The 72,089-nt window shown below is 37.9% G+C and overlaps 2 pseudogenes; both read left to right on the top strand.

Annotated features, from left to right (window-relative positions):
• The first annotated feature begins 34,609 nt into the window (after positions 1-34,609).
• Positions 34,610-36,524, top strand: LOC149151599 (kinesin-like protein KIN-7N pseudogene; annotated as a pseudogene).
• Positions 36,525-38,660: 2,136 nt separating this feature from the next.
• On the top strand, positions 38,661-40,497 carry LOC149151598 (kinesin-like protein KIN-7N pseudogene; annotated as a pseudogene).
• The last annotated feature ends 31,592 nt before the right edge of the window (positions 40,498-72,089 follow it).

The following is a 72,089-nucleotide window of genomic DNA, read 5'->3' as shown; positions in this document are numbered from 1 at the left end:
AGTTCGAGCATCATTATTATATCCTCGTGACTATTAATTATATTATTTCCTCTATCTCGCTACAATTGTTACCTCCATTGTTATGGTGTTGGTCTAAGAAGATGACCTAAGATATGAAAATCCTATATATTATTTGAATAGGAATTTAAATGACACTGAAATAAAATACTCTCACATCAAAAAGTTATCTTTGGCAACAATACAAGTTGTCTAGAGACTTCGCCACTATATTCTCTTTGGAAGACTATGGTATTTTCTGATTTCAACCAGATGAATTACATTTTATCACGTCACTTGTTGGGGGGGAAATAATCTAAATGGATCGTTATTATCCAGGAGTTTGATTTGGACTTAGTCAAATCCAAAACTAATAAGTCCTTAGTATTTCTTGCGCCGATATGTGACCTTCCCTCTTCCAAAACTGAGTTGTCATCTGATGATTCTATTCCCAATGAGTTATTGTTTCTAATTTATTCCTCCAATACCTAGTATCGATATATCATCATTTATCTCCATACCTAAATTTTTTGGCCTAACACCTCTTGCTCTTATCAATGACACATTCAATACCAAGATCAAAATTATATTATACTTGGCAACACTCTATATCGCCATGGTGTCGATACGATATTCAGACAATGCCTAACTCATGAGGAGGTTGAGAAAGCTTTAAATGAATGTCACGTTGGAGCATGTGGTAGACATATGTTTAGCTATGCCACTGCCCAAAATATTTTGTGAGCCAATTCATTTTGGCCAACCATGTTTCAAGATTGCATTCTTGTAGTCCAAAAGTGTCACGCTTGTCATATTTATAATCATAAAGCCTATGCTACCCCTACTCCTATGCATCCTATTATTGTTGTTGGACCATTTGTGAAATGGGGCGTTGACTTCATGACTTATAACCCTCGTTCGACTGGGGCACATGGCTACATTATCATTGATGTAGACTATTTTACTAAATGGGCCAAAGTGATGCCTACATATAACAAGAATGACGAAACAACTACATTATTTCTTTTCAACCATGTCATTACCAAATTTTGTGTGAAACAAGCCATTATTACAGACCATGGTAAACATTTTTGAAATTACATGATGTCTAAAATTACCCCAAGTTGGGCCTTAATCATTATAGCTCAACTCCTTATTACCCACAAGCCAATGGGTAAGTAGAAGCCATTAATAACGCTTTGAAAATGATGCTACAACACATGATAGGAATTCATAAGATATATTGGCACCTCATTCTTTTTTCTGCTTTGTGTCCATACCAAACATTTGTCCAAACTATGACTGGATTCACACCCTTTTAGTTGGTGTATGGTCTATAAGCACTTCTCCCAATAGAATGTGAGATTCCATCTTTAAAGCTTGCCATCAAGCTTCTTCCTGCAAATTCTGCATAAAAAGAGTGTTTTTGCATCTAGCTCGCTTAGATAAAACCCAACGTGGTGTTGTAATGGCCAACAGGGCCCACAAGAAATGCATCAAATCTTAGTATGACAAAAATGTTAAACTTAGTGCCTTCTCAAAAGGCGATATGGAAAGCCTGAACTGATGTGGCTAGGCATGCATATAGTCAAATGTGTACTTGCAAAAGGGGCTTATGAGCTCATTGATTTCAATTAAATCCCTTTGGCACAGCCCAAAAATGGGTTGTACCTGAAAAATACTATGCCTAGGTTTCCTTTGCATAGTCACTATATACATATTGTATATGTGTGTTAGTGTGTTTGCAGTGTGTTTCCTTTAGAGTTTCCTACTACATCTGCTAATCTTGAATTACATTTTATTCGTAGATGTTGATGTTACCTCAGCCATATGTTGGTTATGTTGATGGCACTAGTTGTAGTACTCGAAATATTTCCTCTGCAATGTGGGCTATCTATGCTCCCAGTGGCGAGTTAGTAAGTTTACAAGGAATTTGTATCGGTTTCTCAAATAATAATATCATTGAGTATAGCGCAGTGAAAAAATTATTGTCTGATGTTATTTCTCATGGAATTCACCACTTGGTGTTCAAAATCGATTCAGAACTTGTAGTACTACATCTACAGAATGTTTATTTAGTACGAAGTCCAACTATGCTATGCATGTTTTTAAGGGTTCACCTTCTAGAATGAAATTTTGATTACATTCAATTTCAACATATTCCTAGAAGTCTAAATACATTAACCGATGCATTAGCCAATTATGTTTTAAACAAACAATTGCAACACATGTAAATATTTCAATCAACACCACGCATTGAACAAGAGAATAGAGCAAATATAAAACATCAATAAATAATTGTATATAGTGTTTGGTTTTACAAAAATTGTGTTTGAGACACATATGGCCACACAGACTGTAATATTAAAATGCATGTAGACAAGATATGGATCAAAGGCCTCCTAGTCAACTAATCCCAATGATGATCGTGATAACACACAACTGTGTGGGAAACTTTACTCAGCATCTAACTAATGCGCTCTGACACTCCAATAGTGTACTACTATAGTTGTCTAGGGATCTCATTGATCCTGGTCTCCGGCATGCTATAGGTTAAACCCTTAACATGATTCTTAAACTCGGCAAGAGTTTCAACTATGTTAGGATCATCCATCTCCTCCTCTACCCCGACAATAACTCCAATTTGTGAAAGTTGTGGTTGTCCCCATCATTGAAGGTATGAAGCGCCTACTGGTTGTATATGTCTAATATATGCATGTGAAACCAATAGTTAGTCTATGATATATTAAAAATATAAAAAATTGTAAAATCCAAAAAAAAAAAACTAAAAAATATTCAAAATGAAATTATTTTACTTGCATCACCCCATTGCTTGACTTCAGGTAAAATGAGCTATGGGTCTCCTCGGAAATCAATTCCAGTGTGTGGATAGTTCTCGATCATGATAAGTTGTGCCCACATCCATCCAAAGAAAGTAGGGGTAAAACTCATTAAAGGTTCACCCCCATGACGAGACATGAGATCTATCCATTACCTCATTCATGGAACCCTATGTCTCGAAAGATCGCAAGAGATCCGTTGAGGATAGAGTAATGGTATCCTCTCTAGAGCAAAAGATATTAGAATATAACCATACCCAAATATCTTTAGGCATGCATCCTTTGTTGTCGAGTTGTTCCTTCAGGTTAGCCAATACCCCTTCACACAAATTGAGGGCAGTATGTTCTATGCACTCCAATGCATATTGCATTTGGGACTTGCTAGCGAAATGAAAATTCGCACTACCATCTAACTGGGTGATAATGAAGAGGATCGTCTTGAGAGGAATTTGAATGACATATTTGATTTCTATCTTCCCATCCTTTATTGCTTGAGAACAAGGCCTACAATGGAAAATTATGTAGTCCTTCACAGTTTCACCACCTCTTCTCATGCCAAATAGTGATATAGGAGTTCCTCTCCAAGATAACCCTATTAAGAAATAGATATCCTTCACCTCTATTATGACAATATGTGCTATAACCTTGAATATCCCATGATCTGACCAAATATTCCAGATCTAGCTAGGCTGTCATGTCTGGATTCAAGAAAAACTTAAGGAGCCCACAATTCCTTGAGGCTTGTATTGTTGTTGGGTCATTTGTAGCAACCAAATCTTGAGATTCATATTCTCTTTCTCTCCCGATCAAAAACATTTTTTATCCAATGAATAGCTACATAATCAAAAGAAATACACTCATCATAAACCTTGTCCAAAACTTTGAGAGAAATATAACTCAAAAATATATATTTTTTTCCCAAACTGTGCCCATTGCACCTACCTTTCAATAGACAAAGCGACCCAATGCACTTTTCCTTCCTTGCAAGTGCATTGGTCTACTCTTCCCAGTGTAAATCAGGCAAACCCAATGCACCTTTCGATATAGAGAGGGTGCGATGGTGCTAGGGAAAAAATTTAGACCCTAAATCACTGAAAACTCTCAAAATTTTGCATTAAATGAAAATTGAAAACTGTAAAAAAAGAGAGAAAGGATAGATATTCTACCTGGAACTCACGGCATTGGAAATAGTCCACCGGATTGGTTGCAATCACTTGTTAAAGTTTGAGGGTAAAATACACTCAGAGTTCACTCAAAAGAGGTAAAAATGAAAATGGTAAAGAAATGTTTTTACTTTTCACTAATTATGGTCAATTAGTCATTATTTTAATATATTTTTAATATTTTGACCTAATTTTTACCATATGACATATATGTTTAATCCTTTTGTGGTGTTTTGAGTAGGTTAAAAGTTAATTGAAGGAGGTAATGCATAATTTAGGTTGAATACATGTCATTTTGATGAAAGAGCAACACTTTTATTGCTTTTTCAGGCTCTATAAACTTATGAAAAAGGAATCCCTTTGAGTCCTCTTAGCTCTTTTCATACTCCCAAAACATAAAAAGATTGTCGAGCACTTGCCTTTTTGAACTCGTTAAAGTAAATTAAAAGACGTCTTCCCAGTATAAGTTTAACTCTTTTCTGGTCTGGGATATACTATTTACAAAAAATGAATACTTTAGTCGAACATGACTAAAAGATTCTCATGAGTAATCATTTTCTACCTTTTCAGACTGAAGAGACTAAATTTACGAAAAGGAGTGTTTCAAGTTTTCTTTTTCGCCTCTTTTTCATAAAATAAAGAGGTATTGGCCATAAATGGTTGGGAAATTGGGAAAATATGATACTAAACCTATAAATGGAAATGAGTCGCTCTTGAACATGACACTCTTTCACTTCATCTCCATGACTATTGGGTTGGGAAATTTGCTTGCCTCTTTGGTTAATCATACAATATCAAAAGCCTTTGTAATCGGCTTTGAGTCAATGTTGTCAACTCCATAAAGATAAGTCCTTCAGTTTCCATTTACTACAATATCTTAAGCCTTATTTCATGTATATAATTCCTAAACGAGATTTGCATCAACAACATTTTGTCTCAAATCTTGTTACCTGTTTCGTGTTGTTGATGAGGGATACATCAAGGCCCTCTTGTAATGGGTCGCTTTCTACCGACATCAACACATTATCTAGGAAGTTGACTTAGAAACTTATTTTAGTACCTTGGAGCTTGCATACCTCAATGGAAAGTTTCCTCATTTTTGGTGACAGGTCCTCATCATTGGCCTTTGACCGAAAGATTCTATGTGGTGTTTTACTTCAACTCATTCATTCACACCACATATATTGTACTATAGTGCCTTAAGAGCCATTATCATTACCAAAGGTTTCTCTCGTGTTTGTTAATGGCTTACATCAGTAATCATATGTTGTCTACCATTCCCGACTACAGCTCATTTATTCGCATGGCTAGATTTGTACTATCAAGTGATGAAATAGAAGACCCCGGATCTAGTTCCATCCATCTAGGCTGGGATTTTAGGATTCATACAATATTAAAATTATGATGGCTATGTTCATTCAGATAATCATCCAAGTATGGTTCCACACTTTTTCATCAGTGGATGAGATTTCTTGATCATTGAACATGTATATTGGCTTATATGTTGAGTATGGGTATGCCTCCCTCAACTATGATATCATGATGATAATATGTATTGTGAAAAACGATGATCTCAACCAATCTATTCTTGATCCGAATTTGTCATAAGGTAAATCACTTCAGTCCTCAGCCACTGCTTCAGACTTTGTACTTTAGGGGGCAATATGTTACAGTTTATTTTGTCGCATTCACTCTAAAGGCTTGAAAACTCGAAGCAATCAACATCCTTAACACTTTGTCATTATCCCTAAGCATTACTTCTCCAAAAAGTCTAAGTTTCTAGGTCAATTAGCTCAAGAATTATGTTTTTGGTTACAATGCACCCTACACTTCAGTCCACTTGCAATGGTTGCAAGTTGCATAATTGAGCACCTACATTAACTAGCGCAGGTTGCACTCCTTTGTAGGTGCGATGGTTTTAGAATTTTGGGAAAAATAAAAATATTTATGAAACTTTTCCTTCCAAAAGCTTCTAAAGTGGTTTTAACCATTTACCATTGATAGAGAGCTCAAATTCCTACTCTAGAGCTCTTATCTCCTATCCTTAGAGCTTATCCTCCTTCATATGTGAATCTCAAGCCTAGATAGGTAAATCCTAAACTACCACTTTTACCCTATAAATTCATTGTCTCCCATAAAGTGTGGGTTGGATTTTGGAGATTACTAGTGCCTTCATGCTGCTACTTTGATTTTAAGGAATCGTCATCCATTGATGCATAGGGTTGAGATTGAAGGTTTTCTTTGTGGCAAGTAAGGACAAGACAATTGGGAAGACATCTTCAAAGTCAAACATCTATAAATGGTTGTAACTCTCTCATTGATTTATTAATACAAAAAGCACTATGTTTTCCTATACTTGTGTCATGTTGATGCTTATGTATTTCAATGCCTTTTGACTCATTGAATAGAGACATTAGTTTATGTTATGCGGATATTGTCGTTCTTTTAAAATTTTAGTCATTTTGCAGGTTCCATTTATAGCACTTGGAGCTAGAGTTAGAGCTTACAAGCAAGGAGAAGAGGAAGGCTTACTATAGATTTTAGGTAGGTCTTTCTTCTGTATTCTAATATCTCTAAGGAAAACATAGATCTTTTTGACCATGTTGTTTTTAAATCATGCCACTAGATCTAGAGAGTTCCCTTTTGTCCACAAAAAGAAAATTTTCCACATAACACTAATGTTGAATAACAAATAATATTTAACTCTGTAATCTCTATTTCATAAGCTCCCTCACTTAAACCTCTCCTAAACTTTTTTCATCAATAAAGTGTCCTTCCATGTTTGATAATCATTTTTACATTTGAAATATATATTAAAGAATAAATAATATATAACACTAACATAATCCCTATCTCTTGACCTCCCTGCTTAAATCTCTTCCTAATTTTTTTTATCAATCAAAGAGCTTTGCATGTTTTATAATAATTTTTACATTTGAAATATATGTTAAAGAATAAATAATACACAATCCCTACCTCTTGACCTCCCTCGCTTAAATCTCCTCCAAACTTTTTTGGATCAATCAATGGAACTAGCATGTTTGATAATAATTTTTACGTTTGAAATATTTGTTAAACAATAAATAATGTATAACACTATATAATCCCTATCTCTTGACATCCCTCGCTTAAATCTCTTCCAAACTTTTTTTATCAATAAGGTCGTGCCATGATTGATAATAATAAATAATATATAACTTTATGCTTATTTAAATAAAATAGTATATATGAATATAATAGAGAAACCTATCAAACTAGTTGTGAAATGTATCATTTGCTCAGATGACAAAAAGATTGTACATAAAATAATATATATGAATATAATAAAAGAAACCTATCAAACTAGTTGTGAAATGTAGCAGTTGCTTAGTCAAACTAGATGACAGAAAGACTCTTCTCTAAGCATTTTTGATTAAATGTAAAAGATGCACTTGTTATGGTATGGCCACTACTGATGTTAAAAATAACTTTTATAATATGTAAAATATAAATAGATGTTTACATTTATCTATTTATTTTTAAAATGAAACCATAAAATTTTATTTTAAAAATATATATAATAATATAAAATAAAATGGATTTTAAAAAATTATATAAAAAAATATCAATGAAGTTGTTATCTTATTCACTGAGTTTGAAACTTAAATAAGTATAAAATTTAATCATTCAAATTTCACAAATTTGGTACAAACTAATTTAGGGAAAAAAAAACATCAAAATCTACAACACAAGACACACTATTGATAAGAATAAAAGTGTTCTCTTTATTTGTTATCTTTTTAGTTGTTATTTATTTTTTATAAACATGATTATTTAGATCTTATCAAGGTCTCTTTATAACTGCACTCTTACTTGAGCTCTCTATACATCCGCTCTCTATTATGATCCGATGTTATGGCATATGCATGAGACCTACATTCAAGATGTTGTGTCCAACGATGCAAGTAGAGCCCTCAATCAAATGCAAAATGATATGCACAAAAAATAGAAGAAAACTACTCTATTTTATAATGTTATATTTATATAATAACAAAATGAAAGAGTGTATGTCCTTACTTGGAAGAGAAGATGACATTTAGATACCAGCATAGATCCATCTTAAATATAGATCTAACATGAGCTGAGAGGGATCCAATTCCTTCACGTGCAATTTTTTTATGAACCTACATTATTTAAATATTTTGTATAGTTATTTTATTTTATTTTTAATTTTTAATTTTTATTTTTATTTTTATTTGGGCCGACATGAGCAAAATTTCAACTTTGATGACAGGCGGATAGGGTTACACATCATATTAAGTTGTAAAATAAGCCTTTCAGCTCAACCAACAAACAAAAAAAAATTGCTTCAACCTTATCTTCTACTTCTCTTGTCACTATATAATTAATATATTAAACTCAAAAAATAAAATTAAAAACTATAAATCAATACCTAAAATATTTCATTCTATATATAATATATATAATCTATTTATAATATTTATGAAATAAATTGTTAAAATTTATTGCAATGTTATTTCAAACAATTATGTCATTATTAACATATTAATATGGATTTTTGTACAATGAAATAAACTAACAAATAATAAACCATAAAAACGTAATAATTAATTAATGTAACAAGTAATATGCATGATATGCGATAAAAACATAATAATTAACTAAAATAAAATAGAATAAGAATTAGGAAACTATTATTCCATTTGATAAAATGGTCTTTTGTGGACAACTCACATAGGAAATTAATTACACCATTAACAGAGTATGTTAATATTAGAAAATGATATTTCTAGTGTTCTATTTTAATAGGAGAATTTTTTTGCTTAAATTATTATTATTTTATTATCTATTTTTATGGTCATGGCCAAGTTAGACACCAAATTGGTATATGAGATATTTTTGTTTGTGTGACAAGCGAATGGTCTTTCGTGGACAACTCACATAAGAGACTAATCACACCATTAATAGAGTATGTTAATACTAGAAAATGATACTTCTAGTGTTTTATTTTAATAGGGAAATTTTTTTCTTAAATTATTATTATTACTATTATCTATTTTTAAGGTCATGACCAAGCCAGACACTAAGTTGCTATATGAGACCTTTTTGTTTGTGTGACAAGGGACCTACCTTTGTGCATCTCCACACAACGATTTAACTACTAAATCTATAAAAGCGTACATACTCTACCTCTCTAATTTTGAACCTGTAACCTTTGACACATACTCTTAACCATTAAACCCACTCAAATTATATACATCATTATTACAATTCTAAAAATATTATAAATTTCCATCAAATATATTATCTACCTATTCCTTCAGCTTTAAACATACATTGTGGCAGAGGGCCTAGGATTAGAGCTCAGCAGATAAGACTAGCACGCATTCTGTTATTACTGGTTGGTTTTTCCTTTACGGCCAACACAAGGCACCTCGCCCATAAGGAAGGCACAAAACCAATTAATTAAGGCTCCACGTTACGTCAATCGGGACCCTGTTAACTTCGAGCTCACTAAAGAGGTTAGTGTCTATATATATATATATTCTTTTAGTGTCTATATATATATATATATATATAATTCTTTTGTTAGGTTGAGAAATGTTTTTATAATATTTTTTAGTATAAAAATATTCTCGATATTTAATATTTGATATTATTTATTGTTTGTAATATTCAATTGACTTTTGAGTATAAGTATGCTGGGTTTTTTGATTTTATTATTTCATTATTTTTGTGATAGATGCTTAAAGTTTTAAGGTTAGATTGTATGTTTAGAGTTTTTTTAAGGGTTGAAATCATTTCTTAATATTCCATTACATTTTAAAGTTTTATTTATTATATTTTGTTATTTTGTTTCCATCTTATTACCTTAATGTTATTGGTTGATATTTGAAGTTAATATTATTTTGGAATGGTTTTCAATACATATAATATGCAATTGACTTTTGAGTATAAGTATGGTGGGTTTCTTGTTTTTATTATTTCATTATTTTTGTGATAGATGCTTAAAGTTTTAAGGTTAGATTGTATGTTTAGAGTTTTTTTAAGGGTTGAAATCATTTCTTAATATCCCATTACATTTTAAAGTTTTATTTATTATATTTTGTTATTTTGTTTCCATCTTATTACCTTAATGTTATTGGTTGATATTTGAAGTTAATATTATTTTGGAATGGTTTTCAATACATATAATATGCAATTGACTTTTGAGTATAAGTATGTTGGGTTTCTTGTTTTTATTATTTCATTATTTTTGTGATAGATGCTTAAAATTTTAAGGTTAGATTGTACGTTTAGAGGTTTTTTTAAGGGTTGAAATGATTTCTTAATATCCCATTACATTTTAAAGTTTTATTTATTACATTTTGTTATTTTGTTTCCATCTTATTACCTTAATGTTATTGGTTGATATTTGAAGTTAATATTATTTTGGAATGGTTTTCAATACATATAATATGCAATTGACTTTTGAGTATAACTATGCTGGGCTTCTTGTTTTTATTATTTCATTATTTTTGTGATAGATGCTTAAAGTTTTAAGGTTAGATTGTATGTTTAGAGTTTTTTTTAAGGGTTGAAATCATTTCTTAATATCCCATTACATTTTAAAGTTTTATTTATTATATTTTGATATTTTGTTTCCATCTTATTACCTTAATGTTATTGGTTGATATTTGAAGTTAATATTATTTTCGAATGGTTTTCAATACATATAATATGCAATTGACTTTTGAGTATAAGTATGCTGGGTTTCTTGTTTTTATTATTTCATTATTTTTGTGATAGATGCTTAAAGTTTTAAGGTTAGATTGTATGTTTAGAGTTTTTTTTAAGGGTTGAAATCATTTTTTAATATCCCATTACATTTTAAAGTTTTATTTATTATATTTTGTTATTTTGTTTCCATCTTATTACCTTAATGTTATTGGTTGATATTCGAAGTTAATATTGTTTTGGAATGGTTTTCAATACATATAATATGCAATTGACTTTTGAGTATAAGTATGCTGGGTTTCTTGTTTTTATTATTTCATTATTTTTGTGATAGATGCTTAAAGTTTTAAGGTTAGATTGTATGTTTAGAGTTTTTTTTAAGGGTTGAAATCATTTCTTAATATCCCATTACATTTTAAAGTTTTATTTATTATATTTTGTTATTTTGTTTCCATCTTATTACCTTAATATTATTGGTTGATATTTGAAGTTAATATTATTTTGGAATGGTTTTCAATACATATAATATGCCATTTTTTAATGTTGTGGTTTTTAGTAAAATATTTACATGATTTTAGTATATGAAAAATTTAACTTGCAAAGTTGCCATTTTTTACAAAAAAAAAAAAAAAAAAAAAAAAAAATAATATTAATGTTGTGGTTTTTTAGTAAAATATTTACATGATTTTAGTATGTGACAAATTCAACTTGCAAAGTTATGGTTTTTTAGCAAAAGATTAATATGCAACACACTCATTTTGTAAGGGAAAATAAATAAATTTATTTTTATTATATATATATATATATATATATAAACAAAAAGTTTTGTTTTCTTTGTTTTTTGTTTTTGTTTTTGTTTATTTTTTTAGTTTTTTTTATAATTAGAAGCTGATTGAGACTATATTATTCCTGCTTTGGATTAAATTGTTATCACCTAAAAAAGATCACCTAGCCATTTCTAACTAGGTGAATCAAAATACACCATGTAGAATTAATTTTACTATAGTAAAATCATTTTCACCATAGGAAATGATTTAGTAAACTACTTTTATTAAATTATTTCTGATTAAAATTAGAAAACCCCATGAGAATAATTCAATATATCATTATTTATTTAATTTTCTCTAGGAGTAATTATTAAATCATTATTCTATAATTATTTTTTGTCACATTTGACTAAATCACCTTGGAATAATTAAATAAATCATTATTTATTTATTATTATTTAATTTTATTTTTGGAATAATTGTTAAATCACTATTTAATAATTATTTCAAATTCACACCTTTCTTAATCCTCACGAAGTGATTAATAAATCAATTTATTTATTAATTATTTCTAAATAAAGATATTTGACCATTTTGAATATCATTTCCCTCTCTAAAAAATATAATAAAGTATTCCTAATAGATCTTGATTTGGTCAATATTATTTTATTATTTTCCATTTTCGAGATCAACCCAATACTTTGTTATAAATAAGAGGGTTTTCCATTCATTCTTCACCATGATCACTATCATCGTCACCACTATCGTCACTTCACATTTGAGCTCCCATTTGAGTTCTACTCTTTTGTTTTGGGTTTTTCACATATTGAGAGAGAGAAACGGATTGTTGAAGCACAAGGACATCAAAGGACCCATCCCATGGAGGGGGATTTGCAAACCCTTATTGTAGATCTCCTTCACCAAGTGTTTTCTAATAAAAAAATTATTCATTTAAAAGTCTTCTTCTATTGGGTTATTGCATCAGATATTTCTTGTTGTTCTTTGTTTTGGATTGCATATGATCTCTTTGTTGCAAGGTTTCTTATTTTATCATTGCAGATCTGAAACTTGAACAACCATATTTTTGTTGTTAGGGTCACTTGTCACCAGTGACTTAAGTGAAGTATTTTCCATACTTGGCCTAGTTTCTTGCATTCTATACTCTTTCTAGGTCAGAACCTACATTTTGCACTTTTCAGAATTTTCTCAAAATTTTTTATTGTGCTGTGTGTGGACTGGGAAGGGTTTCTTATCTCTTTTGATTCTCCCATAGGCCTAGATTCTCTTAGTTTTTTTCTCTTTGAGGAAGGAAAAGGCCCTCTAGGGTTTAGAGTACACCTCCACCTTTTTAGGAAGAGATTTGCTAAGTTGAGGAGTCTAGGGTATAACATTTTTAGTCACTACTTTTGAGGGTCTGATCGATTGTTTTACATCCCTCTAGGATAGGTTTCTTCACCATTTAACTCCTTTTAGAGTTTAGTCTTGCCTTTTCCCCTTAGGACCCCCTTGTGTATCCTAGGTTTTAGAGCTTCTTTCCTATCCTTTGCAACAATTTTCACCTCTGATTTTTGTTGTTTGTCTGCACCATTTACAACAGATTAGTGTCTCTAGATCACAGTCCCTTTGACATTAGATATTTTAGGCCATTTGTGTGTCTTTGAGTAGCTTGTTTGCCTCCTCTTTTTTAGCTTTTGATAGCCTTCTTGGTTGGGTTTTTGGGTGCTTGATTTGCTGCTTATTTTTCTGTACATTTTCAACATTATTTACAATTTTTCAACACTTTATCTTCAGCAACACGTGGCATCATAAAACATGCTCAATTAATTCATCCACTTGACTCATCATTTTCACACACTCACACCCTAACCAAACGTGATCTTGGTTAACACCGCCAATCCAAGACATGAAACACTACACCTTAATAATTCAACACACATAGATTAAACCCACTTTGGCACCAAGGCCAAACATTTGTATAGTTAGGCATAGAATCGATGGGATAGGCTTCCAATGACACCCATCGATCATTTACATTGAGACATAGAAGTTCACATATTAGGGAGCTTAAAATGCTTCACCATCTCACAGTCCAAACTCAAAGTGCGACAAAAACCTGATTCAGAAGGGGTTAAGCTAGGTCATTGTGTGAGCGGTTCTCATCGGGGCTACCCAACCTATTTCATGGAATCACGTGCAAGACTGATCACCAAGAAGCTCAAGACTCGACCAACCCCATGGGATGAAGGTAACCATAGTGACCAATCTTAGGAAAACACCCTATAGGATTGGCTGTGAGCAACAGTTGGTTCTCTACCCAACCTTTCTCTAGACAACTATGCTTGCGGGGATCAAATTTCGTCAAGTAAGAAGTCTTTTGGAAGACCATCTGAAACAATATATTTATGACTTGTTTGATAATTTAAATCACCTATAGGCTAGAGGTTATTTTTCTTTGATAGGACATGTTTGCTTGAATTAGAGTAGCATATTAATATAGTTAGTTTACACTTGGCACCACTGCACTAGGTGTTTTCTTGTTGTTTGTTTCTCTTTTTCTCCTATCATCACCCATTATTTTACTGAGTCATTTTTGAATTGACGTCATTGCACCCCCTAGGTGTTTGTCATGGAGACTTCGTGCGTTGATCAATGGTTGTCATTGATGTCAACCTAAGTAGCACCAGGGCTATCCCGATATTGCAAGGGCATTTTTATTTGAAAAATTACTCTATTCTGAGTCAAGTATCTTCTATATGGATTCTACTTGTCGATATGTTTCTATTGATATATGGCACGCCATGTAATTCTTCATGGTTAGAGAGATATTCGTGTTTGAAGTTAGTAACCTCAGTTAGTGCGCTAAAACCTTATGGGGTTGTGGCATGACACTCATAATTGGTTGTGGTCATTGAATAGTAGATAATTAATAATGTTTTTTCCTAAAATCCCTCCAACATTCACTTGTTGAGGACCCTCTCAGCTCAAGACATTCATATAAATAATGATCCTCATATCCTCCTTTAGTAGGGATTTTGTGGCTTCAAATAGGTCATCATGGAATTTTTGCTATAATTTTTTCCTGCTAAGCTTCATAGCTCAAATTAAAACTCATTTGAGCCTAAATATTTATGAACCTCATGACTGAATTTCAGATCTTGGTTCAGTATATTTTCGGAGATATGATATGAGAAAGTTAGGGTTTTTACAAGATCTCAAATTCCATGTCAAACAGGGGATGTTGGGAAAATCGTCATAACTTTTTCTCTGAGCATTGGATTCAAATTTAGTAAATAGTCAAAAAAAGAGGACAGATGGTAGTTTGTTGAGTAGTGTTTTTAGGGCTAAAGGTTGCAATAGTGACATGTGGCACTTCGTACAAATTCACTTTACTAAACTAGTCTATAATCAAGTCATCATGGGAGATTCGGCATAACTCTTTCTTGAAGAATACAATATTGATCAGACCTATGGGGTTGGAAATAGGACTTAGAGGGCTACTATAGGATGAAAATTGAAACCCTGAACATCCGAAATTACATAGATACAATAGATTCAATATTAAGCTCCTAGAAGGAAAGAAAAAGCATGCATTCAAGGATCACTGCAGTAAGGACCACACATCAACAGTCAAGGGTAAGTCTCCTACAACAAGGTATGTATGATTAGTGTTTACATTTGAATTTTGAGTATCATCTCTAACATATGTTTTTGCAGGACAACATAAGTATATATATGGTCTCAGTTATATCTCTATGTCTCTATATGTCACAGTTAGTTTTGATACCACATTTCAGACGTCCTATTCTTGATACTATACATTTGATGCTACACCAAGTTTACTAAATCTATATGATGTTGTAAGTTCAGGTTACTTGTATTGTCATAATTGATAGAATGGTCTTTGTTGTTCTACTTAGAACTTGGTCCATCACAATTCTAGGGTATATCATCAGTTTTTATTATATACATCTTTAGGTCAATTTTGGATATAGCCTTGCATAGAGTCCAGGCATATATCAAGAGTGGGTGTCTTTGTCTACTGCTGCAACAATTCAACAACAAAAGTGACAAGTACACTTCAGGTACGCATTGTAATTTTAATTTGTATTTATTCATTATTATTCACTTACATGTGTTTTGCGGGCAGAGGTAAGTTGAAGGGTATTTTGTTTTATTTTGGGATTGGTTTTGTCGAGAAAATTTTGCATGCAGGTAGAAGAAGATTCAAGTGAAACTTCAAGCAAGAATTCAAGAGCAGAAGTATCAAATCAAAGTAAGCATTGCAGCAGGACATACTTTGAAGACATGATAGCCATCCATATATTGTGAAGAAGTGTCAAGGCCAAGAATCATCATTGTAAAGTTGTAAAAGAGTCATTTGTAAAAGTGTCATCATTGGAAGAGTCATTATTGTAAAAGAGTCGATATGCCTAGAGTCGAAAGACATTATTGGGAGGTATAGGAGTCTCTGTTGGGATGATTTCATGGTTGGGTTGCAGGTCATAGTGTGATTGGGTGTTTGGTCAAAATCATTGTAAATCATATTGTATCATGGATCATTCTCCCTGGTACAAGAATCCACACTCTTGTCTCATTTCAATCATTATAGGGTCGCAAGGAGGTGTTAGGTTGGTGCATGAATTCGCCTACAGGTTGGAGCCTGTGAACACTTTAGGGTGGTAGGTTGGCCTAGGATGTTGGGGCATCCATTCAGTTGACTACTGAAGAAACCATGGCATTGGGGCATTCTTCCATTGGGAGCTGGAGAAGAATGATTTTATAGAATTATAGGAAGTTGTTGCTTTCATTTCAGTTGGGGTTGAAGATTAAAGAATTTATTAGAAAAGTGTTCGGTGTTTTTTGACCCAGAGGGGTTTTTCCACCTAAAATTCTTATGTATACTATGTTCTTTTATTTACTATTATTATTTCATAAACCATAATAACAATTGAAGATTAACTAATGCTCTGAAAATATTTAAAAGTGCTAATTTCTAAGGAATACTAATTCACCCCCCCTCTCAGTATTTCCAACATTCATGGTCTTCGCCCCCAGTTTTCTTTAGGACATCTTACTCCTCCCCCTTCGATTTAGAGTTCATCCTCCTAGTCCTCCATTGAGTCCTCCTTCTCACTTTGGTTCTACCAATTTTTCTAGTTCTTCCTTTGATTCTACATCTTCTGAACCCCGTATCACCACCATGTCAGGCACCAACGTGGGTACAGGAAACCTAGGTGGTAACCATGGTACCACACAAGAGGAACCTCTACCTGTATGGTCACTCCTACTCCATTACTTCCCTTTATGGTTGGTTTAAGCCTGCTTGATTTCAGCAAGCTCATCAACGACCCTCTTCTCCATGACCCTAGTTGGCCTAATATGCCTACCAAGCTTCCTTTAGATGTCCCTAAGTTCGAAGGTAATCTTGGATACAATCCCACAAATCATGTTCACTCATTTCATATGTGGTGTTCATATAATTCCATCACTGAGGACTCCATTCGTCTTTGTTTGTTCCAATGCACCCTTACTGGAGTTGCTGCCAATTGGTATGTGGACCAACCGCATGCCTCCCATTCCACCTTCATGACTCTAGCCAAATATTTTTTTCATACTTCCAGTTACCCCTCCACTATGACACTCGTACCTAACTCTTGACCTCTTTCTCTCAAACTTCTGCCACTCGCCTAACTGATCATGTCCAAGAATAGCGTAGAAGAAGCAACATATGTATAGATCCTGACTTTGAAGACCATGCCTATATGGATTAGTTCCTTAGATCACTTTTGGTCCCCATTGGTAAAGATGTTTCCTCCCACTTGTAGAAATTCTCACTGTAGATTAAACTTATTATGTAATGTACTAAAGCAAAATACTTAATCTACTTCTACAATCAAGCTTGTGGAAGCTTAATCAATTTTGAGCAAGATCAACTAAAACACATATAATAGAGAAGAAGATTCAATCATACATGAAACACAGAAGAATACTCTAGGGAAAGCCTCAGCTAAAAACCTTGCTATATGTATTATCATACAAGTGGAAATATCTCAGGATTACACAAAGCTTTAGCTCACAAGCTATCCAGCTCTCAATACAATCCCTCATTGTTGCTCATAGACAAAATAGATAACACATATGCCTTCAGTCCTCCAAGCCTCCTATTTTCTTGTGCAGTTTCTGCTAGGTCCTCCAGCTGCCACCTGTGTGATTCTCACCTCACACACTGCTCTGACCTTTGTAGTAACTAAGCAAACCTAAAGGAATGAATTCCTTTTGCATGCATGAGTTATTTATGAGAGAATATTCAGTTATCTGAAGTACACTAGTTGCATGCATGCATGCATTAACTAACTGAACTCACGATCAATTCCACAAACTGTTTGGAACTAATCTAATTGGACATAACTCAGTTAAATGAGCTAACTAATTACAACTCATCCTTATCTCCTTAATTAAGGGATAACTACCTCAATCAAAGGGATAACTGTTGCATGTCTTCACAAAGACTTCATGCTTGATTTTCTCCAACTAATTAACTCAAGATGAATTAATTAATTATTTTTCAAATAGTTGCTGAGACTAAATTCGAATTTTAATTCTAAAATTGATTCAAGGACAAATCAAAATTGGAATATATCCTGAAATGCTATCTATAGCAATGCTATTTTTAACATTTCTAATTTTATCATTTCTTGATGCTATTTTCAACAGAGTTGGAGTATATCTTGAAATGCTATTTTTAGCATTCCTATTTTTATCATTTCTTGTTGCTATTTTCAACACTCCCTCTCAACAAGAAAGGAATTCAACTCGATCCCGATCCTAAACCTTTGGAATGTTCTACATGCAACACTTCTCACTAGTGTTGTTGCTCAAGCAACTCAGAAACGAAAAAATATTGTCATGCGGAAAGAGTCGATAGTGCGGACACAACCGACCTCCCTAGAAGCAAAAGCTTTCTAGTGACAAACAAGACAAATAAACACTACCTTTCTCTAAACATGCATTGAGAATACAAGTAATCAGGTGATTTTAACATACCTTTAGTCCAACGCTTTGTAGTAGTCCAGCCTCGCCGATCCGGATGAGCTCCTCTTTCTCTTCGAAACCTGCATTCACTAACAAGCCAAAAGATTAAATAGCACCTGATAAACTCATAAAACAATACATATCCATCATACAGACCAAGGAGTATATGAAACAAATCATGAATAACAATCTGTTGAGAAAAATGAGTTCATTTGCATTAAGTGGAAACAAAAGGAACCATTACAACCTGAGCCTTGGTGTTGTGCAAGTCCCTCCTAGGGTCCAGCAAGAGTTTTCCTTTACTTTGATCAGCTCACCCACTCTCAAATAAGGCTAGGAAAGGATGGGAATCTCTCCTCTCAAGCTTTACAAGGGAGTCCTAATTCCAGCAGCATCTACCCTTAGGAATGTTCAGCTTTTAACCTCCCCTCCTTCTGGCCCAATGCTTGTATTTATAGTGCTCTAGAGGAAGTTATTCAGGTCCACCATCAATGGGATAAGCCCCTCTTTGGATGGGATAGCTCCCCTCTTGATGGGATAAGTTCCTCTTTGGTAGGGATACATGAACCATCTGGAGGCGCTTCATACACGTCAAACAAGCTTCTAGAATGCTCTAGAAATGACCACAAGTAACTTTTTTGGAGTGAAACTTGCGCCTTTTGACCTTTACAGGAGTACACACCCATTGCTTTACAGACAGAGCGTACAAGTACGCAGGTATTGTGAACTTGGGGTGCGTACACGCAGGTAAGGCTAAGAGAAACTGCGTACCCAGAGATATATAGATTTTTAATGACTTTCTCTCTTTCTTGGAGTTTGACATGGAGAGCAGAGGTATGAAGCTTGCCAAGGAGGATAGTATGACAGTTGATGGAGCCATACTAACTGCAAATAGTCATGGTGACAAATTTTAGTGTAACAGATTGCCCCCTAAAGTGCGAAGCCTGTAGTAGATAAGGGTTTCATATCATCTAGGAAGGGTGAAGTACTTTATCATTTCAAGGATTATCTTGTGGAGAGACCAGTCGGAACCTGCAAGTATTCAACACAAAATACATATATAAGATCATATCATCGCTGAGGTAGGCATTCCCATACTCAGATTGAAAACTTTAACTAACAAACTATCTACTGCTCTGATACAGGAATGATTCTGCAGTACATCATAATCATAGACTTTTGTAGACACAGTATGGACGCAGCCATCTGTTTATAGTTGGTCTACTATATAATGAATACAAAACTCCTTGCAGCCTGGATGGTGGAAAGTAGATCCAGGGTCTTGATTTCTACTTCCCGAACAGGTACGATTCTATCCATGCGAATAAATGAGTTGATGTCGAACATGGTAGAAACCACTTGATTACCAGTCAATGATGTAAACTGTTAACAAGCGTGAGAGAGACCACCAGTGATGTCAATGGTTCTCAAAGTACCCAGTACAATCCATGAGATGTGAATGAATGAGTTGATGTGAAACATTTCACGGAATCCTTCGATCGAAAGTCAATGATGTAAACTGTCGTCAAAGGTGAGAAACCTGCCATTGATACATGCAAACTTCAAGGTACTGACGATTCCTAGGTCCTCTTTCTAGATAATGTGCTGATGTCGATAGAAAGCGACCCATTGCAGGCAAGCCCACAACACGAAATCATAGATCAAGTTGAAGAAATGTAGCTGTAAGGACTGACTCAGGGACGGTCAAAATGGATGACGGGTATTTTGCAGATGAATGTTTATTGCAGAGACCTCTTGAACACATAACGACACGACAGATGGCTTGGTTACATTTGACCCAAAGTTAATACTCGGCTGAAAACTTTTAATGTGGTTTGATCAACTGTGAGGCAAAGGATTTCCCAACCCAAGTGAATGCAAAGTGTCATGTTCAAGAGTGGTAATAAGGCTTCTTCTGAGATAAAGGATAACAAATGGGCTCATTTTTCTCTCTTTTCCCCCACCATTTCTGGCAAGTACCTCTTTATTTTTTACAAGCTTGAGGAGGATAACATATGCTTGATTATAAGCTCATCCTTCGGATGAGTCCAACTTAGTTTTGATTCGAACCCTAAGAAGGAGTGGTCTGTTCCTGTTTGTAATCGAACAGGTCCTTTACTATGAAATTTTAACGAGTCCAGTATAGGAGAAACTCGGCGTTTTTCATTTTTAGAGAGTCTGAAAAAACTTAAGAAGACTCCAGGTTGAACTTTTTCGTAAAGTTGTGTCTCCCAAGCCCAAAAAAGTATAAAATAATACTTGAGAGAACCGCTTAGTCTTGCGACCAAGGAGTACTTTCATGATTAGTGCCTCTGACCTGAAAAGTAAAAAGCGATCAAGGACATGTCGTTTTATTTCCAGTCTCGAGTTTGAAACGACAAAAACCCGACAATCTTTTCCTGTTTTTACGGTCAGAAAAGGGCTATAAGGGGACCGTCTTTTAATTCCGTTTTAACGAGTGTAAAAGAAACGCTCGGCAATCTTTTCATGTTTTAGGAGTCAGAAAAGGGCTTAAAAGATGACTCTGATGTTTTGGTTCGTGAAAAATGATAATTTTCCCTGAAAGTCCTTTTGTCCTGCACAAAAACGACACATTACTCATACCTGTTTAAGATAAGCAAAAATGCATTGAAAAATATCCTTCTATGGTAAAAAATAAACAAACTTAGCATTCATTTATCCAAAAAACCTATAAAAAGACCTTTTACCATGTCATTTTTACCATTTTACTGTTGAGGGAGAGAAAAGGGCTTTTGGCAAGAAACTTCCCGTGGACTTTGCGGAGAATCCAACCGTCGGAATCGAGCGCCGTCTCTTTCAGGTATTTCACAACATCCTCCTCTTTGTTTTTGTCCGTTTAGAATTTCATTTTAGGCCCTAGTTTAATTTTTTGGGGGCTTTAGGGTTTCAAGATCCGCTTTTCTGGGTATGCAGGTCCCCCATGGGTGACCAGCGTACCCTGACATTTTCTCCATTGGGAAAATGGCGGGTGTACGCAGCCTACCTTCAGAACAGTTGCGTACCCACGCTCTGTTTCTGAACGCGGGGTGCATACTCCACGCAAAGCATTTTTAAACCCCCAAATCTCAAATTTGAACCATTAATTTTTGATTTAGTGAATTCTAATGGATGTTTTCTGGTGTGTAGATTGCTCACCATGCTTGATTGGCGCGAAAGAGAACACGAAGATGTCGATTTGGCCGCAATAGATCATCAACCTTCCATTGATGCTTTGAAGGCATGCAGTCTCTACAAATACTGGGCCATACCTGGCATGAGGGCCCAGGTGTGATTCCTAGAGTGGCTGGTTGAAAGGTGGAACGTTCAGGATCAATGCTTTTACATCGGAGGGCACTAGCTCAAGATAGAGCCCTCAGACATATATTTTCTCACTGGTTTGCCCAATAGGGGCGAGCAACTGACTCTGTCCGGGACTAGGCCGGGTGGCCAATCCCTTGCTAGTCTCCGGCTAGAGTGGTGCAATAATCAGCACCAGGAGAAAGGGATAGAAATCAAATACATATCCCTACCTGAACTTATGGTAATTGCCTTTATAGTTACCAGACTCTGCGGCGCAGCCGCTTTGCATATTGCCACCGGGTCCCAAATGCGGATGGCGATTGATTGCTACCGAGGCACCATTTTCAACTGGTGTGACGCTGTGTTGGCCAATATGAAAGGCCAGCTGACTAGGGCAAAGAACGGGCAATTAAATACCTTTGGGTATGGGCCTTTAGTTGTGAGCCTTTCCCTAGAGAGAGTTCCGATGCTGATCCCACAGCATCTCACCGTTGCAGTTGGGCCTCCTCGGGAGCCAAAGTTGATGCGATGGGTTGCGGTGATGGCCCGACATCCTGATGAGGGAGCGGGAGTTGTCCGATTTCCTGCGGGTTACTTTCACTGGTTGGAGGACCAGGTCTTTGCGATCCAGGATTTTCCTTATGCCGGAGTAAATTTTCGCAGTGATCCGAACATGGTTCTTCCACAAGGAGAACAATGGGACGACAGAGGTACTTCATTTTTCACAAGTTTTTAAATTATTTACTTTTTTTTTTGTTATTATATCGTCTCAAAACTGACAGTGACAATTTTCAAAATGCAGATGTAGGTCCACAGCGTCCGGCCAATCTCCGGCCATTTGAGAGAAGAGTACCAGTTGCACCAGCACCGGCCCCACAGGATGCGGCCGCAGAGACCTTAGCCGAGTTGGAACAGGACCTAGAGCGTCTTACGGCAGACATACCAGAGACGACTATAGACGATATTCCTATCCGACTTCAGCGCTATGTGGTCGCAGTCCCAGGACCTTTCAGGAGGTTCCTGTGTAGGGTAGCGCGGGCAGTGGTGTCGTATAGAGAGCACCATCAGTGATTGGCTAGTCACTTTTTGTAGACACATGTGACATTTTGGTTTTTTGTACTTATCATTTTTGCCGATCATAAGGTGTTTTTCAACCTATGATCGAAGACGATGTATATTTTGACACACTCCTATCTATATATATCATTATTACCGGCTTATCTTGTTAAACATGTATGATGAAATGTTTTTAAATTTACATGTATGATTATCGCAAATGTTTGTCTAACATTCGAGAAGCAATTGCATCTGCTAATGTATTTAATGACCTTGGAATATGCTGATATTCAATGTAATCAAATTCACGTTCCAAGAGGCGCACTCTCAAAAGTAACCTTAATAACACTGGATTTCTAATGGCATATACTATATTAAGCTGTAATACAACGAGTTCAGAATCTAACCTCACTATCAAACTCCGAATCCCAAACGAAATAGATTCAAATAATAACTCAATCACTGCACTGTATTCTGCAATGTTTTTTGTTGTTTGAGCGAGGCTCACCCCATGCATAGAAACTAACTCGTCAGAGGGCGAATAGATAACCCAAGCTGCGGAAGAGATATTCCGTGTACTACGACAAGAACCATCAGCGAATCCAATGTAAGTTTGGAGAGGCGTCGACATCTGCAATATCAAGAGTAAAACCAAGATAAGCCAGAATAATGACTAAAACACACTCTCTAAGCTAAGCACACTGTCTATACTAACAAACACATCAGCTAGAAAGAAAAACTAACCTAACTAAATCTCCATACCCATCATTTAAGCATAATACCTCTTTAGGTAAAGTCCATTTCTGGGCTTACCCAAAGAGTCCCCATCAAAATCTACCAGCTCATAGGCCCCTTTTGCTAGCTTTCGCTTGACAATGTAGGGCCCATGCCACATAGGAACGAATTTGCCAGCACCTAATTTATCGTTAGCTTGATCATATAATAGCACTAGGTCTCCTTCCGAAAAATTACGAGGGGTCACGTTGCGATCATACTGAGCTTTCATCCTTTTTGCGTGAGTCTCGATTGCCAATGTAGCGTCACGTCGAGTCTCATCTAATTTAGCTAAGTATAATAGACGCTTCTCCTCTTCGGAATTAGCTGGAAGTAATTCGACAGCCATCTGAAGTGACGGGATTTTGCATTCAATGGGCAACACTGCTTCCAAACCATAAACTAGTTGGAAAGGAGTGAACCCTGTTGATGTTTTCACTGAGGTTCAGTACGCCCAAAGCGCGGAAAATAACATGTTGTGCCAATTCGACCGATGAATACCAATGATTCGTCGGATCATGATAACTAAAACTTTGTTGATAGACTCAACCAGGCCATTGGCTTGTGGATAATAAGGAGTTGAACTATCGTGACGCAAACCAAGCTGGCCTGTAAGTTCTGTCATCATAATGTTTCGAAAATGGTGCCCATGGTAAGTGATTATCGCTTGTGGGACACCAAAACTAGCAATAATGTGATTGAATACGAAAATCACAGCTGTCTTGCCGTCTGCCTCAAATGTAGGCATCACCTCGGCCCACTTAGTAAAATAGTCAACCGCAAGGATGATATACGCATGCCCCCCGGCCGAGTGAGGGTTACATGTAATAAAATCGATACCCCATTTAGCAAAAGGAACAACGGTAATTATAGGGTGGAGAGGAGCAGGTGGTGCGTGCATCTTGCGATCAAACACTTGACAGTTGTGGCATTTTTGGACCGCAATGATACAATCTTTAAACATGGACGGCCAAAAGTAGCCAGCACGCAACACCTTCTGGGCTGTGGCATACCCAGACATATGACCACCACATGCTCTAGAATGACAGTCATTCATAACCCTTTCTGCCTCTTCATGAGTTAAGCAACGACGAAAAACCAAGTCCGCCCCACGACGATAAAGAGTATCTCCAATAATTTTGTACTGTTGGGACTGGAATCGAATTTTTCGGCGTTCCGACTTTAAAAGTTCGGGTCGAAAATATTGGGTTTGGAGATAGAAAATTATATCCCCATACCACGGATCTAAAGTGCTGATGAGAAACAGAGATTCGTCCGCAATGGGTTGCTCTGCCATAGTTTCTGTGTCAGCACGCGGGAAATCACACATCAATTCCGCAAAACTAAAGATTTCTTAGACTTAGACTTTTCAAATTCCAAGTCGAACTCCTGCAGGATAACGATCCATTTAGAGTACTTGCCCCCTAGAAACTGTTTAGTCAAAATGTAAATCATAGGGTTGCAATCCGAAATGACTGTAGTTTTACGGAGAAGAATGTAGTGACGAAAACGTTGGACAGCTTGAACAGCTGCCAAGGCCAATTTCTCCACATGTGAATATTTGAGCTCAGTGGGATTTAACATCCTACTAAGATAATATATCACATGTTCCGTTTCGAATTCATCTTCCTGTACTAAGACCATTCCAATGGTGGAATGAGCGGCGGCGAGGTACAAAAAGTAATCCTGGTTGTAGTTGGGAGGATGCAGCAACGGTGCATGGGTCAACGCGTGCTTTAGTGCATCAAAAGATTTCTGAGCTATCTCATCCCAAGAGAATTGAGCATTTTGTTTCAAAAACCGGGTAAAACCCTTGGTAATCTCGGCGTAGTTAGGAATGAATCGGTGTAAAAAGTTTGCTTTCCCTTGCAAACTTTGGAGTTGGCGCAGACTCGAAGGAGGAGGCAATTTGATGATAGCTTCGACCTTTGAGGGATCGACGCGAATGCCGGCTTTTGAAACTACAAATCCCAGGAATCGTCCCACTTCTATGCAGAAGACACATTTGTGTGGGTTCAACCGTATACGATAATGCCTACACCTCATAAAAATTGCTCGTAAATGGACAAGGTGATCAGCTCGATGTAAGGAGTGAGCGGGCAAATCATCGAGATACGGTTGCACAATGTGCTTGATGTCATGAAATGAATAAGACATCGCCCTTTGAAAAGTGGCTCCAGCATTCTTAAGCCCAAAAGGTAATTTGCAATAAGCAAATGTCCCCCATGGACAAATGAAAGCCGTTTTTGGTTGATCGGCAGGTAGAATATTGATTTGGTTGTAACCGGAAAAACCGTCCATAAAGGAAAATATTTCACTACCGGCATAATCATCAATTATTTGATCGATATAGGGCGTTGGATAGTTGTCCTTGGGACAAGCACGATTGATATCCCTATAGTCGATACATATTCTTATTGTTCCCTGCTTTTTGTTAACCGGAACAATATTCGATACCCAATTCGTTAATGGGATTGGATAAATGAAACCTGCTTTCAACAGCTTCTCAACTTCTGCTTTAATCGCAGCCGCTTTTTGTGGGTGAATCTGAAGCAAACGTTACCGGACGGGTTTAGCGTCCGGGTAAGTCTTGATTTCATGGACAACAATGGCGGGATCAATTCCTGGCATTTCTTCGTAAGACTAGGCAAACACGTCGCGGAATTCTTGAAATAGGGCCTTGTATGTTTGAATTTCGTCATTTGAACACGAGGCACCTACATGAATGTGTTCAACAATTCCGGACTTCACTGAAATGTCAAGGGGAATAGTACGAGAAATGTTTCCCAAGTTCAGCTCTGAATCAGGATATTTCATTGGACTCTGAGCGTCTTTGACATATTCAGCTGTAAAGATTGATGAGAAATCGTTTTCAAAATGATCATCCTCAGGTAAAAACGAAGATCTATGATGGAGATCTTCCCATGGTAAATCGTCTACACACAGGACTTCACAAAGTTGTTCGTCAGATGACACAACTTCGGGAAGCGTTATTAACTCCGAGGTTGACGCGAAAAGGGATTCCTCACGGACCACATTCATTTGGTCGATTTTGGTTGAACTTGGGTCGGAAAAAGACTGCACGGCTTCATAGGCAATTTCATATGGACTCAAAGGCATTGCATCACCAAATGAGTCTATCTCAGATTCAGAAGGAACGATCCAAGGATTGTCATAAATAATAGTGTCTGAAGTAATCATATGAATAGATGCAAATGAAGACACGGCGTTGATTGGAGGAAAAGGAAAAGTTCCCAGTAAACTGGCATCTTTAACTAATCCTACGCCAACATCCTTATAAGGGATAGTCGTTTTACCGACATGCTGGATACTCTCTGAAGAGGCTGGGTCGGATGAAAAATAAGCCAGCTGGTCTATGGTTACGATCTTTCCATTATGTGGAAACTTTATTACTCTGAAGACCGATGAAACGACTGCTGTCATAGCGTAAGACCAAATTCGACCCAAAAGAAGGTTGTAGTCCAGAGGGGCATCAACCACCTCCACATCTAGACTAACGGTTTTTCCTTCAACCCCTATAGGCAAATCCTATAGAATGCTAAACGGATGCAACCCACGGCCATCAAAGACCTTAAGAATTGTCGGGGATTGATTTAGTGAAGGAGAACCAAGCGATCTCCAACACTGTATCGACATAATACACGTGGAAGCTCCCTCATCAATTACAGTCCGATGAATAGGCCTGTTTTTGACTATCACTGGGATCAACGCAAACGCGGTGTACTATTTTCTAGATCAAAGATTATTAGGTTCGGGTCCTGAACATCAACAGCTCCTATAGCCGACAAAAGTAATTTTCGCTGTGCTGGGCATGATTGCAGCACTTCTAAAGCCGACATTGCTGAAGGTGAAACAGCTAAATCTTCAACAATGTTGTAATTTTGGGCCGCTCTCGCATGTGGATTGAAAGCAGACCTTCGAAGTACACCCTTGGCGGGCGGTTTTATTACTAAGTTAGGGTTAGGTTTCTCGATCTATAGTGGATCGGAACCGGGAGCTGAGGTTGATGGATTTGAATGAGAAGATTATTCTTCTTTCGATCCATCAACAGGACTTTTACTACCATAATATTGCGATCGAGTCACAATCCTTACATGAGACATCATCAATATGGGTTCTTCAGTGGCACTCGAGGAAGAACCTATCATCTTACTCTCCTGCTTTGGAAATGGATCTTTCAAAACAGCAGGAGTTGAGGAACCTTTGACGATTTTCACAACCTCGGCCCGATGGGGGCAATCTCTTGTAAAATGATCCTCTTCACAAATTAGACAAGGATATCGAGGTTTGCGCTTTTCGTCATTGGTTTCCGACTTTTCTGTTTTCTCCTTTGGAGTCTTGTCTGCTTTATTCTTCTTCTTACCTTTCTTCTTCCCACCGTTTTTTGATTTAGCTGTAGATGACTCTACAGCGTGAATATCGGCGGAAATTTCAGGAGAAGACTCTCCTGTCGGGGAATCTGGTAAGGTTATAATGGGCGAAGAATTCTTTGAAGATTTCTTCTTGTTTTTAGTATTTACCAAACCAATCATGCCATTAGCAGCATGAGATCCCGAAGGAGTAGCAGCGATTTGATTTGACTTTGGAAGATCTGGGATCTTTTCATGTAACGTACCTGACTGAGTGTAAACTAAGTCAAGGTACTGCGCTTGAGCAATTACTTGCTCCTCAGTAACTACTCCGGCCTTAGCTACATCTTTAGTAATCTTCGGTAATAATGTTTTAACAAACCATTCAGCTAAGATTTGGTCCGGAATAAAAACTTTCACTAATCGTCGTCGACGTCTCCATTCATGGATATGATCGGAAATATAAGTGGACGTTGACTGTTTTAGTGAAGTTAGTAGCTCCGTACCATTATCATATCTGACCGGCAACTAAAAATGAGTTAGGAACGAGGTAGCTAACTGACTAAAATTGTAAAAAGAGGCCCGTGGTAACTCAATGTACCACTTGGCCGCGAGACCAATGAACGTACGGTGGAAGAGACGTAAGCGGATCGAATCATCCGAGATGGAATTTGAAGCACACCAGAGGTGGTAAGTCATCACATGATTGGACGGATCCTCTCCAGACTTACCTTCGAACTTGGGTATATCACTGGGCAACTTATTTGGCATTGGCGGCCAAAACGGAAGATAATTTATTGGATCGTTCGTTAGGCGCGACAAGTCTGGTAAATCCAAAGTTGCGATAAACGGTAACTGCCAATTAGGATCCCTAAAACTCTGGGTCACAAGACCAGTCCCAGGAGGAGGATATCCAGGATAACTTGGAATAGGAATCGCATTCAGGATATTATATCCTCCTGGAAAACCAGGATTAACCGGACCGTACTGGGGTTGCTGAGGTTGTTGATAAGTGTACCCAGGATACGGTTGATACTGGTAAACCGGCTGTTGGATAGCAGGCCCGTATTGGTACTGTCCCTGGTACAGTTGATAAGTGAATTGTGGTTGACTAGTGACAACCGTACTTAAACCAGGTTGTCCTACAGGCATCTGAACCGTAGGCTGAATCATAGATCCAGTCAATGGTAAAGATGTCTGAGGAGTAGTTGCAGAGACAGTAGAAACCGGAGTTGTCGATACTCCAGAAGCAAGTGTGGTGGAAGGAGCAGATGTTGCGGTAGTTGCAGCAGTCGTTTGAGATGGAGTACTAGGTGCAATTGGTGACTGAGTAACTACCGAAGGTACAGAAGTTTGAACATTAAACTGGACTGGTTGCTGGGATGAACCAGCAACTAAGGGTTGTCCAGCTTGAGATGACAACTGTACGCTTGGCTGCAATACCTGTTGAACTTGCGATGGATCCCACACTATGTTCATTCCGGGGTATTGACCCATGACAGGTTGAGAATATTGAGATCCATAACCGGATTGAGGGTAGGATTGATAACTGAAAGGTACATTTCCCGTACCTTGAACATAAGATTGACCTTGAGGTGGTTGATAACCTTGACTCGAGTATTGACCTTGAGGTTGATAACCTTGAGGTAAATACTGATACTGGGGTTGACCTTGAGCTACGAATTGATACTGAGGTTGACCCTGGGGTACATATTGTGGCTGGGGTTGACCTTGAGGTATGTATTGTACTATGGGTACATATTGTCCTTGAGGTTGCCCCCCAGATGCAATTTGTGTACCTTGAGGTTGCCCCCCAGGCGTTAATTGAGGCTGCCCCCCAGGCGGTAATTGGCCACCTTGAGGTTGAGAACCGGGAAATGAACCTGACATCATGTAAATGTCTCCTACACCCAATGGTTTATTACCATTGTTTCCAGCTAATAACCCATGTTCAATGGGTTGAGGAGATGCTCCCGCAAAAGTACCAGAAAGTGACTGATACCCAGAGGGAACAGAAGGACCGCCATACAAGAAAGATTCAGGAGATTGAGTGAACACGGACGACTGACCAGACATATTTACAGGAGTATAAATACCTCCAGGTGGAAAAGGAGTACGAGGTGGAGAAAAACTTATCCCTGAGTTGTCTAAATAATTGGTTAACGAAAGGTACCAAGTAGTACTTCTAGGAGGACTGTAAAAGATGGATTCACGCTCCCTTAGATCAATAGTAGGTTGATCTTCAAGGATAGAAACGCCAAATTCTTCCTCTGGAGCAAGTTCTTCAATAGCTATCAAACCAGCAGGAAGATTTTTGGTGATAACTCTTTCTACCCTAGGTGAATCAGGCGCACTAGAAGTTGGAGTAACAGGTTCAGATACTTCAGGTTCTTCGCCTATATCACTAGTAGATGAAAAACTACCAGCAAGCTCGGAAACCACAACTGCTTCGGGATTATAACCTGTTTCTAGACCTTGGTAATCTGGATGGACTACCAACGACGATTCTCCTTCTTCAGGTGAAACTACTTTACTGCCACTAGGAGTTACAAGGACCTTCAAACCTTCGTAATGACTCAGGACCTCTTCAGGAGGTTCGCCCCGCAATCTACGGGACTTCCTCAACAAATCGGCCACGGTAACAATCTCAGGAGACTTGCCCCAAAGTCTACGGGACTGTCTCGGTAATTCAGCTACAGTTAAAAACTTTTAACTACTGCACACGGAAACAAAGTAAAATCTCAAAGCAAACCACCTAAAGTCTCTAAAGAACCAAACAAATTTGAATCACACGCCTAAAGAATCTAGGGCGTCAAACCATACACAAACAGTAGCCTTCCGGACCGAAAACACTAGTTGGAGATGAAACCCAACATCGCCGAATTCAGTACAGAAGTGGTGGGCGGAACAGTTACCCCGGCAACCTGCTTAATGAATAGACCGGCACAAGTTCCTCCACTTTAACCGTCTCGAGTGAAGTGAACCCCCCGAAAAATCCAAGTGAGTCTAGCCGACGTCTGCTCCAGGTACAGTGGGATCTTCCCTCCACCGTCACCTTGGTAGAATCCTAAAGATAATGGTCACTAAGGTTACCAACAGCAACAAATTCACCTGGGGGAACAGTCTACGACCCGATAGCACACAAGGGCAGAGTAACAAGCTGAATCCCCTTGCCGACTCCTTGACAATAATCCAAGGTTTACCAACAAGTGACCCCAGGCTCCTCGACAATAATCCGAGGTTTACCGTTTGTAGTACGTGCGTATCTGGCGTCTTTCCCAATGAAGGAGGATTGATCCCCTCATTGGTTCGGACACGGTCTCGTGCTTCTCCTTTAAGAGGAGCTTTCCCAGAGTACAAATGAAACAGTTGGATTTATCCTACCACAAGATGAGCTACTTGTTTGGTTTTGCTATCTTGGAGAGTTAATTACTCTCCTACTCCAAGACACTAGCCTGATCTATATTGGTGTTTCAGAGCCCTAGTAAATAAAAAGTTACTAAATTGATTTTACTTTAAGTGTTAATTTTATGGCTTTTCTTTAAGACAAAAGGTAGTGGAGATGAAACTGAGGGTGTGTAAACTCGACCAAAATCCACTAAAAATATGCACTTAGGATGATTTATACTAATTTTTCCTTTTTCAATGAATTCCCTAGCTAAGAGAGTTGGAGAATGCAAAATTGATATAAAGACAACTTTCTTGGCAATGAAAATCAAAGAAAACAAACTCTTTATCTTTTCAAAACATACAATACATGACCACTAATCACTTCACGAAAATTCCTTTCCTTTCAAAGACTCAAATGCTACCCAAGCAAACTTTCCTTCAAAAGATATTTTTGTATTTTTTCCTAATTAATAAAGCATGTAAAACTTACTTTAACAAAAATCAAAGTTAAAAAATCTATGGCAATCAAATCAACTCAATTTCACTCAAAAGCAAAACTAAGAGAAATAAATCTAAATGTAAATCTAACGAGGCAAAATCCTACTAAAGATGATTCCTGGATGTTTTACTCAGTCAAAATGTAACTAAGGACTAGTTAATGCAGAACCAAAAACCAGTCAAAAACAAAAATCAAAATCTTTTGTTCTTTTTCTCAAGAATAAAATTCAAAGTCCAATCAACAAACTTTTTCGAGATTCGCAAAGAGAAGACACAAAGGTAGGTTTCTCACAAGGGTGGATTCTATGAAAGGCCCGACTCCTAAGAGGACTGAACAAAACCAGGGAGATCCAAAGTTTGACAACCTCTAACGCCAAAGTCACTACAGGACCAGTTAAAAATCAAACCCTAAGGCAAAACCTCTATGAATTTCACTAAAACTCTCGACACTGACGAAACAAGCTTAGGTGAAGATTTATGGCAGAAAACCAGTGGATTTGGGCAGAAAAAACAAATTAAAAACAAAATCTAAAAGGCAAAAAGAAGAAAATTGAAATTTTCTTAATTTTGACAGGGTACGCAGGCGACCTGTTTGCACAGGTGCGGGTACGCTCTGTGCACAAAGCGACAGTGCGTACAAGTACGCACTGTGCTCAACGCAGAGGCTGTGTACTTCTAGCAAAACAAAGAAAAACTAAAATCTAATTTAACCCTAAGCTAGCCCACCCAAATACACAGTCAGACAGCCAAAAACCAGAAAACAAACGACTTTTCTCAGATCAAAATTTCATACAAAGGAAAAAACATTCACATCAATGGATTCCCCAGTGGAGTCGCCATTTTGTCATGCGGAAAGAGTCGATAGTGCGGACACAACCGACCTCCCTAGAAGAAAAAGATTTCTAGTGACAAACAAGACAAATAAACACTACCTTTCTCTAAACATGCATTGAGAATACAAGTAATCAGGTGATTTTAACATACCTTTAGTCCAACGCTTTGTAGTAGTCCAGCCTCGCCGATCCGGATGAGCTCCTCCTTCTCTTCGAAACCTGCATTCACTAACAAGCCAAAAGATTAAATAGCACCAGATAAACTCATAAAACAATACATATCCATCATACAGACCAAGGAGTATATGAAACAAATAATGAATAACAATCTGTTGAGAAAAATGAGTTCATTTGCATTAAGTAGAAACAAAAGGAACCATTACAACCTGAGCCTTGGTGTTGTGCAAGTCTCTCCTAGGGTCCAGCAAGAGTTTTCCTTTACTTTGATCAGCTCACCCACTCTCAAATAAGGCTAGGAAAGGATGGGAATCTCTCCTCTCAAGCTTTACAAGGGAGTCCTAATTCCAGCAGCATCTACCCTTAGGAATGTTCAGCTTTTAACCTCCCCTCCTTCTGGCCCAATGCCTGTATTTATAGTGCTCTAGAGGAAGTTATTCAGGTCCACCATCAATGGGATAAGCCCCTCTTTGGATGGGATAGCTCCCCTCTTGATGGGATAAGTTCCTCTTTGGTAGGGATACATGAACCATCTGGAGGCGCTTCATACACGTCAAACAAGCTTCTAGAATGCTCTAGAAATGACCACAAGTAACTTTTTTGGAGTGAAACTTGCGCCTTTTGACCTTTACAGGAGTACGCACCCATTGCTTTACAGACAGAGCGTACAAGTACGCAGGTATTGTGAACTTGGGGTGCGTACACGCAGGTAAGGCTAAGAGAAACTGCGTACCCATAGATATATAGATTTTTAATGACTTTCTCTCTTTCTTGGAGTTTGACATGGAGAGCAGAGGTATGAGGCTTGCCAAGGAGGATAGTATGACAGTTGATGGAGCCATACTAACTGCAAATAGTCATGGTGACAAATTTTAGTGTAACAAATATCCAACCTGAATCAAAATGATGCCTCTGTCATCAAATTCTTTGACTGCTATTGCCTTTGTCGACTAAAAACTTTGCACCTCTGTGCTCTTTAGTATCTGATTGCTCTAGCCTCTGTCACTTTGATCTCTAACTACATCAATCACACTGATTCCTCCTACTACATCCGTGTTGCCACTGGTCCTATATCCAAGCATGCATCCACACTGCACCTCCTCTCATCATGTTACATCGTGCTTCCCATTTCTACACTGCAATTCAATTACTGAGAAGTAAGTAACTGATCTCCCAACTCACCTCCCTGTTGGGCTAAAAACACCCTCTGATGCTGAAGCTCCCTCTGCTACTCCATCCGCATTTGTCTCTACCCACTTAGCCAGTCCTGCTACTCCTCACAAGGGCTCCCGTAGAAAGGTTTAATCAAAGAGGTTGGGTACTGTTAGACTCCGTCTCATGTCAGTGTCAGATTGATCCTTCTTCAAAACAGGGTTTTGAAGAAGAAATCATTTAATGTTGTTTTTTTAGAATATGTAATTTATTCTCCAGCTCTTCAAATGGCAGCGACTTCAAGCTCCTATCCCTGCACAAGCACAATTCAGAATATTCACTTTTCATAATATATCAATGGAGTCCTACAGTACTTGCCTCAATCCTCACAAGCAGATTAAGAAAGATTTTGTCAGCAACTTGAATGGTACATCAATTCTTGAAATTGCTGCCCTCACTGCAATTATGCCTGTTCTTATCCTCCTATGACAATGGAATGTGTTGCAACTCAGATGGGACCAAGGTGGATCTACCAATATTCAAATGGAGGAGCATAGCAAGTTGAATGTCTTGGTAGCCACCGATGTTGTTGAAGAAGACATTGATGTGCGAAGTTGTAGCTGTATCATTCGTTTTGATTTGCCAAAAACAGTAAGGAGCTTTATTCAATCTCGTGGGCGTGTTCGTCAAAACAAATCAAATTTTATCCTTCTTCTTGAGAGAGGTAATGAGAAGCAACAAAAGCTATTATATGAGATAATCAGGAGTGAGGAATCAATGAAGGAGACGACTGTGAATAGCAACCTAAATCATATACCTTGTATTCAAGAGCAAAGTTCTGTTGAAACAAATGTTTATCATGTTTCATCATCTGGATCTACCGTCACCTGTGATTCTAGTGTCAGTCTTATCTATAAATACTGTGCAAAGTTGCCTGGGGATAAATATTACTTACCTAGACCTGAGTTTATAGCGAGAAAAGTAGCAGGGGAGGACAACCACATTTCGCTTCACAATGCTCTTGGAACGCCCATCTCCGGATATTTTTATACCTTTGATCATGTTTTTGGATACAACTCAAAGAATGCGGACATTTACAAAGTCCATACCAAGGATGTTATCGAGGCAGTCGTTAACGGCTTTAATGGTACTGTATTTGCATATGGGCAAAACATGAATGGAAAGACATACACCATGCAGGGTTCGCAGGAAGACCTTGGTATCATTCGTTTGCTTGTCTACAATGTTTTAAAAAATATCCAGTCGATATCTGATCGAGAATTCTTAATTCGAGTTTCCTATCTGTAAATTTATAATGAAGAGATCAATGACCTCCTTGCTCCAGAGAACAAGAAACTCCAAGTCCATGAAAACTTAGAGCGTGGCATATTTGTTGCAGGTCTAAGAGAGGAAAGTGTGAACACCCCAGATCAAGTTTTTGATCTCATTGGCCTGGGAGAAGCACACCGACATGATGGAGAGACAAACATGAATGTACGTAGTAGCAGGTCTCATACGATTTTTCGGATGGTTATTGAAAGCAGAGACAAGGATGCAGAGTTAGATGGAAGTTCATATAACAAGGATACTGTGAGAGTTTCTGTTCTGAATTTGGTTGATTTAGCTGGTTCTGAGTGAGTTGCAAAGACTGGAGCTGGTGGCGTCCGTCTTAAGGAAGGAACACACATTAACAAGAGTTTGATGAGTCTTGGTACTGTAATCAATAAACTGAGTGATGGTGGTGGAAAACAGAAAGGACATATTCCTTATCGTGATAGTAAGCTGACCCGCATCCTACAACCAGCTCTGGGTGGCAATGCCAAGACTGCTATCATCTGTATTTTTGCACCTGAAGAGGTTCATGCAGATGAAACCCGCGGGACCCTTCAATTTGCAAGCAGAGCTAAACGAGTCACAAATTGTGCTCAAGTGAATGAAATAATGACAGATGCTGCACTACTAAAGCATCAAAAGAGGGAGATTGAAGAGCTGCGTAAAAAGCTTCAGGGATCTCACTCAAGAATCTGGAACTGGAAATTTTGAAGCTAAGAAACGAGATGTTGAAGTTTGAACTTGAAAGGGAAAAGTTAGCTGCTGAACTTGAGGAGGAGGGAAAATCTCAACTGGAGCGTAATCGCCGAGTCACAAATTTTATAACCTTAGCACGCTGGATATAAATTCAGATCAAGACAGGAACTCTTTTAAGCTAAACAACTGTGAGTAAACTTATCCTCGTCGATTAAGCTTGAAGTTTTTGGGTCAGGAAAGGAGATCAACAGGCAATGAACGCTTTGTGTATTCTATCCGAATCAAGGCATACAAAAGACCGCTATTCAAACGGAGCCAGAACAACAGAATAGGATTCGATTTCGATTTCCAGATTTTATTCAACGGGATCTGCGCTCCATGTGTCGGCCATAGAGGATTTTTAGAGGAACGCTGTTTTATTTTAGAATAGAGGAAACGCTCTTTTCTATTGATGTAACTGCAGGTGAAACAACGCCCCTGTTTTGGGGGTTGATCTATTTTCTCCTACAACAGTCCTATTTAATGTATTAAAAATCATTTGTAAAAAATGTGGAGAGAGTGGGGGAGAGAATTCTGAGTGCTAGTGGAGGAGAACAGAGAGTTCCATTGTTCAGCTGTTTGACAGAGATTTTAATAAAAAATGCAGCTCTGACCCCTGAGATTCCCGTGGTATGACAATTTAGCATAAGTTTTCCTTCTGTTTCATATGTAACCTGTTATGTTTTCATTTCACTTCATGATCATTTCTAATTGAACAAATGAAGTGTTAAGGTAGAATTCATCATTTGTATGCTCTGCCTTTAAGTTTGTTCAATATTTAATGTTTTCTTCTGTTTGACAAGGATTCATCTTCTATGCCCTTGTCAGCTCCTCACCAGTCTTGCCATTCCATTTAATCTCAATTTGATGTTAAATTTCTTGCCTACCTTGCCTCAGGCGATAATCTGTGTTCTTGATTACATTTCTCTGCTCAAGCTGTTACTTTGCCCATGCAGCCCAGAAAAACCCTGTTATTTTATTAAAAACCCCTTTTTATCAGTTTACTAGCCTAAAATAAGTGTTACCCTATTGGTTATCTCGCCCATTGAAGATTTTGACCGAGATAAACCAGAGAGAGCCCTCTCCTGCCCCGTAGGGCTAGCTACGAGGCTAAGTGGTTTGATGTTGCCTTGGAGTTTACCTTTTTCAACCTGAGGTGAAATTTCAAGCGCTAACATATTGGCGACCATACTGGGGAGAACATTCAATTTGTTGATTGTCTTGTCCCAGTACATGCAATCAAAGTGCAGATCTGATGCTGATGGTGGACAGCAGTCAGACACTTATGCAGGCTGAACCATTCACCTGGCGACTCCAACTCGATCCAGACAGTTCAGTGCTCGCTGATCCATTCATGCAATGGTAGGGTATGTGGCAAACCTTACCCTGTGTAAAGTTGTAGAAGAAATAAGAAAGTAGTTAGCAGATACTGAATTTGATGAAGATGTTTTCAGTGCCCTGCTTCAATGCTTGAAATCTTCAAAGGTCTTCAAAACTAAATTTTGTGAGTTAATTGTTGAAAGAATCGAAAATGAGATTAAATGTTTAAATGAGAAAATCGAGTCATATGATTTCCAAGACCCTAAAAAGTTCTTGGAAATCCTTCCTCCATACTCGCCTACAGATGTTTACATTGACAGTGCGCAGCTGGAAGTATGCATTGCAGAGTTGGGACAGCCAACAGAGTCCGGCTTCTGCGATCCAATGGCCACATATATGGACATGTTTTTCACTTTGATTGATAGATCAGACTGCCTTGTACGTGACCAGGCTCATTACGTGCATGAAGGGCTGCTAGCAACTGCATCTATGGCCTGGTGGAAGCTTTCTCAACCGGCGTCATTCTCAGGTTTACTTGAATGGTTAATCTTGCATTTCAGTATTACCTGATCTATTGTTTGTACAGCAGAGTAGGGTAGATTTTGTAAATAAATAAGCAGCCATAAGGGCAGCATCTTGTTTTAGTTTGCTTAAAGATTGTTAAGTCATTTTCTCAGTCATTTTAGTCTTGAGATCAAATCAATTTGAGTTCAGTTTCAGTTGTGTCGATGATGACTCCATTGCCCAATAGATGGAGGCACTGTCTGCTCTCCCAAAGTTCTGTGGTTCTTGGCACCTCCACGAAGCGGCAGCTGCCATCCCAAGTGGAGCCGATGTTAGACTCCGTCTCATGTCAGTGTGAGATTGATCCTTCTTCAAAACAGGGTTTTGAAGAAGAAATCATTTAATGTTGTTCTTTTAGAATATGTAATTTATTCTCCAGCTCTTCAAATGGTAGCGACTTCAAGCTCCTATCCCTGCACAAGCACAATTCAGAATATTCACTTTTAATAATATATCAATGGAGTCCTACAGTACTTGCCTCAATCCTCACAAGTAGATTAAGAAAGATTTTGTCAACAACTTGAATGGTACATCAATTCTTGAAATTGCTGCCCTCACTGCAATTATGCCTGTTCTTATCCTCCTGCGACAATGGAATGTGTTGCAACTCAGATGGGACCAAGGTGGATCTACCAATATTCAAATGGAGGAGCATAGCAAGGTGAATGTCTTGGTAGCCACCGATGTTGTTGAAGAAGACATTGATGTGCGAAGTTGTAGCTGTATCATTCGTTTTGATTTGCCAAAAATAGTAAGGAGCTTTATTCAATCTCGTGGGCGTGTTCATCAAAACAAATCAAATTTTATCCTTCTTCTTGAGAGAGGTAATGAGAAGCAACAAAAGCTATTATATGAGATAATCAGGAGTGAGGAATCAATGAAGGAGACGACTGTGAATAGCAACCTAAATCATATACCTTGCATTCAAGAGCAAAGTTCTGTTGAAACAAATGTTTATCATGTTTCATCATCTGGAGCTACCGTCACCTGTGATTCTAGTGTCAGTATTATCTATAAATATTGTGCAAAGTTGCCTGGGGATAAATATTACTTACCTAGACCTGAGTTTATAGCGAGAAAAGTAGCAGGGGAGGACAACCACATTTCGCTTCACAATGCTCTTGGAACGCCCATCTCCGGATATTTTTATACCTTTGATCATGTTTTTGGATACAACTCAAAGAATGCGGACATTTACAAAGTCCATACCAAGGATGTTATCGAGGCAGTCGTTAACGACTTTAATGGTACTGTATTTGCATATGGGCAAAACATGAATGGAAAGACATACACCATGCAGGGTTCGCAGGAAGACCTTGGTATCATTCGTTTGTCTGTCTACAATGTTTTAAAAAATATCCAGTCGATATCTGATCGAGAATTCTTAATTCGAGTTTCCTATCTGGAAATTTATAATGAAGAGATCAATGACCTCCTTGCTCCAGAGAACAAGAAACTCCAAGTCCATGAAAACTTAGAGCGTGGCATATTTGTTGCAGGTCTAAGAGAGGAAAGTGTGAACACCCCAGATCAAGTTTTTGATCTCATTGGCCTGGGAGAAGCACACCGACATGATGGAGAGACAAACATGAATGTACGTAGTAGCAGGTCTCATACGATTTTTCGGACGGTTATTGAAAGTAGAGACAAGGATGCAGAGTTAGATGGAAGTTCATATAACAAGGATACTGTGAGAGTTTCTGTTCTGAATTTGGTTGATTTAGCTGGTTCTGAGCGAGTTGCAAAGACTGGAGCTGGTGGCATCCGTCTTAAGGAAGGAACACATATTAACAAGAGTTTGATGAGTCTTGGTACTGTAATCAATAAACTGAGTGATGGTGGTGGAAAACAGAAAGGACATATTCCTTATCGTGATAGTAAGCTGACCCGCATCCTACAACCAGCTCTGGTGGCAATGCCAAGACTGCTATCATCTGTACTATTGCAACTGAAGAGGTTCATGCAGATGAAACCCGCGGGACCCTTCAATTTGCAAGCAGAGCTAAACGAATCACAAATTGTGCTCAAGTGAATGAAACAATGACAGATGCTGCACTGCTAAAGCGTCAAAAGAGGGAGATTGAAGAGCTGCGTAAAAAGCTTCAGGGATCTCACTCAAAGAATCTGGAATTGGAAATTTTGAAGCTAAGAAACGAGATGTTGAAGTTTGAACTTGAAAGGGAAAAGTTAGTTGCTGAACTTGAGGAGGAGGGAAAATCTCAACTGGAGCGTGATCGCCGAGTCACAAATTTTATAACCTTAGCATGCTGGTTATAAATTCAGATCAAGCCAGGAACTCTTTTAAGCTAAACAATTGTGAGTAAACTTATCCTCGTCGATTAAGCTTGAAGTTTTTGGGTCAGGAAAGGAGATCAACAGGCAATGAACGCTTTGTGTATTCTATCCGAATCAAGGCATACAAAAGACCGCTATTCAAACGGAGCCAGAACAACAGAATAGGATTCGATTTCTGTTTCTAGATTTTATTCAACGGGATCTTCGCTCCATGTGTCGGCCATCAGAGGATTTTTAGAGGAACGCTGTTTTATTTTAGAATAGAGGAAACGCTCTTTTCTATTGATGTAACTGCAGGTGAAACAACGCCCCTGTTTTGGGGGTTGATCTATTTTCTCCTACAACAGTCCTATTTAATGTATTAAAAATCATTTGTAAAAAACGTGGAGAGAGTGGGGGAGAGAATTCTGAGTGCTGGTGGAGGAGAACAGAGAGTTCCATTGTTCAGCTGTTTGACAGAGATTTTAATAAAAAATGCAGCTCTGACCCCTGAGATTCCTGTGGTATGACAATTTAGCATAAGTTTTCCTTTTGTTTCATATGTAACCTATTATGTTTTCATTTCACTTCATGATCATTTCTAATTGAACAAATGAAGTGTTAAGGTAGAATTCATCATTTGTATGCTCTGCCTTTAAGTTTGTTCAATATTTAATGTTTTCTTCTGTTTGACAAGGATTCATCTTCTATGCCCTTGTCAGCTCCTCACCAGTCTTGCCATTGCATTTAATCTCAATTTGATGTTAAATTTCTTGCCTACCTTGCCTCAGGGGATAATCTGTGTTCTTGATTACATTTCTCTGCTCAAGCTGTTACTTTGCCCATGCAGCCCAGAAAAACCCCGTTATTTTATTAAAAACCCCTTTCTATCAGTTTACTAGCCTAAAATCAGTGTTACCCTATTGGTTATCTCGCCCATTGAAGATTTTGATCGAGATAAACTGGAGAGAGCCCTCTCCTGCCCCATAGGGCTAGCTACGAGGCTAAGTGGTTTGATGTTGCCTTAGAGTTTACCTTTTTCAGCCTAAGGTGAAATTTCAAGCGCTAACAGGTACCTCAAGGATCCTGCCCCTATTTCAGCCTTCGTGGGACTATCATTGCACATCGCCCCACCTCCCACCTAGAGGTATGGATGCATGTGATCCCTCTGCCCACTTGGTTCAAAATTTCCCCCTACTGGAGGTCTCTGCATGAGTGGATGCCTCCACTCGATCTCCTCTCAGCCTCTCCAGTTGTGGCTGCTCCATAACCTCCTAAAGCTGCTTCACCTATTGTGGCTCCTCCACAATTGTCTGAGACTTCTTTTGGCGCTGCATGTTGAGAGGTAATGTACTCTCCCTCTAAACCACCAAGTCTCAAACATTTGTATTGATACTCAAGGCATTGCATGCATCTTGAAGCTCAAGAGCATACATGTTCTTGACTTGTGAACTGATCTGCTTTACCTATCTCGTGGTGATGTGTCTAAGGAAAACCTTTCCCTTACTGAAGACAACATCGTAGCATTTTTCCGCTAGCATCACAATCGATACCAAGTTCTTCTTTAGTCTAGGCACATACTTCACATCTGTCAAGGTAATGAGAGATCCATGCTCCCTTTAAAAAGAAATTGTGCCCACTCTTGAAACACTATACTTTTCATCATTACCCATCTCTATGTGCATTTGGAGGTCTTTCTCCTCCAAGGTACTAAACAAACTTTTATCGTTAGTCATGTGGAATGAGGCTCCACTGTCAAGAAACCAACCACAACCCATCATCGATGAAACCATGCATGCGATGAGGCTAAAATCCAATTCGAATTGAGAGGATAGAGCCTCACCTTCAGATCCTTCCGAGGATCTCTTCTTGAATTTCTTCAATGGACAATTAGTTGCATAATGGCCCACCTCATGATAATTAAAGCATCTCACTTTAGATTTGTCAATCTTCTTCCCACCATGGGAAGAACTCGATTTGGAATGAGAATCCTTATCCTTCCCTTTCCTTGCCTTACTGGCTAAGGCTAGATTTTCTTCATCCTCCTTGGATGAAGAACCATCTCTGGTGCTCCTCCTGATCTCCTCCTACATCAAATCCAACCACTGTCGTTCCCAATCTGGCAGTTTCTCTCTTCCATTCACTGAGTCTTGGTAGCTATGCCAGCTCTTAAGAAGATCGAGGAGAGAAAGACTCACCATATCATCATCGGCTGTCATGATTCCTACACTTCCAAGCTCATCTCTACAAGTGGTGAGCTTGTTCAAATATGTAGTGATCGTGTCGCCCTTTTCACATTTGATTTTCCGAAGCTTGTCCTTCAGTGCCAACTTCCTCTGGTCGTTGTTGTTTTGATATAGATCCTTCAATGTCTTCCACATTGAAAACAATGTCTCCTTCCCATGGAGATTTAAGACAATATGGTCTCGAACTCCCTCCAGAATAATCCTCCTTGCTCTCGCCACACATTTCTTCCTTCCGCTAATTCTTAGGCATTAGCTGCTGCTGGCTTAGAGACTTCTTGATCAATGAAGTCCTTCAAACCGTTATCCTCTAATACCGCTTCCATGCAATCCTTCTAGGCTATGTAATTTGAGCTGCCATCCAAGGCATACTCAAGTATCAAGCCATTAAATGCCATTGGTGAACTTTGAGATGTGATAAGAAATCGATTTTGTACCTACAATCAAGAACTTCAAACTTCAAACTTCTCCCTTATTTGTATACTGTTCTCCGCTTTGGTCACCTTTTCTCTGATACCATGTAGAAATTTCTCTATAGATCAGCTAACTTTGATACCATGTAGAAATTCTCATTGTAGATTAAACTGATTATGGAATGTACTAAAGCAAAATACTTAATCTACTTCTACAATCAAACTTGCAGAAACTTAATCAATTTTGAGCAAGATCAACCAAATCACATATAACAGAGAAGAAGATTCAATCACACATGAAACACAGAAGAATACTATGGGGAAAGCCTCCGCTAAAAACCCCACTATATGTATTATCATACAAGTGGAAATATCTCAGGATTACACAAAGCTTTAGCTCACAATCTATCTAGCTCTCAGTACAATCCCTCACTGCTGCTCATAGACAGAATAGACAACACATATGCCTTTCTTCAGTCCTCCAAGCTTCCTATTTCCTTGCATAGTTTCTCCTGGGTCCTCCAGCTGCCACTTGTATGATTCTCACCTCACACACTGCTCTGACCTCTATAGTAACTACGCAAACCTGAAGGAATGAATTCCTTCTATATGCAAGAGATTTTCTTATAGGAAAATCCTAGCAACTGATAGTACATTGTCCCTTCCTTTAATCTCAACTGGGTCTTTGTCTGAACTGACATGCATGAGTTATTTATGAGAGAATATTCAGTTATCTGAAGTACACTAGTTGCATGCATGCATGCATTAACTAATTGAACTCACAATCAGTTCCACAAACTGTTTGGAACTAATCTAACTAGACTTAACTTAGTTAATTGAGTTAACTAATTACAACTCAAATACAACTCATCCTTATCTCTTTAATTAAGGGATAACTTCCTCAATCAAAGGGATAACTGTTGCATGTCTTCACAAAGACTTCATGTTTGATTTTCTCCAACTAATTAACTCAAGATGAATAAATTAATTATTTTTCAAAAAACTTCTAAGACTAAATTCAAATTTTAATTTTCAATTTTGATTCAAGGACAAATCAAAATTGGAATATATCCTGAAATTTTATCTATAGCAATGTTATTTTTAGCATCTCTATTTTTATCATTTCTTGATGCTATTTTCAACAAAATTGGAGTATATCCTGAAATGCTATTTTTATCATTTCTTGTTTCTATTTTCATTATCTCCCAATAGCTTTGAATTATAACCTAATCTATGCACAATCAAAATATGTTTATATTATCATTCTCGATATGCCTCGGTTTGGTGATGCTAATGTGCCGGGGGCATCTAGTGTCGTTGATGGTATCATTGGATCCATTTCACACCTTTCAACCTCCACCATACACTCCACCTCCGATGACTTATATTCAAACCCATGGGGGGGCCAGTTCTTCTTACACCTATCCCCCTCCCAATACTTCATATGGCAATTCTTATCTAGGTCCCAGCACGTCATACACATAACCCCATCAATATCAGCATATGTTAGGGCCAATTGTTACTCCACCTGTTTATCCTAATGTTTCCCCATCTCCTTACTTTTTGTATGCACCGCCTAGTGCTCCAACCCCTCTAGCACTAGCACCCCAACCTCCCATGCATCCTCCACCTCTTCCACCACAACAACCTCCTCCTCAAGGTCAAGTGTATGCTCAGCAAAGCACAACCAATCCCCCAATCCCAAGAAATGGAACAAGGGGAAAAGTAACTGGAACCAACCATCTCAAGTTAACCAGGGTCCACCACCTAATGCCCACAAGGGAAACTAACCTAATCCTACAACCCATCAATAAGGCAGACAACCCAAGCAAAACAACGCTCTTTGTACAAATAAACCTTGTTCCGGTTGCAGTTTTTTTGGCTATTATACCCATGAGTGTCCCCTTTTACCTCAAATGCGCTAAGTATGGGAAGCTCAAGATGTAGAAAATCTGTGATAGGTTAACCTGATAATGCAATATAAATCAAATCAGAATACTATAACCTACTTCTACTATCAATTTTTGGAAGCTTAAAGATCGAGCTGATCAATATAATGAGAAGAAGAAGAATCAATGGCACAATACACATGAAAATACTTTGGGGAAAGTCTCAGATAAAAACCCCACACTATTGTATTATCATACTTGGTGGAAATACATAGGAATTATATAAAGCCTTAGCTCTCACAGCTAGCCATCTCTCAGTACAATCCTCACAGATGCTCACAGGTAATCTTGCCTTCTCTCCAACCTTCCTCTCTGCCCTCCAAGCTCCTATTTCCTTGCGTTGTTCCTTGTGGATGATTAGCCTATTACCAAGAAGAAAATCAAGCCTTCAAAACTGCACAATCCTCAAGGATAAATCCTTGACTGCATGCATGAGTTTTATCCATGAGAAAACACATGCAATTGATAGTACACTGTCCTTGAACATTAATATCAACCGGGTCTTACTCAAAATAGACATGCATGAGTTTATGATGAGGGGATCTTTAGTTAACTGGAGTAGCACTAGTTAAGTCTGGTTAAATTAGTTCCAAACTATTTGAGGAACTAATAGTGAGTTAACTATTGGAATATTCTTGTTTCCATATTTCAACACTCCCTCTCAATAAGAAAGGGATTATTTTCCAGCCCAATCTTGTCTCTATGGAACTCGAATTTACACTTTGACAATGCCTTTGTCAAAATGTCAGCATCTTGCTCCTTTTTCGAAATATACTGCAACAACATGATCCTCCTCGCTACCTGTGAAGAGCCACAAGAAGCAAATCTTGCCTTATGCTTCTCCACACTGCCATCAGTAGCTTTCTTTACCTTGTAAAGCCAACGGGAACTCACAACTGAATTGTTCTCCAGTCTCGGAGCCACGTCCCAAACACTGTTACGAACTATGGAGTCATACTCCTCCACCATAGCATCAACCCAAATCGGCTGTTGCACTGTTTCCTCAAAGGAAGATGGCTCGGTCTTAACACATTCCCCAACAAGGGCCATGTATCCAGTGTACCTCTCAGGTGACCACCTCTATCGGCGCTAAGAAGATGGTGCTCCCACATTCTCTCTCGCATCCTCCAACAATATGTCAGCTTCTCTTGTGCACTTCCGTCCATCTCTAGAAGACTCTGTTTGAGTGGATGTCTCCACTCCTGGAACCTCTACATGCGGCTTCTCCACATAAGTCTGAGGCTCCTCCTCCTTAGGAACCAACAGTTTCTCCACAACCTATAGTTGGTGCTCCCTCTCAAGGGAGGCTCGCAAGGCCTTCTACTCATCAAACTTGATATCTTTATGAACCACTATCCTCTGACTAGTAGGCAAGTACACCCGATAGTTGTGAGGTGTATCAATGTACCCCACAAATATCCCCAACTCTGTTGTCAGCTCAAGCTTCTTCCGTGAATCCTTTGTCACATGGAAATATACCAATGAGCCAAAGATCCTGAAGTGATCTACATCTGGTCTCTTGCTGGAGAAAGCTTCCTTTGGTGTCTTCATCCCAATTATGCGATGTGGGATTCTATTATGCAAATAGATCTTTGTGTTGCATGCCTTAGCCCACAAGGGAAGTGGTAGGCCTTGGTCATGTAGCATTGCCCATGTTGCCCTACAATAGTTCTGTTCTTCCTCTCAGCCACCCCATTTTGCTATGGGTTATGAGGTGTTGTCAACTCTCGTTTAATTCCTTCCACTGCACATAAGTCCTTAAACTCTTGAGAGACATACTCCCCACCATTGTCGCTTCTCAAGGCCTTTATCTTCTTCCCTGACTCTTTCTCGACCAAAGCTTTGAACTCACAAAACTTTGTGAAAGTTTGGTCCTTCTTCTGCATGAAATAAATCCAACATTTACAAGAATAGTCATCAATGAAAATCACATAATACCTTTGCTTCACTATGGATGACATCAAGAATGGTCCACACAAATTAGTATGAACTCGCTCTAATATATCCTTTGCTCGACTGTCTCGATCATGAAAGGAAGACTTGGTGTAATTTCCCAAGGTACAACCTTTGCATGTGTCAACTTGCTCAAGTTTACCTTCGGGAAGTCCTGTATATATCTGATGCATTATCTTGAAAGCCCCATGATGCAAATGGCCCAACCGCATGTGCCACAACTCACCAATGTCTTGGATTTGCACCAATTCTGCTTTCGTACTCAATGTTGCACAATCATCTACATCTAGTTTATAGAGATTCTTCACTTGAATCCCTATCCTCTTGGTCTGACCTGTGGCTATGTGTATTAGGAACACCTTTCCTTTACTGAAGACAACATCGTAACCTTTATCCTCCAACATCGCAACTGATACCAAGTTCTTCTTCAGTCCAAGCACATACATCACATCTATCAAGGTGAGAGGGGCTCCATGCTCCCTATGAAAAGCAACCATTCCTACTCCTAAAAAACTATACCTTCCGTCATCACCCATCTCTATGTGCATCTTGAGGTCTTTATCCTCCAAGGCACTAAATAAATTTTTATCACCAGTCATGTGGAATGAGGCTCCACTATCAAGATACCAGACACAACCCATCATCGATGACACCATGCATGCGATGAGGGTAAAGTCCATTTCAAACTAAGAGGCTAATGCCTCACCTTCCAATCCTTCTGAGGATCCCTTCTTGGACTTCTTTGATGGGCAATTAGTCGCATAATGTCCCATCTTGTGACAATTAAAGGATCTTACTTTAGATATGTCACCCTTCTTTCCTCCATGAGAAGAATTTGATTTGAAATGGGAAGCCTTCTCCTGCCCTTTCCTTGCCTTACTTGCTAAGGCTAGATTTTCTTCATCATCATTCTTGGATGAAGAACCATCTCATGTGCTCCTCATAATCTCCTCCTGCATAAGATCTGACCATAGTCATTCCCAATCCAGCAGTTTCTCACTTCCATTCAAAGAGTTCTGGTAGCTATTCCAACTCTTTGGAAGGCCAAGCAGAGCGAGGCTCACCATATTGTCATCGACAGTAGTTATTCCCACACTTCCAAGCTCATCTCTGTAGGTGGTGAGCTTGTTCAAATATGTGGAAATAGTATCACCCTTCTCCATCTTGATTCTTTGAAGCTTATCCTTGAGCGCCAATTTCCTCTGGTCGCTACTATTTTGGTAGAGGTCTTTCAATGTCTTCCACATTGAAAATGGAGTATCCTTCCCATGGAGACTCGAGACAATATGGTCTTGAACTCCCTCAAGGATGATTTGTCTCGCCTTTGCCACACACTTCTTCCACTCAACCAACTCTTGTGCATTAGTTGAATCTGGCTTTGGGATTTATTGACCAATGAATTCCTTCAAGCCATTGTCTTCTAATACAGCCTCCATTCTATATTTCCATGCTATGTAATTCGATTTACCTTCCAAGGCAGACTCGAGTCTCAAGCCATAGAAATCCTTTGGCCAACCTTGAAGTATGATATGAATTTGATTTTCACCTGCAACACCAAACTTCAAACTTCAAATTATCTTCTCATTATAATATTCATAGCTTTGAGACCATGTAGAAAATCTATGATAGGTTAACTCGATAATGTAATATAAATCAAAGTAGAATACTATAACCTACTTCCACTATCAATTTGTGGAAGCTTAAAGATCGAGCTGAACAATATAACCAAAAGAAGAAGAATCAATGACACAATACACATGAAAATACTTTGGGGAAAGTCTCAGATAAAAACCCCACACTATTGTATTATCATACATGGTGGAAATACATAGGAATTATACAAAGCCTTAGCTCTCACAGCTAGCGAACTCTCAGTACAATCCTCACAAATGCTCATAGGTAATCTTGGCTTCTCTCTAGCCTTCCTCTCTACCCTCCAAGCTCCCATTTCCTTGCGTTTTTCCTTGTGGATCATTAGCCTATTAACAAGTGGAAAATCAAGCCTTCAAAACTGTGCAATCCTCAAGGATAAATCCTTGATTGCATGCATGAGTTTTCTCCATGAGAAAACACATGCAATTGATAGTACACTGTCCTTTAACATTAATCTCAACTAGGTCTTTCTCATAATAGACATGCATGAGTTTCTGATGAGGGAATCTTCAGTTAACTGGAGTAGCACTAGTTGAGTGCATTAATGCATCAACTGACTGTTAACTCACTATTAGTTCCTCAAATAGTTTGGAATTAATTTAACTGGACTTAACTCAGTAAACTGAGTTAACTAATTACAAAGGGATAACTCTTGCATGACTTCAGAAAGACTTCTAACTTGAATTTCTCCAACTAATTAACTCAAAATAAATTAATTAATTATTTCCAAGTAGCTGTTAAGACGAAATTCGATTTTAATTCATAATTTAATTCAAGGACAAATTAAATTGGAATATTCTTGTTGCCATATTTCAACACAAGAAACTGCTTCTAGAGGACCTCAGCCCATTGCTCCACCTCCTCCTCCTCTTGCTTCATCTCAACTGATTGTGCTTACCAATCCTTTTCCTCATCAAGGATATATCAATGCTCAACCTGCACAAGGTCATGTAGCTCCCCAACCTTCACAATCTAGTCACAATGATTACCAGATCCTTATGATGAATTCCGACGAAGTCAATACCAAACAAGTCAACCTTTAGACTTAGTCGTGTTGATATGACAAGCCTCCTACAAAGTCAACAATTGATTCCCAACCTCAAGCTTCCACCAAACCTTTGTCATCATAAAATGGTACCTTACAAATCCCTTCACCTAAGGTAGTGGTTGTCCCTAAGATCCCCAAATGTCCATTACATCGAAATATTACTTCTTCTAAATTCGCCCATACCTATAGCATAGTAGATGACTTGGCATAGTTTCCTTCTACCATGTCAACATTGGAAGTCCTCCAAACATGCCCATCCCAATGGAAAACTCTACTATATGCTTTGGGTGTTGTCAATCCTTCTAATGATCATATGATTTTCTTTGACGTTGACAAATTGGAACATCCCCCCCTTCCTTCATCCGTTGCCTTTTAAATACCAGTCTCCATATGAAATGCCATTGTTTAGCGGTGTATCATAGACGAAGGCGCCTCCACATGTGTGATGGCTGCTAGTGTTTGGAAGCAACTTGGTTCACTTGACCTATCCCCATCCACCATCACTCTTCATGCTTGGGACAATCATCCCTCACAGCTCCTCGACTTATATCGCAACTGTGCAATTACTATTGCCGGTAAGACAATCTTAATTGAAATCTAAGTCATTGATTCCCCATTAAACTACAACATTCTCTTGGGTCGTAGTTATACCAATTCCATGTCACGTGTTTCATCTACGGTCTTTCAAAATATGTGCTTTCCTGATAATGGAAATATCATCACTATTGATCAGTTGACTTACTATGATCCTAAGTCTCAGACTTCCCCTCAGTCCACTATCTCATCGATGACTGGAAATCAGACTATCCCATCCCTTGCCAAAGTTTCACCTAGAGTCTATAAATATTCCACACTGCTTGGTGCTTATTATGGTCCACCACCTACCCCTTCAGAACCTATATCTTCTAGTGTTTTCATGCTTCAAACATCACATGTTTCCAACAAGCGGTCTGGTACACCTTCACAATAGCCAGCCCCTCCGCAACCTGTTGATCCCAACTCAATCTAGCCTTAAGTTATGATTCCCAAGGTCCATTTCTTTATACTTGTATCTCTCCTAGTCCTTTCGAGGCCAGAACTGTTCCCCCAGGTATTAACCATCCAGAAGCATTTCCCCCATGTCATTATCCTTCTGGTCAGATATCATTCTTATTCCCACCTCCTGGAATTTATTCTTCCACTATTATGGCTATGTTGAGCTTACCTAACATTACCTTGGGGATCCTAGTTTGATACATTAATGCTCTCGCAAGCACTCCTAATCAACTCAAACCTTACACAACTTTGACCCCAGTTCAACCCATTGTTCCTACCCCTTCCTTTGCTTCAGTTACGCAACAACCTCAACAAGAAGCAAATCTTGTTGTGAAAGCATCTGATGGGGGGGGAAGCCAAGAAAACGGGAACCAAAGACAAGGCACCCAAACAACTCTAGCTCCTCCTAGGCCTGAAAAGTCTACTCCTCCATGCTCTTTGTGTGATGTGGTTGGGGATGCTACCAATAATTGTCTTGATCTCCCTCATATCAAGAATTTGCTCTTTGATACCTTTCCTAACTCCAACATTCTTGAGTTCCATGTCACCTTACGCAAGTCAGCTAAGAAGAACAAATTCTTGCCTGTAAATCACCCTTGTGCTTTGTGTGATAACTGTGTCCATTATTCTCATCATTTTCGCCATCTTGAATATTTTTGTGATACACTTCAAGTACTTCACGAGTTAGAATTCACTCGTAGTGATTCCACTTCCCCTCTACCTGTGGGTTCTAGTCCCACTATTGTGCCAGAATAGGAGGTCTCTCAACCACCCATCATGATCCCTCCTCCTGACGTCAAGATGACAGATAGTTCTGCCCATATTTTCTACATGTCATCATCCATGGTATCAATCTATTGGGACTCTCTTAACGTTTCCTATTTTGATTCATTCAAACCTTCTTCAGTGAATGCTTCGATATCAACATTAGTAGATGTTACATCTACTAGTCATCAATCCACCACAGTAGCTGATGCACCTGTGAACCTTGTCTCCCATGATGATGATTGGTTCAATAACCCCCTACTTTGAACCCATGAATTTGAACCACATACACCTTGTGGCCATTACATTTCCACTCAAAATTTGGATAAGGGGCATCCATTTTTTAGATTCCAGGAGAAGAAATTATCCCCAACCCTCCTAGTGTATCTGTTTGTGTTGACTCTAGTACCATTATTCTTCCCCATTTAAAAGAACCTCTAGAATCCCATATCACTCCAGATCAACATAGGAATTATCCACTTAATCATTCCTCCATATTACATCAACATCCTAGTCCCTTAGACATTGTTGTTTTTCAACCACTGTGTCGTCTAGGTGAGCATCAATTCATTATATCCAAAGCCACTCTTTGGTATAGTGACACCATGTATGCAATCCTAGAAATTTATTCCATCTTATTCATATATAATGTGCCAAGTGAGATTGGTAATCCATCATTTCCTTTCTCATATTGTATCCATCATACATTCCTCCCACAAGAAGACAACCATAAACAACAAATGGTGAACCACATCATCAAATTATGTTTGGAGTCCACTATTCTAAATACATTCAACATTTCCATAGCATGCTATAACCGTCCATCCAAAAATGGAGGGAACACATGCCCCTACGTCTCCTCTTCATCCTCTAGAGACTCTTGCGCCATTAGGACCGAATGCTTGAATCACTTATTTGAGCACTTGGAACACAATGGCTCTCCACAAATACATCTAGCTAGGCGGTATCATTCCCACCTGATCAATCCCCTCCATCATCATACATTGGTTGGAAATATCCCATGGTTGGGGGCATAATGGCCCCGCCTAGCAACTTTCTCATTTGATAAATATAAGTCTCGACTTAAACCCCAACAATCTAGATATGGTTGATTATCCTTTCATTCTTTCGATAATTTGTCCTCTCCGACAAGCCATATACACATCGCATGTCGTATATGCTTGATACCATGTCTTCACATATTCTACTCTCTGTGATACCACACTTACCACTCGGTCATAATGTTTCACTTGGTGGGCAGGGATGATCCTAGACCTTATCTAGTAGTTCATTCATGTATTACTTTCTTACCTTGATTATTCATTGGGAACCATCCTTCCAAGAAGCATTAAGGCCATTTTTAGACAAGGCCACCAACTGGAAATTTGCAGATCTAAATTCTGACAGTCGGTTTGTCTGTTACAATCTCTCAGAGATTTAGGTCCTTCTCCTCCTCTCAAAATTATCCAACATATCGCTATGCAAATTAATTGGATTTGGGGGCAAGAAGCCCTTTGATAGAAAAAAACCCTATTTTTTTCGTCGCCCATTGCGACCAGATCGTAGGTCGATTTGATGAACCATCAACACCATTGGAAATCTCTCACTGAGTTCTATAATGGGTCTCTCTCTGTTTTTGGTAATTTGGCACTTCACTAGGAAGCCATTTTTTCCATGAGGTCGCCGCCTATTAAAATCAAATTTCTTCATATGAGAGGCATGTACTCTGGCACCACTTTACCTTTGCACTGATCAACTCACGTGTCAATTTTCATCATGAGTAACCATTTTTTACTCATGTTTTTATGGTCCCCTTTGGGCCTCCCCCAGTGTGTTAGCATCATCAAGTCTCCCCTACATTCATGGAGTCTATTTTGAACCCCATTGAGTCTTGTTACAGTGTTCCATCCATATTTGCATCACATTCATCCCATTTTCTCATATTTGGTCTCCAACTATACTAATCTATCTTTGAAAATCCCCTGTCTGAGTAATCGACCATCCCCTATGGAATCGAGTTAGTCGTTGCCAGGTCAACATGCATATTATGCTCTAACAAGAGAAGTCATCAGCCCACCACTCATGTTGTTTCCTTCCATCATCACCCATGGTGTCAATCCATCAATCACTTTGTTATGATCCCTCGTGCCTTTTTTGAGGTTCCTCATTGCCTCAACTCTAACGGACCCTCTTCTGTCGAATTCAACACATTTATTCTAGAAGTGTAGTCTAAAGGGTGGTGTACTTTGGTTCCAGCTTTCATCATTGTTTGGTACCTTGGATCAAGAAAAGGAATCATTATTTCTATTTGACTTGGTTGTTTCTCACATGATCGACTCTATATCATAATCACATGATCAAGAATTGTACACTTGATGGTCCTATGATCGAACAGATTGTACTAGTGTTTCCCAAGTGTGTATGAGATGCTCCAAACCTCATGAGGGGGTGGCCCTTAAGGCAACCCCACACATTCCTGGATGGTACCAGATTATAATCTAGCCTTAGATGTAGTTCCTTAGATTTGATGGGTTCGGTTTCAACTGCTTGTAGCACCCACGACATGCATGTCTCCTTCAGATGATCCATTCAGATCTTCAGAGTCGTTTCCTGTTTAACATGGCTTCTTTGGTTGTGATATTGATTTGGTCAATATTATTTTATTATTTTCCATTTTCGAGATCAACCCAATACTTTATTATAAATAAGAGGGTTTTCCATTCATTCTTCACCATGATCACTATCATCCTCGACACTATCATCACTTCACATTCAAGCTCCCATTTGAGTTCTACTCTTTTGTTTCGGGTTCTTCACATATTGAAAAAGAGAAACAGATTGTTGAAGCACAAGGACATCAAAGGACCCATCCTAAAGAGGGGGATTTTCAAATCCTTATTGTAGATCTCCTTCACTAGGTGTTTTATAGTAAAAATATTGTTCATTTAAAAGTCTTCTTCTATTGGGTTATTGCATGTTGTTCTCTATTTTGGATTGCATATGGTCTCTTTGTTGTGGGGTTTATTCTTTTATCATTGCAGATATGAAGCTTGAAAAACCATATTTTTATTGTTAGGGTCACTTGTCATCAGAGACTTAAGTGAAGTGTTTTTGGTACATCTTCCTGAAATCTATACACTAACACAAACACAGCTCAGGACTCTCTTATCAGAATTCTTCAGCCCATGAATGGAAGCTTTCTATAATTATGAATTTCTATAGAGTCAAAATATCATAATAATTTTGATTCAATACCAATTCCGAGAGGCCACAAGTTCCAACCTCACTGGTAAGGGATGAACAAAACCAATTAAGGCACTTTATGTCAAGCATGACCTGATTAACATTTCAAAATCACTATAGATTCATACATAATTAAAGTTCGATATTAGATATATACATATTTGTTATGTTGTGAAATGTTTTTATATTTTTTTACTTAACTTTTGATGCTAAATATGTCCTGACTTTTGAAGATAAGCATCCAAAACATTCTTGTTTAGTATTTATCACTTTGTTGTTTTTGTGATAGATTTCATCTTTAAGTTTCTCGAGCTATTGAGATCATTTCCTAATGTTCAATTTCATGTTATGTTTAATTGGTTTTGTAAGAATTCCCTCTCTATTAATATTGATTATAAATATGTTATTATTTCAATATTACTTCTTGATATTTGAAAATAATTTTATTTTGAACAAGTAAATATGCTTAGTGGATCCTTTTTCTCATGTTGCGGTTTTTTATAAGCATATGTAGTATGCTTCACATGACTCTAATTACACACTTACCTTTGAGAACAAGTCCTTGTTAACTTCTATGTGGTAAAACCAAAAATATATTATTTTCTATCAAATCAAAAGTTGACCATGACCATACTAAGATATATCAGGACCAAACATAGCTCGAGACCCTCTTATCAAAACCCACCAATCGAGGAAAGAAATATTTTTATAATTATGAATTTCTATAGAAGTTTTCTATAGTCATGAGTTTCTATAGGGGTCAAAACATTGTAACCCTTTTGATTCAGGACCAATCCCTTAAGGCCAACAAATGACCTTACCTTGAAAAGGGAGGCACAAAACCAATTAATTAAGGCACGTTAAGTCAAGCAGGCCCTCGTTAGGAATTGACCAGGACAATACTAGGCTAGCTCGAGACCCGTGAGCTTGGGAGTGAAAGCTAACTCTAATTAATTTTGCATTTATATCCTTACACAAAAGGATGAGAGTAGTCTTCAAAACAATGATCTAACCAAATACATATCACCCAAATTTGGATGTACTTCTAAATTGATTTGGCTATACTCTTAATTGAGAACTATTGGATATATGAATAATAGGACATAATAAGGATACCAAGGTGAATGGTAAACATATCAAGTGATATATGATGCGCATCATTGTAGTATTGGTCAAGGAATCGGTGAAATTAACAAAAAGAAAAGTTGGACATGTGCTGAAAGATGAAAGGACTAGGGAATGTTCCTGGAATTGAAGCCACGATATTACTAATATAGCATTGATCATTCTTTTATATGGAGGTACCTATCGATTACAATGACAGAGCATTGAAGAATCAAACAAAGTAGGGTGGATATTGATATTGAGCATACGAAGGTGTTTGGGTTTGAGGCTGAAAGGTGGTTCCATAAGGATTCCTTCTCCATCTTTGGTTCCAAGGTGAACTTTGGGGTGGTTGTGTAGGCCATGAAGAATAAGTTGGTTGAGAGTTCCATGGTTGATATTGAGGAAAACTCTACATGTTAGGGTCTTGATAAGTATTATTATTTGGCATCCTCCATGATGGTTTCCTAGATGATTGAGGAGACTCACTCATTTCATCCCCCCCCTTGTAAATAGCTTGTAATCCTAGAAGGGATGGGCATTAGTCAGTGGGGTGCTCATGTGTGTAGATTCCACAAACTTCTACCACATTAATGGGCCATTCCCTCTCAGCATGTTTTCGTCTGCATTTAGGACAGAAAATAACCAAAGCAACCTTATCTTCCTCTTGTTTTCTCTTAATTTTTAGAGTATCTAAATGATCACTAATGGTATTTAGGATGTCTATTTTAAAATTTTCCAAGAGGTTCCCTAGTTCAACTCGAGTGACACCATGCTGCACTGGTTTAGAATTCCTAGACACATAATCCCTTGTATTGTCTTAAATCCTCTTTCCCACCATGGCTTGACTTCTAGAATAAGTTATGCATAGTTCGACTATTTCAGCAAAGGGGTTCTTATAGATATCACTAGAACTCAAGAGATTTAGTGTTTCAATGCATTTTTCCGTTAGCCCTTTTAGAAAAACAATCCTAAAGGTTCTATCATCCAAATTACCTATTCAAGATTTGTGTTAATTATAAAGAAACCTTTCAAGGTATTATTCCAAACTCACATCTTCCATCTGATGCATCCCAAAAATATCATTAACATCTCTACTTTTGCAATAATCATGATATTTCTTAAGAAAAACAAACTTCATGTGATCCCATGAGTAAATAGTATGTTCTCCCAAGCTCATAAACCATCTCACGGCTGAATCTTTTAAGGTAGTAGGAAATAGCTTAAGTTTATATGCATCATCATAATAATTGTAACTTCTGCAAAGAATATCAAATTCGAACATAAAAGAGTCAGGGTCTTCAAAGGACGTACCATGGAAAAGTGGAAGAGATGCCAAAGGTATATTCTTTATAGTAAAGTTTCTGGTGATATCCAAAATTGGGAATCCAAAGGTAGCCTCGGAATCCTCCTCATTTTCCTCAGGGCCCCCTCTTGGACCATCTCTCCGGTCATTATTTCCATTAAGTACAATAATGATTCTATCATTATCCCTAGTGTTGACCCCACCATTATTTCTTTCATTGTTTCAGTAACCATTTTTGTTCTCCTCACCTCCTCCTTTGTTAGCCATCTTTCTTATAGGTTTAGAAGTACGACCAAGTATAGTATTACAACTAGAATAAGATTCAACTAGATTGGGCCTAATGTACCCAGGTCCAAAATCCCTTCGAGGTCCGCTCATTGCTGAATCTACTTGTGAGACTACCACAAGTTTTGCACCTACAACAACTGCTAGAATATTTTGTTCTTGATGTGGTATACCTTGAAGTTGTGTTGCCTCCTCTTGATGTAATATTTCCTTTTCTAAGGCCAGCTTTGTGGTAGAGCTTTATCCCTCCTCTTTGATACCCGTGTAATGATTAGCAGCCTTATTTGGGGGTGTTTTTGTAGGAGGAAATAATTCTAAAAGTGATTTTTTACTTTGAATAAATCTTCCCTTACTATCTCTAGGTCTACCTCTACTTTTGCGCATAAGAAAGAGAAAAAGAAAACACTACAAAAATTTACTAAAGATAACCAAATTTTGGAGCAACCCCACCATTGTGGATGTGTGGCTCTTCACTTGTCTTACCATACACTTTACACCCTCTAATTTCCCCGCAAAATCCTTACACACATAAATATCAGAAAAGTATTCCCTGGATCGTTTGCAACTCCGTTACAACAGTGCCAAAAATGTTAGGGTTTTTACATGTTGTTGGATTCCTTAAATTCAAAATTGTCAACCGGAGTTTGTAAGCTTTGAGTTACAAGGCATTATGATTCAGATCTAGACTTACCCTATGCTGACTTAGTACAAATTTAAGTGCGAACAACCAAACTTTGTTCCTAACAATCACACTAGAATTTGTTGAAGTGAAGAAACCTATTTCGCTACACAATCTAAATTACTAATTAAGAAACCTGTGACACTTACACGATCCAAATTACTAATTTATCCTCAATTACGGTGCCACTAAATAAAAAAATATCCCAGAAATAAGATTAGCAATCATCACAAACCATGTTCTTAAATCAATCTAACAATCATTCTATTCAGAAACCATTATACAAAACTAATCCATAGGGTGCTAGAAATCGAAATTAAACTCAGAAATGTCCTGAAAAATAATTCATACTATTTCCTATTTAAAAATCCATTCAAAATTAACTAAGCATCTAAAAAAATAACAGGTGGATTTCTAACTCGACAATTGAGTAATTGAATAACACACAGTTTTCTAATTATCTGAGCAAGTAAGCAAAAGACTCAAAAATTCTAAATTGATAAATCTAACTCAAGATTAACTATGGAATCAAATGAATGACATACCGCTCATCAAATAATCAATACACTACAAATCAAATAATCATCACACTGTAAATCAAATAATCAACACACTGTAAATGGTACGCTATTCTCCAAATGTTAACACACATTGTTTCAAAAATGAATGGCACACTTTTCCTAATAAATCCTCATAAGAATTCAGATTGAACAAAAGCTACAAGAGTTTCTTGCCAAAAGTATATAGATCCACATATGATCGAGTCACTTCATTCAGAACAGAGGATTCAACCTAAAATTGCAAGAACTTATTCCTCATAAATTCGTCCCAAACTGAAGCCTTCTTCTTCAATGCTTACAGAATTGTGAGATCAATCAAAGAAGTCAATAGATGTAGAGTATACCTATGACAATGATCCACAAGCTTGCAAAAACTCAATAAACATTTCACTAGCTATCACAACTTTTAGATCTACGAGAGCTTTAAAACTAAATTTAAGTACAATTCTAAGTACGAAAATTCTGGAAACCACCAACGAAAGAAAATGAATATTCAAGTACGGTTCTGTGAAATGAACTCAAAACACACCTTCTACTTAATGAAAATTATTGCAGAATGTGGTCAAGGTTTGTGGTGGGCCCTTCCCACAACGTGGAACAAGTCTAACTTAACTCAATAGCTTATAGATCAAGAAGACATAAATCCACGAATATATATATATATATATATATATATAGAGAGAGAGAGAGAGAGAGAGAGAGAGAGAGAGAGAGAGAGAGATAAGCCGAAACGATTATATTAAAAACCTTAAATAGAACATGAGTCAAAGAGTTTCGATCTTAAAAAAAAAGCAGAGTCAAATTATGTTTAGTCACAATCTCCTCATCACTGGTTCATTCTATTCATGTAACCTTTCATACAAACATTAGGCCTTTTTAAGGAGTTCAGGCCTAAAAATGGCTATAAAAAAATGACCAAGGAAAGAAAATACATCTGTGATCTAGGCTAATTTAAGATATGTTAAATCCTTAGAATCACTTCACCCACATCGTAACCGAATTGTTCCATTTGTGATGCTATCTTTGGATTAAGAAAACTAACACCATGCTCATGAATAAGAGAATCTATCTTTGGGATGTCGATAATTGATTGGTTGCTTGGTACTGAACCTGAAATAGAGTAACAAATTGAGTACCAAACTAAGTACAAAATTGATGCTTGATGCATTCGTTGAATTGGGTGTTGGACCTCCAATGACCTATCCATGTACTCAAGTGTATTCCCTATATTTAAGAATCCCATCTATAGATCAATCAATTAAGTCAAGAAATATAAATTCATTTAACATCTACTTAAACTAACCAAAGTTATATGAAAACAATCCTTGTTAGTGATTCTTACCTCCACTGTAAAATACACAGTTTAGATAGTGTAGAGTGATTTCCTAGTGTCAAAAAGGGTAAATTAGGATAGGTTATGGTTAAAATAGTAGGATATGGTGTGAAAAGGGGTAACAATAGTAGGACCCAACACCTTTTTTATAGATATACCTCTGGAAGTTAGGTGGGGAGATTTGGTGTTGTAGCCCCAAAGTGCTACAAAGATTGGGAAGTATCCTTGAGGAGTTCACCTCATGGATCAATACCTTCCTACAGGGGCCCACAGTATTCAGTAGCAAGATGGATCAATGACATTTGATTTAGTTAGATGCCATAGTGATAGTTGCATAGACTAGTAGCAGTCAAATGTTTGGGAGCGCAGTGTAGAGTCGGCAATAGTGCAGTTGGCACAGTGTAGAGTCAACAACAACACAGATTCCTCAGTGATAGTGAGGATACTATTAGAAGTCAAAGACTAGGGTGACAAATTCATTATACTAATCACAATTGATTCAGTATTTTGGATGCTTTATATTTTTAGATATTGTAGTAGCAACATATGAGAGGGACTTGCAGTGCAGATGCAGTGTTCGCAGCAGTATGGCAATGTCAGCAATAGCACAGATGCAACATATAACAGAATTGCGCAGTGGTTGGTGGTCAGGATGGTTACACATCAACAACGTGACAAGAGATGATGCAAAGACAAGGTGCTGCTACAAGGCGTGCAGTAGCACTATAACACATTCCTCGTTAAGAGGAAGTGCTAGTTTTTGTAACATAGTATGTGTTCCAACCTTGAAATTTTGTGGAGAGGCTAGAATACATGATATCTCCAAAACCCAAAAATTGTTTCTAGAAATTCCTCCTAGAAATGACTTAATTAGATTATTAACTAGTTTTTAAATATTTCCTAAGTCTAAGCTTAGGGAATATGGTTAATTAATCGGTATTAATTAAGTCAAACATGAATGATCTAGAAACTCACGATCGATCTAGAGATGATCCTAGCCATTGATTAAGTTTTAATCTTGGTTGTTGGTGCTCCAACAAAGGATTATAAGAGGATATCAATGTGGTGATGGAGAAGACACTTGAGAGGTTCGATTTCTGAGCATATCGATTTCTAGAGTAGCAATAATCAGTTGTTGGAGAGAGAGCTAGAGATAGAAGTTGTGTGAGAGGGGCAAAGATAGCGAGTCAGGCATAAAAATGGTTACAATAAAATGAATGAGGAAAGAAAATACATTTGTGATCTGGACTAATTTAAGCTAAGCTAAATCCTTAAGATCACTTCACCCATATTGTAACTGAATTGTTCCATTTATGATGCTATATTTGGATTAAGAAAACTAACACCATGCTCACGAACAAGAGAAGTTATCCTTGGGATACTGAAAATTGACTGGTTTCCTAGTACCAAACCTAAAATAGAGACTTACTGACTTGAGCACCAAACTAAGTACAAAATGGCTGCTACAAAATGGTTGCTTGATGCATTCGTTGAACTGGTTGTTGGACCTCCAATGACTTGTCCACGTACTCAAGTGCCTTCCCAATATTTAAGAATCCCATCTATAGATTAGCCAATTAAGTCAATAAAAAAAAATTCATTTAACACCTACTTAAACTAACCAAAGTTATATGAAAACAATCCTTATTAGTTATCCATACCTCCACTATAAAATAACATAGTTTAGCCAGTATAGAGTGATTTCACAATTCAAAAAGGGTAAAGTACGATAGGTTATGTTTAAAATAGTAGGATAGGGGGTGAAAAGGGGTAAAAATAGTAGGGCCCAACATCGCCCCCATGTTAGAGGGAATGCATTTCCTCATGCAATTGTCCCCTTCAAAATTGAACCGTCATCAAAATTTGGGCTATCACGTCCTTCAGATTCCTCCCGCACTAACTAGAACTTCTAATCCATGGCTCTTTTGCATTGGTTGCCACTGAAACCTTAGGGCTCGTTCATGGGCACTAAATATTTTGATGGGGTTCAATTGATTCACCTTCCAACTAATGAGCTGCTTATTCCTCAATACTAGCACATTGTTCTTGGCTACCAGAGTTAGACTCTGGTTTCGATACATCACATTAATGGACCAAACATAACGAAACAACATTTTATACTTATGAGACCTTTCTCTAAGTTTTTTTTTCTCTTTTGCATCTTGGCTATTTGCAGTTGCAAATCTTCTTTACCACGAGGCGAGGTATCCTCAGTAGGCATGGTTTGTGTTTGGCCAAGTTGATTTCTTTAAATTGTCAATCATAAATTGTCAACTAGGGTGTGTAGACTGTTGAAGTACGAGTGCACAATATGTGCTAGAAATTATTCGATATGTCGTTATTTATTTGTTAGGATCTAAACTTGAGATGAATATGGAGGTGTTGTTTGTTAATTATATTAGTGTTGCAATCCTTAGAGTTGTTAGCTAGTTTCTTGGGATTTATTCTCTATCTAATTAGTTTATAGATGATATGAGAGTAATCCTACTTGTATTAGATTGTTTTGAGATTTTTGGTCTTGAATCTTTATGCTGCAGCTTCTAATTCACTAAGTGAAAAAAGAAATCTATTCTATCAATTGTGAAGAAATATTGTCTAAACTTAATTGTTTAGGAGAAAACTCTCACACTTTTACTTATTCAATTTTCATTCAAACAAGATATTTCAAACAACATCTATAATATGAAGTAAACACACTTGAACTATGCTAGATAATAAGCAAATGAAGTAACCATGTTGTACCATGTATAAAGCAATTCAAATGACATACTAAACTAGGTATGAAGCAGATGAAAGTACTTATGAAAATAATGATTCATTGGTGAATTCATTATGTTGCATTTCCACACAAAACATAGTATTCAAGGAGTGAAAAGAAATCGAATTGCAATTGGTTAAGACCTATCACTGTTCGTAGGGGCCCTCCACAAATCAGTTCACAATCTTCAATCAACGCAACACATACACATGAAACCAATTCTAGTGCTGGCAAAATAAATTCACAAACTATTCAAAATTATATCATCCAGCATGCACCAAATCATAGTGCGGCCATAAGTTTTATAACAGGTCTCTGGCATAACAACATGAGTAATTTAAGCCTAATATCTTTATCTTAGCTAAAATATATCGCTAAATCTTTGATTTTCTATTCCGAAAGCAAATCAATAAGATTTCGATTGAACTCGATTTCGTTTTGGCAACAATCTTGTAGTTGACTTGGGGTTTGAATGTGATCTCCTGCACTTATCTTAATGAATAGCTTCAAGGGGATAGGAAGGGAGCCATGAGGAAACCATTCCCTATCCATCCGTATCCTTCGTTTTTGACCTGGCACTTCTAAACCACGCAAACAAAGGAGACATCTACAGAAATATGAATTAGCTGCAGAAACAGACCAATTTGGTAGCCAATTGCATTCTTTACCAAAAAAAAGGGTATAAAGTCAAATATGAATAAGAAGACATATTATTGCATACCTTCATCAAAACCTGGTGGATATGGCTTTATTTAGGTGTAAATATATAGGAAAAGAGAGGAATAATAGGCAAAAAGGGATGTCATGGTAAGACAATCTTTGAACTCTACATTCCCCCAGACTGGAGATTTTGTATGTCCTCATACACTTCTTCCTTGTGAGTCACTTGTGCCTCTTGATTTTTTGGAAGTTATTGGCATTCTAGGTTTTCTCATGAGAATTTTGTATTTTAGACTGATAATATCCCTTTGCATAGTTCTATTTTCCTTCTTCATCTTTTTGTTTCTCTTATAACACAAGCTCAGATGAAGGATGAGATTGTCACCTTTTGCAATCTGGATCTCTCTTTATGTCTTCAATTCTTGATTCTCATTCTTGAGATACCGGTTCAACATTTATAATTCAAAGGTATCCTGCTTTAAGATGTTTGAGGCTGATTGTTCATTTGCATGGTTGCTCCCTTCTCCAGGACTCTGAATTGTTTCTTTGGTTGTTGTCTCTTTCCTTTCCAATGACTCTATATAGTCATATATTTCCTATTGAATAGGGTCAATACCCAAACTATGCATTGTGCTTCTTAGAAGTGAGTTTTATGGTTGTGGTGATACTCTCAGTGATACTCTCGGTGACCATTTTGGATAACTTCCAGGGTTTTCGATTGGCTCATCCTCTGTTGGTTCGTTCTCTATTGGCTCATTCTCTATTGGCTCGTTGCCCTCAAGGTCAATGTAATCTATAATCTTTTAGATTATATGTGGGACTGTGCTCAGCCTTGTACTCCTCCTCAATCCCGAGGTTTGTATTTCCTGTAATTTCCTTCTTTTAGTCTCTAATTTTTCTTCTTGAGGAGGGGGCTTAGTTTGTGAGAATTCTTATTTACTTCTGCTGGCTTTCTTTCTTCTAAGGTGTCCCCTCTTCATTCTCTGCAAAATCTTCACTATAGGCAGCTCTTCTTCTGATACTTCTATCTAAGTCTGAGGTGCCTACTCCTTTACAATTTATATGGTTCTCTTTCATCCTCTAGGGGCCCTACTACTGCTTGCTTTTTCTGGGGATTTTTTTTCAAAGTGGTTCCTCACCAGGAAACTCTCCCAATTATCCCCTATACTTTGGAGATGAAATTCAACCAATATTTTTATCAGGCCATGATGATACATGGTGTTTTCTATACATTGAATTTTCCTTTGAATGTTTGTAGACATTTTCTTGAGACTATTTAAGACGAAGTAGGGAAGGTTCATCTGGTGATCTTCAAGGAAATGCATCATCATCCTAACATGATAAAAATAAATTTTCCCAAACCTACCCTCACAAGTGACAAACTTTTTAAGCACAAGTAATAAGTTTCTCCATTTATTCTTAAGAGCAGTGTTGGGAATACCTTTCTTGTAGATAGTAGTGTCCATGTTCGAATTTTTGAGGAAGAACTTCCAATCCTCACTATCAATTCCCCTGTTCTTAAACCATTTTTCACCACTCCTTGGTAGCTCAGTAGCCTCCGCGATCATGGGTTCTATTATGGTGAGCTTAATGTCTCCTATTTCGACTTCAGTCCCATCAAATGAGTATTCAAATGTCTTGGTTACTTCCCTATGAAAACCATTGAATTTTTCAATGGACCACAACCATTATTTCTTTTGCAGCAGCTCCTTAGTCTGTGGGTACCCCTCCAAGAATTTCTTTCCTATTGGCTCAGTTCGAAAAATTATACCCATTTTGAAGTATTTTTTGCCTTGAAGACTGGTTACCTTGACAAGAAAATGGAGATGGTAGGGTTTGCTAAGTGGCAGAAAGATGGAGTAGCTATGAAAGTTCAGAGGAGTGTAAGAATAGGGAAGAACAGGTGAATTATCATAAGGGTTATAGGAATGCATCCGACCGTTAGGCACATTTAAAGTGATGATTTGGTAATTACTTTGGTGGATTTGGAATGGGGATGTGACATGACTTTTTAAGTGGTGGCATATGATATTTTTGATAGGCGGCCGTCACCCTTAGGTTATAATGATTGTATTTTAATTTCTGACAGTAGTATATATTATTAATCATATATACAATATAACCTTCACTATTGTTAAATTAAAGTAGCACGTACCTTTGATCTCTTTTGCTAACCTTATTTGTTGTCCTTTGATCTCCTGCAGGTACTTTGCTTTGTTGGCTGTCCTTTAATCCAAATCACCAAGTGTCCTTGTAGGCTCCAAAAAATTATTAGGCTGCAGAAACTTGTTGTAGCTACGGAAAGTTGTCCAAGCTGCAGAAAGTTGTTCAAGCTACGAAAATTTGTTGATTTTGCGGCTGTGAAAGAATTTTTTTTAATAAAGGGAATTTATTATTATTTATTATATTTTTTTTTTGAAAGGAAACTTTGAAGTTGTTGGGTTGTGTTATATTCTTTCCACAACTAGCTAACGTAGTTAACCAGGGGGTTAGAAGGGGGGCGAAGCCCCCCCTTCGTTGCATCGATTTCGTAGCAGGGGAGTTTGGGGGGAGGGGTCACAGGGGGTTTGTAGGGTGCAGGTAACCCCACTTTATGGGGTCTTGGGCAGTGCCTTGGAAAATTTTGTTTTTGGACCCTATATTAAGTTGGGCGGACCTACCTATGGTTTTGTGCATGATGTTTCGCACATGGTTTTGGATGCGATGGTTTTTGGTCCATGGTTTTGGACGTGATCGTTTTCGGTCCATGATATTGGATGCTTCGGCATGTATAAATATGTATTGTAACATTGAAAGGAAAACAATGAAAAATCAAGTTGGTAGTCCCAGTTTTAGGATCCAGGGGAAAATTTCTGTGTATATGTGTTTTATGTGGTATGCTCTCGCATTATTTATTTTCTGTGTTTTAGAATTCGTATGCAGGTAATTTCTGTACGGGGTTAAAACCTACATTTGGTATTAGAGTTATTTTAGCTTCAAGGGGATGCCTTTGTTGCTGAGGAGTTTCACTCGGGCTTGTGGTAGACCCTATTTAGTGGGATATCTACGAGATCGATTATAGTGGTAAAAGAAGATGGCAAGCAGTGGAAAGATAGAGATCGAGAAATTTAATGGTCAGATTTTTTAGTTGTGGAAACTCAAAATGGAGGATCTGTTGGTGGATAAAGCTCAGTGGATCATGGTAGATCCAGGTATTAAACCAACGGGAGTGTCCGATGAAGAATGGAAGAAGTTGGATCGGATGGCAAAGAGCACAATATGATTGTGTGTCTCATATTCAGTATTGCTGAATGTATCAGGGGAAGTTACGGTGAAGGCTTTGTGGAACAAGTTAGGGACTTTGTACCAATCTAAGTCTTTGGTGAATAAATTGTTCGTACAGAAAAAGTTGTATAACTTGAGGATGAAAGATGGAGACTCGGTGACAGAGCATCTGAATGCATTTAATACTGTGGTAAGTTAGTTACTATCTGTTGATATTAAAATTTTAGATGAAGATAAGTGCATCAGTTTGTTGTGTTCTCTACTAGATTCGTGGGATATTCTGGTTATTGCAATAGGTAGCAATGCAACTGCCTTGCAGTTTGATGAAATAGTTTCATCCTTGCTGACGGATGAGATGAGAAGGAAAAATATGGAGAGCCAGAATGGTGATGCCTTGTCTGTACGAGGATGGTCCCAGAACAGAAACAAAAATAAGTCATCGAGTGGGATATTTAAATCTAGAGGGAGATCTAAATCTCCAGGAAAACCTGTAAAGGTGGTGTGCTGGAAATGCGGAAAGGAAGGACACTACAAAAGGGGCTGTAAATCTAAAGCTCCTGATAAAGGAAAGGGATCTAATAATGCTCCTTATGCAGAGGCGAAAACCACCTTAGATGAAGGTGGGAATGTGTACTTGGCTTCTTCAAACACACATGTAGATCATGACACATGGTTGATTGACTCAGGTGCATCCTTTCACTTCACTCCCCATAGAGAGTGGTTCTGCGAGTATGAGAAATATGCTGGTGGTGATGTCTACTTAGGGGATGATAGGAAGGCTAGAATCATTGATCGCGGAAAAGTAAAGTTGAAGTTGCAAGGTGGAAGGGTTAGAACACTTCTGGGTGTTCTGCATATTCTTGCATTGGCTAGAGATCTAATTTCTGTAAGCAAGCTGGATGATCTAGGTGTAAAAATAGTGTTCGAGAAGGATACCTGCAAGATGGTTCAGGGAGCACTGGTATTGATACAGGGAGTTCAGATTGGAAGTCTGTACAAATTTCAAGGTAGCATTGTTGTTGATGGGTGCAACAGCTCCGTGGTTCCTGAAACTGGAGCAGAAAATCTAGTGGTCTCTGGAGAGAAGAGCATGTTGTGGCATCATAGGCTTGGAAATATTGGAGAGAAGGGTCTTCGAATACTTCATGGTAAAGGTATGGTAGAAGTTATGAGTAATATCTCTTTGGATTTTGATTTCTATGAAAATTGTGTATATGGGAAGCATAATCGGGTGAGTTTCCCCTCTGGTGGTAAGAGGGTGAAACAGATATTAGAACTTGTGCACAGTGATGTGTTTGGACCTGTGAAGGTTCTATCATTGGGTAAGTCTGTGTACTATGTATCATTTATAGATGACTTCTCAAGGAATACATGGATATATTTCTTTAAGAAGAAATCCGAAGTATTTGACAAGTTTAAAGAATTTAAGGCTCTGGTGGAAAACCAGACAAAGAAGAAGATAAAGGTATTGAGGACTGATAACGGTGGAGAGTTTTGCGGTAAGGAATCTAAATAATTCTATAAGAAGTGTCGTATAGCATGACAAAATACTACTCCATACACACCTGAGAAAAATGGAGTTGCATAAAGAATGAACAAGAAAATGATGGAAAGGGCAAGAAGCATGCTCAATGGTGTCGGATTAGGATAGGAATTCTGGGCAGAGGCGGTGGAAACAGCATGTTACCTAGTCAACAGATCACCTTCATCAACATTGGAGGATAAGACTCCACAAGAGGTATGGACTGGTATGAAGCCCTCTCTTTCACATCTGAGGGCATTTGGATATGATGCATATGTACATGTTCCAAAGGAGAAATGAACAAAGTTGGATAGTAAATCTGAAAAGTGTATCTTTATTCAGTATAAGGATGGTTTAAAGGGTTATAAGCTTTGGAACCCAGTAATAAGGAAGGCTATTTATAGCTGAGATGTGGTGTTAAGAGAGGTAAAAGATGTTATTAAACATGAAGTCCAACCAAAGGAACCTGAGAAGATATAGTTTGAGCTTAAGGAGGAAGAACCAGACTCTACAACAGAGGAGGAATCAGAAGATGAAGAGCCACAAACTCTAAGTGTGAGAAGATCAGTTCGAGAAAGAAGGCAGCCAGAAAGGTATAATCCATCTGCTTTCTGTTCAAATTTTTCTTTATCTATTACTGACGATGATCCCAGAACTGTGAAGGAAGCAGTAGATTCAGAGGATGGTAAACTCTAGAAAGAGGCCATGGTTGATGAAATGGCATCTTTGCACAAAAATGAGGCTTGGGATCTGGTGGAGTTGCTGGCTGGAAGGAAACCCATTGGAAACAAATTGGTGTTCAAGAAGAAGACAAATGCAGAAGGAAAGGTGGAGAAATACAAAGATCGGTTGGTAGCAAAAGGTTATTCCCAGGTGTCAGGAATTGATTTTGGTAACATTTTTCTCCTGTTGCTAAGGTAACTTCTATTAGATTACTTTTATTTGTTGCTACTGCTTTTGATTTTGAGGTAGAACAAATGTATGTGAAGACAACATTTCTTCACGGGGATCTGGAAGAGGAAATCTACATGAAGCAACCTGAAGGCTTTGCGGTGAAGGGTAAGAAAGAGCTGGTATACAAGTTAAATAAGTCTTTATATGGGTTAAAACAGTCACCAAGGATGTGGTATCAAAAATTTGATACATTTATACAGGGACTTGGCTTCACCAGAAACAAAGCAGATCATTGTGTATATTTTAAATTAATTGGTGACCGTGTTATTTATCTGGTCTTGTATGTGGATGATATGTTGCTAGTTGGAAATGACAAAGAAATTATCCATGATTTGAAGACCCAATTGTCCTCCAAATTCGACATGAAATATCTTGGTGCTGCAAACTATATTTTGGGCATGGAAATTAAAATAGATTGGGAAAAGAGGAAGCTCTAGTTAAACCAGAGGAAGTATGTCGAGACAATACTATAGAGGTTTAATATGCAGGATAGTAAACCGGTGAAGGTTCCTAATCCTGTGGGTGTGAAGTTATCTGCCGAACAGTGTCCCAAGACACAAGAAGAGGAAGAGGGCATGTCTCGTGTTCCATATGCAAGTGCATTCGGTAGCTTGATGTATGCAATGGTTTGTACTAGACCAGACATTACAAATACAGTGGGAGTATTGAGAAAGTTTATGTCAAAACCAGGGAAGAAGCACTAGACAACAGTGAAGTGAGTTTTTTAGGTATTTGCGTGGCACTAGTGATTATGGTTTGTGCTACCAAGGAAGACCATGATTGGACAAAGTGTTGGATATTCGTGGCTTTGATGATGCAGACTGGGCTGGAGATCTGGATCAGAGAAGATCTACAAGTGGGTATGTATTTAACCTATTTGGAGGTGCAGTCAGTTGGATGAGTAAGAAACAATCTATAGTGGCACTATCAACTACAGAGGCAAAATACATGGCAGCCACTCATGCAAGCAAGGAAGTAGTTTGGTTGTAGAGATTTTGTTCAAGTATGGGGTTAGTACAGGGAGCTATAAGGATAGACTGTGAAAGCCAAAGCGCAATTTTCTTGGCAAAGAACCTTGCATATCATTCAAATACAAAGCACATTGATGTTTAGTATCACTTTGTGAGGGATATGATGGAAGAAAAAAAGGTGTTGCTTGTAAAGGTGGACACTTTGAAGAATATTGCAGATGCATTGACAAAATTTGTGAGCTCTGAGAAGTTCTCTTGGTGTAGAGAAACAATGGGCATTGTAGGGTTGGATAAATGACTAAGCTCTCTTGTGGCCCCCTGTGGAAAGAAAACAAGTGGGAGAATGTTGGGTTATGTTATATTCTTTCCACGACTAGCCTACGTAGTTAACTGGGGGGTTAGAACGGGGGTGGAGGCCCCCATTTGTTGCGCCAATAGCGTAGCGAGGGGGGGGTCACAGGGGGTTTGAGGGTGCAGGTAACCCCACTCTATGGGGTCCGGGGCAGCGCCCCAAATTTTTTTGTTTTTCAACCCTATATTAGGTTGGGCGGGCCTACCTATGGTTTTGTGCATGATTTTTCACACATGGTTTTGGATGTGATGTTTTTCGATCCATGGTTTTGGACGCGATGGTTTTCGGTCCATGGTATTTGATGCTTTGGCATGTATAAATATGTATTGTAACATTGAAAGGAAAATAATGAAAAATCAAGCTAGTAGTCCCGATTTTGGGATCCAGGGGGAAAATCTCTGTGTATATGTGTTTTATGTGTTATGCTATCTCATTGTTTATTTTTTGCGTTTTAGAATTCATATGCAGGTAATTTCTGTACGGGGTTAAAACCTATAGAAGTGCCAATCAGAAATTGGTTTTCACTCTAAATTTTCTGTATAAACCTGCCAACATCATGTTGGTTTTCATGTTTATACCTTTTTTTTCATATTATTATATGTATATATATTCATATATATACATATAATTTACTTATTATTATTATTATTATTATTATTATTATTATTAAGACTAAACTGAGTAAAAAAAATTCTAAGGTGGAAAAGAAGAAGAATTCTTTTTGACCATCTTTGGTTCTGAATTATCTTGAAACATTTTAACAAATTCCTCTTTTGTTAGTGGCTTCCGGTAAAGCCTGAGTTGATGTCCATTTACTAATAGAGGAGTTTTCTCTTCATCAATAGTCCTGATTCTGACTGCACCATTGTCAAATACGTTTTCAACTTCATAAGGTCCAAGCCAATGGGTTTGGAATTTCCCTTGAAAATTTTTAAATTTTGAATCAAAGAGTAATGCCCAATCTCCCAGATGAAATTTCCTTTATTAAATGTACTTATCATCCCATCTTGACCTCTGTTGTTGAACTAGGCTAGTTCTCTAGAAGGCCTCTTGTCTAATTTCATCGAGCTCATTTAGTTGTGTCATCCTTTGCTTCTGGGCTTCTGACAAGTCAAGATCTAATTGGACTACTATGTTATAGGTCTGGATCTGGAACTCTATCGGAAGTAAGACTTGCTTCCCATAAATAAGTTCATAGGGAGTATGCCCTGTAGTATTCCTCCATGTAGTTCTGTAGGCCCATAAGGCTTCTGGAAGCTTTTCCACCCAAACTTTCCTGTGTAGATGTATAGTCTTGGTAAGGATAACCCCAATCACCTTATTTGTGGACTCAACTTGTCCATTAGCTTGTGGATGGTATGGAGTGGACTTTCGATGTTTTATCTTGTATTGGTCCACAAGCTTCTGCACTAGTATGGATTTGAATTGTGTTCCTTGATCTGTTACAATTTCTCTTGGGACACAAAAATGAGTAAAAATATCCTCAAAAATAAATGAAACTACAACATTTTCGGTAGCAAAAGGAAGTGCTTTAGCCTCTACCCATTTAGTGACATAATTAGTACATACCAGAATATAATTTTTTTTCTTTGAAGGTGGGTTGATTGGTCCAAAAAAATCCAATGCCCATTTTTCAAATGGTTCGATGAGTACCTGTGGTTGCAGTGGCATTTAATTTGAAAGAGTAGGTTTTTCCATTCTCTGACAATTGTCACATCTTTTAAAATATTCCTTCGTGTCCTTGAAAA

The sequence above is a fragment of the Pinus tabuliformis genome, chromosome 9 (genome assembly GCF_031772625.1).
Source record: "Pinus tabuliformis cultivar Carrire ecotype Pingquan chromosome 9, CPIR1, whole genome shotgun sequence".
NCBI classification, from domain to species: Eukaryota; Viridiplantae; Streptophyta; class Pinopsida; order Pinales; family Pinaceae; genus Pinus; species Pinus tabuliformis.
The sequence above is the reverse complement of the archived record's forward strand: the minus strand, read 5'-3'. Positions and strand labels throughout refer to the sequence as shown.